The sequence below is a fragment of the Nuphar pumila genome, chromosome 15 (genome assembly GCF_984573655.1).
Source record: "Nuphar pumila chromosome 15, dmNupPumi1.hap1.1, whole genome shotgun sequence".
Taxonomy (NCBI): Eukaryota; Viridiplantae; Streptophyta; class Magnoliopsida; order Nymphaeales; family Nymphaeaceae; genus Nuphar; species Nuphar pumila.
The window spans coordinates 90,164,313-90,236,401 of NC_143263.1; the positions used below are offsets into that span (position 1 = coordinate 90,164,313).

At 37.9% G+C, this 72,089-nt stretch overlaps 1 protein-coding gene across 1 annotated transcript; it reads right to left on the minus strand.

Annotated features, from left to right (window-relative positions):
• Nucleotides 1-6,001: 6,001 nt before the first annotated feature.
• Nucleotides 6,002-32,663, minus strand: LOC149815963 (protein OBERON 4-like). Its single transcript, XM_089988782.1, has 2 exons — nucleotides 29,251-32,663; nucleotides 6,002-6,840 (listed from the first exon to the last, which is right to left on the minus strand). The coding sequence occupies exons 1-2, from the start codon at nucleotides 32,435-32,437 to the stop codon at nucleotides 6,266-6,268; spliced, it is 3,762 nt and encodes a 1,253-aa protein (XP_089844908.1). The 5' UTR covers nucleotides 32,438-32,663; the 3' UTR covers nucleotides 6,002-6,265.
• Between the last annotated feature and the right edge of the window lie 39,426 nt (nucleotides 32,664-72,089).

A 72,089-nucleotide genomic window follows, 5' to 3' on the forward strand; every position in this document is an offset into this window, starting at 1 on the left:
GAAAATTCATTTTCATCCCAAAGGTTTAAAACTATGGGGTAAATCAACTAAAATCCAGGTTATATTTTCTATGATAGAATCTAATTCACTTTCTATAGTTTCTTTCCAAGAAGGAGTATCAGAAGAAGTCATAGCTTTCGAAAAAGAAACAGAGTATCTATCTATCATATAGAGATAAAAATCAAGACCAAAATCTTTTGTTTTTTTTTAGCTTTTACTTTTTCAAATTTTAGGATTTTCAGTCTTACAAATCCTTTTTCTTGGATTATTTTCAATAATTTTTTGAGCTTCAAGTGATTTTAAAGTTAAATCTTCTCTAAATTTGACTTGGATAGATTCTAAAATCACTTTGGTTTCAATATTCATAAACCTATATGTCTTACTATTTTGAGAATATCCAATGAAGATACATGTTCTGATTTTTTAACCTAGTTTTGTTAATTTTGGTTTAGTAAGCTTTACATAAGCAATATAACTCCAAACTTTTAAATAACTTACATTTGGTTTTATACCTTTCCAAAGTTCATATAGTGTAGTGTTTAACTTAGAATATAAAACTCTATTTAGAATATGACATAAATTAAGCAATGCATCACCCCATAGATTATAATTTATACCAGAATAATAAGCATTGAATTAATCATGTTGAATAGAGTCATGTTTTTATGTTCAACTACACCATTATGTTAAGGAGTATATAGATCAGTATTTTGTCTATGTATTTCATAAATTTCATAAAATTCATTAAACTCATTTGAAAGATATTCACCACCTCTATCAGATCTAAAAAAATTTATTTTGCAATTATGAAAGTTTCCAACCTCTGTCTTAAAAATCTTAAATTTTTCAAATAATTCATCTTTTGTTTTCATGAGATAGACATAAACATATTTTGTGAAATAATCAATAAAGGTTATAAAATAATTGTTACTCCCACAAGTTGGAGTATTTTTTAAATCACATACATCATTGTGAATTAAATCTAATAATTTAGAAGTTCTTTCAATACTCTGAAATGACTTTTTTGCAAACTTTGCTTTAATACAAACATCATATTTTTTAAGATATTTAGTTTTGTATTTAGAAATAAGTCCTAAGTTACCCATGCTTCTCAAATATTTATAATTCACATGTCTTAATCTAGCATGTCATAAATTATATGAGTCAAGCATATAAACAGAAATAAAATCAACTTTATTCATCAAATTGAGCTTGAATAACCCATTGGTGGCATAGTTTTGCCTACAAACTTATAGTTCTTCGACAGTATAATAATGTTGGATCTATTATAACTTTGAAACCATGACTTATAAGCAAATAGGCAGATACAAAATTGTTCATAACGGTAGGTACGTGATACACATTTTGGAGGGTTAAACATTTCTCAGAGGTGAAGTGAAGTTTCACACTCCTTTTTCATAAACTTTAGCTTTATGTTTATCTCTCATATAAATCATATGGTCTTCCTTTACAGTTTCATATGTTTTGAACATACTTCTATCATTGCATGAATGGATCGTCGACTAGAATCCACATACCACCCTTTATTCAAATTAATCATAAATATCTTACTAGCTACAACCACTAGATTGTTATCGAATTTACTAGATTTATTGCCTTGAAATTTCTTCATATGTCGGGATTCTCTCGTATAGTGACCGATTTTCTACAAGTTTAGCAGGAAACAATCTTTCTCTTTTTAGCATCGAATTTCAATATCTTGTTCTTGTTCTTAAGTATGGGTTTAAACCTTGGTTTGCTTTCAACCATGTTTACCTTAACATAAACTTCTTTTACTTCATCTTTATTATTTCAAGATTGAGCTTCTTTCTTGATTCTAAGATGTTAAAGAAGTTGTCTTAAGGCAAACTCTTCATTCTTATGTTTCAATTTATTTCAATAATCTTTCTAAGATGGGAGTAATCTATCAATGATTGCAGCCACTTGGAATGATTCAGCAAGGATCATACCCTCATACTTGATTTGATTAGCCAAGATCTACATCTCATGGACTTGAGGTAGTAGTGGCCTATCATCGAAAAATTTGAAATTCATATACTTGTTAACCAAAAACTTATGATTTCATACATCCTCTATTTTGTACTTGCTTTTAAGGGCTTCGTACAGCTTCTTTGCAGTATTGACTTCTGAGTAGAAGTCAAAAAGGGTGTCGAAGAGTGCATTCAGTATGTGTTCACGATACATGAAGTCATCCTGCTTCCACTTTAGTCTCCTGAGATTTTCAATAATGGTTTTGCTCTCTTATTCTTTCAGATAGTCCTCCGTGAGCACGTATACCACTTTTGCAATCATGAGAAAAATGAGCACTTTGTGTTGCCATCATTTGAAATTGGTGCCATTAAACTATCGAACTGAGACAACTTGGGCAACTTCTAGTTTTCAACCTTCATAGTCTCCATTTTGTAGAACCATCACTTGAAAATTATTGAAAAGTTTGCTTAACTAGTAGGTCGGGCAATTAATCTTAAACCAGGTACGTTCGGAGGCATGCGTATATACGCACTATCTTTCAAGCAACAGTTTTTCTACTTAGGATCAAGTCCTTGGTGCAATGGGTACTTGTGCAACTATGCTCTCAGGATACAACTGAGCTTTCGCCTACTCCCAAAAATTTGGTTCACGCCCTGCACTGGGTGAGACCGATCACCTTGACACAAACCACCTTAAACAACCTCTTGACTTGGAAGGAATGAACAAAGTTCGAAATGGTTATGGATCCTAGGTTTAAATATGGGTATAGATCTAAACTGCAAGTGGGTATAGATCCGAATAGTACCCAAATCTGAATAGCAATTGGATCAGAATCTTAGTAATGGATCCAAACATCAACTGGATCTAGATATCAGATGAATATAGATCTGAATATCAACTAGATCTATATCCAAACTATAACTGAATTTGGATCTCAAGATTAGACCCGAACTGGAACTGAATATGGATCTGAACTATAACTCCAAAACTAAAGAAGAGAGAGACAACATAACTCGTGGGAGAGGGAGAGAAAAAACATTTAAGAGAGAGGAGAGAGAAGAGAGTTAAGGATGAGAGAAATCAGAGAGGGTTGGGGTTTATATAGGCCTCAACCCAAGGCTACCAATTAAAAGCCATAAAGGGCCTTTAAGAGGCCAAAACGGTTAGCTTAATGGGCCATGGCTAGCTAGACGGTTAGCCATAATGACCCAAAAGGATAAGCACCAAAATAGATCCAAAATGATCCTAGAAAGGTCAAGCTTGACCTTGACTGAGTCAAAAAGGTTAACGGTCAACAAGTCAAGGATAAGGGGTGACTACTGGACTGTTTTAAACCATAAATGCCCATGCAAAACCATTGGATTTGATCCAAATGAATCTGAATAAGATCCAAAAAGATCTTTAAAGGATTAATGTTGGGTCAAATTCAATTAATTGGCTGGTCAATGGTCGATTTTTAGACTTGGGGATTAGATTCATCCCAAGTACTAAAAGGATAAGTCCAAAACCAAACCCAAAACCCAAAGTCCAAATCGAAGTCTAAAGTCAAAGGTCAAGATCCTGATCAAGAGCAAGAATAAGTGATATACAAGTCCAAGATCTAATGCCCTTGAGGATCTTGCCCTTTAAGGCACCACCCCTCTATATAAGGACAAGAGCTTCTCAATAACCTTTAATGTGAGACTAAACTTTTGTAAACTTACCCACAAACTTAAGAAAAAATGAAAAATAGAGAATACATAGGGATAGTTTTGAGCCAAATCTAACAACTTCAATCGTGAAATAGCATATTTTTTGTTTCGTAATTCTTTTTGCACAATAATAATTAGAGTGAAACTCAAAAATAGCATTATTATCTCTAGTGATTTTCTGAACCGAAAACATATTTTTAGTAGGAACAAGCAAGATATCCCTTAACACTAGATTCTTATCGCAAGAAGAAGAACCAATGTGATTAATAACCAAACCTAAATTGTCACCAATTTTGAGAGAATTTGATCCTTGATATTGTATTATCATGTGACAAGTTGTTCAAATTACTTGTCACATGATAAGTAGCACCGGTATCTATACCAATTTGTGTTACCAAACTGAAGTTGAGCATTAAACTGAGTATTTGCGTTATAAGCTTGAGCTGATCAACCATTGGACCACGATTCTTAAACAAATTTTGAAAGATTGTAACACGTGTCTTATTTTTTCACAAAGTTGACACAGCACGACCTTTTCTATTCCCACAATTAGGATTATTAAAATTTTGGCTTCTGCCTCCACGACCTCTAGATCTATTTTGAAAGCCTCTACCATGATAATCATTGCAACACAACTAGATTTGCTGCACTGATGACATCATATTCAAATTCAGGTGTGTTTCAAGCACGAGTAACATTCCTTGCAGATCTTTTAAAGAAAACGGATCAGACCAACTTTCGATAGTAGTCTTAAAAACCAAGTAATATGGAGGAAGATCCCTTGAGATATGCATAATCAAGTCTTCTTCACCCGCAAGCTTAGAAGCAATGGCAAGTTGATGGGCTATCATTTTAGCCTTTTGAAAATAAAAATTGATATTCATAAAACCTTTCTTCAAGTCTTGCGTGTGCAACATAGGATTGCTTTAATACTCTCCACACGACAAAAGAGGAATGTAAGCCCACTATTTGGTCATGAATAGGTTTTGACAGAAACGATATTATCCAACTAAGAGCTAATCTTGTTTATGCCATTGAATGAAATCAAGATTGAGCTCTATAGAGTTCTCCTTGAACATGTGTGGAGGCCTTGAGCCATCTACGAATACCATAAGATCCTAGGTCACCAGTATGGGATTAATTGGGACTCCCATAGCAAGTAATTTTCTGCTGTTAACTTAAGAGAAGATGATAGATATTACTGACAAGAGGAGTCATGACCAGGCCGGACATCATGCTTGAGAACTGCGAGCTTGATAAAGAACTTGATGAAAAGGAGCATGAAGATAAGCAATCCATTACTGCCTTGATACCATATCAGAACATTCAAACCACACATGTACACACGATATATGTGGTTCGTTTCGTAAAGAACTCATGTCCACGGGTAACTCTCTCTCTCTCTCTCTCTCTCTCTCTCTCATTGAATTGAGAGGAGACGAGAGAGATTTATATTATCATGTAATATCAGATGAGATTACAAGGTATGTATGTGGTTTACAATTATCTTGAATAGCAAGATTTTCATCAAACTTGCTATTTCATGTGGGATTCTATTTGAACGTCCATTTTCTAGGACTCGAGTCTTTCCTTCTTGTAGATACTCCTTCACATAGGACATCACCACATAAGATTCCCTCAAGGTGGACACCTTTTGTGAGAGCTCTTCCATTCTTAATTAGGAAACTGCATCTGACCATAGGATGCATTCTTTTCAGGATTCATAGTACCCCCCACGTCTTGGCCTGATCTTATAACAAGCAACGTTCCCACCCATCTCACAATCAACAGAAAAATGCACTCGATAGATACTATTTTTCCTTTCCACCTATTGCTTCAGATCTGCTAATTAAGTATTCTGGGTGCTTTAAGCAAATCCAACAACTGGTACTGAATCATGTGAAATTGATACATGTTGCTAAAAGAAAACTAGCTAAACTTTGAATCATGAAAGCCTGGCTCGGAAAAAAAATGTATAGAAGTCAAAGGAATCATCGTGGTTCTGCCATGTGTGTAATGCCAAGGAGCAGTGGGGGGGTTATCTAAAAGAATTGAGGCCGATTTTGAAAAAAGTCAGATTACAAATTTACAGTTACCAACATGAAATATGCCAACCTTTTCTTCACCTGACCTGATCAGGCAACCATTTTTTTAACCTTTAATATTAACAAAAGGTGGATTAAGCAGAGTTCCTGTCATTAACCCCTAGAATTAAATGGAGAAGGTAAACAAACATTTCAAAGTTAGCTGTTCAGATTTTAGAGAGGGAGAGAGAGAGAGAACAAACAAAAGATACCACAGTGAAGAAACACGATCTCAAGGACATGGTAAATATATGATTTCCAATAAGGTCAAATACCAATAGAAAACCTACATCTCTTTCAATTTTGCTTCCATCTAAGGAACAAAATACAACACATGAGAGGGAGCAACCTATCTGTACACTGAAGTTAGCCAGAAAAAGGGAAACAAAAGCTGCAAGGCATACGAGAAGTCTGCAAACTGCATGAGAGGTGGTGAGAGATGATTGTACAGAGTGAATCATACACCTGACAAGGATATTGAATCCATAAGATGCCATGTTAGGTACTAAGGTTTTGCTTTGTAGCTTCCATCTTCAATAACAGATCTTTAATATCTGTTTCCATCCTCATTTTCATGCTGAAATATTCATGATGAGCCCTTTCTAGGGCCTGCAATTCTTCAAGTTTCCGCCGTCGTCTGTGCTCAGCCTCAGTCAAATGCAGTTTAGCAATCCGACTAGTATACTCTTCTTCTATCTTTTCGCTCTTGGCAATTGCAATGCGCATCAATCCTTCAGCTTCCCTTCTTGCATCATCAGCACGGGTTTGAAACATCTTAGCCTCTGCTTGCTTGATTCTAACAACACACTCCAGCTCATCAACAACAGGCTTCTTCTCAGCAACAAACTGCAGCTCGAGGTCATCCACCCATCTGCCCCTGTGCTCCATGTCCACATTAAGAAGCACCTTACTAGCCTTCTCTGGTCGTGGAACCATCTCACCAGATACAGATGAGGCTTTAAATGAGGGCTCCTTGCATAAAGCCCCTATGCCATTACTTGCTTCCCCTGGATTCTTACTGAGATGGTCTTTTGGTACAAAGGAAGAGGAACCATCAACATTGGACTCGCCTTCTAAAAAAGGATGGAAAAATGAAAAAATAGAAACAAAGCAAAATAAAAAGTGGGTTAGTCAATATACCTTCATGAAAGCATATAATGTGCCATGCCACTGATTTGTTTTCCATGATAGATTTGCTTTCCTTGACATAATATTTCCTTGTGAAGGAATTTCTCACAATCTCTATTTCATTTTTTGTAGAGTTATTGTTTGGCAGAAGGGAATTAAGTTTTAAGCTTATCTAATTCTAAAATAACGTAGAAAGAGGTACAATTAACATAACACAAAAGGAGGCATAATACAACTGCATGCTTGAGAGATTCGAGTGAAAAGAAAGTGATCATAACAAGAGATTCAACTTGCAACACAAACGTTCGAGGTGTGTCAATGCTGATACAGATCCAACACAGGTTGGCACCTGGCCATTAAGTGACATCAGATGATTTCATGATCTTTTGTGTTTTCAGAACAGAATAGATTGGTGATTTGTCACCACCTCATTCTTAAAGAGACTATACTCTTTCCAAACAGAAGTACCACAAGCTCACCTTATCAATTTGTACTCTATTTTCTGTACCAAGATTACAAGTGGAATTCTATCTACTAACAAATCTCTTCAAGTTCTAATCAAACCTAAGTCTTTGTGCCAAAAAAGAGGGGTCCTATTTTGGATACTGCAGATCATCGCGCTGCTTTGTAATAAAAGAGATTCTCAATAAGTCAGACTTGAGAAACGGACCAACAGGTTGCATGCTCTATTCTTGACTTTGAAGTCTCCCTTTGACATCACCATGCAAAAGAGACTGCGCTGGGAAACATACTCCATTAGTAGGTCATCTTCTAAGGAACAGGTAAACCCATGATTAGTAATTGTCCAAATAATAGTTATAATGCAGAAATTTCCTCTTGCAAAGGATCACACCAACGTGACTGTTGCAACACACACTCCGAAGCAACTTGACAAAGCTCAACCTCCTGGGACTCAACCTGATATTCCACGTGACACCCTACCACTATAAACCTTCCCACTACATTTTGATGCAGAAATTCTCAGAAATCTGGGATCTGGGAGTAATTACAAGTAGCTTAATACATCATCTATCCAACGCCTTCCATAGGCCAAGACGCCAACCGAAATCAAATCATATATGCACCACACAATTTCACCTTCACCCAGAAACCATGATTACTAGAATAAGTGGATATGGGAGGTGTGGCACAAAATGTGAAGAAAAAACCAAGTACCCACAAAAATGCTTAAAGTGTGAAGCATGAAACCTTTAAAAGCACAAGGAAAAAATTAGTAGGAAGTGACAAAAAAAAATCTATTTGTTTTTAAATTCATAATATGACTCTCCTTAAAGGCTTTCATAAGTATTTGGAACATCAGTGTAGAGTTCAAATTAAAGATCCCGCAAGATGATAACACAGGGCATTTGAAGACTTATATTTAGGTTCCTCACTTAAGTTATCGCCTTGTCAGCTGTTTTGGTTTGTTTTTTCCCTTAATGCTGGATCATTAAAGCTTTATGATATTAGAGACTTTCTTAGAAGCATCAACAGAGTTATGGTGGTTCAATTGGGCATCAAATAGCCCTCCACCCACCCCTTCTTGTGTGCTGGAGATGTATTGCCAAGGAAAGGACGGGTTGTGGTGGAATCAAGTAAAAAGATTAGAATTATCCTCAACAAGATTCAGGAGATTCACGCACATTGGTGGTGCAAATATTGCATCACCTTGAATTTTCTGTATAAGGAGCATTTCATATATTGCAGATTTGATAAAAGGGATGAATAACCTCAAACTTATTTGTGGTCGTTGATGCAAACGAAGGAAAGCACAAAAGGCATAAAGAAATTGGGGTGGGGAAGGAGGCTATAACCATGTCAAGGTAGAATTCCATCTGCATGGACTCATATATAGAGGATGAAGATAGAGGAGAAAAACTGGATTGGGTCTATCCCAGAGTAACCGAAAGCTTCTTAGATAGGTGGGAAGCTCGCTCCCTGGAAACTCGCTTCGGAAGCGCGATACTCCTCGCTTCCGAAACTTTATGAGAACCTCGATTCCCCCACGCTTCTCCTATGCTTTCCACACACTTCATTTATTCATCTTATATGTTCTCTTACTCAACTTTTCATGTTTTTTATGTGTTTTCTCTCACTCTTCTCACTCACTTCCATGTGCTTTCCCTAAATTGGTAATCATCATTTTTAGATTTTGTTAAAAATTTACTTACACTAAAAAATCATGAGATTTAATATTGGTCACTTTTATTTTAGTTTTTATTTGTGTTTCATTATGATTCACATTCAATTATTATATTTTTTTTTATTCCTCGCTTCCCGCTTCCTATACATTTTAAAATGCATCGCTTCTCGCTTCCGCTTCCTAGTCTGGCAACCTTGGTCTATCCTCAATGATCTTTCAAGCTTCCCACACTAGAAATCACTGCATCATATAAAGCATATTCAGTATGCTCCCACGTGGCGTTTACCTCACAGAATTGTCTTGGGCGCATACCTACCAGAAGAGAAATGTGAATCTAGCAGCATCCAGCAATTGTGAAACTGAACTGTTGAAAGCTGGGAGATTTTCATGAAAGGACACAATTATTAATCTATTAAATTGTACTCTTACATGGAGTGCTGAGGAGACAACAGCACAGCAAAGCTATCATGCATCCACTTAGGCACTCTTAATGGATTCATCGACTTAGGCACTTTAACAACCTTCTTTCTGGGCTGACAGATTGGATCCTGGGCCTGATACCAACCTGGATCTTGATTCATTACAAGGTTCAATCCTTAGACCGTTGGTGCTCTTGAAATCCAGGAGTCTTCAAGGACTAAGCCTTGCTAGGGGTACCTAACCAACATTTTGTGGTTTGAATCATTATTTGGACTGGAACCATAGAGTGTGTGCAGATCAAACTTACAAGTTTTGAAAGGGTACTCTGTTCATTTGGGAAGTCTTTGGCCTTTCAAGCATGGGACCATTAAGGATCCAAATCCAAAGAGATAACACTACTTTGCCTTTCAGGTCACATAGCATCAGGCTGGAGCTTTGAGTTGGAGGCTGATCGCGAGACCCAGCTTGAATCCAATTGTGTCAGGGCTGAGTTTTTAAACCTTTTCAATAAAGGCCCCCAGCTTATCACAATAGGCCCCTCTAAGCCTAGGGAGATAGACCATTCTCTCTCCTATGCATCTCTGGTGGGATCCCTTTGGTCAACTCATGGTGCTAATGGAGGTTGAGTTGCAAACGGGGAGGAGGACGACTAGCAAATGTCCTTAGGTGTGCTCGAATGTGAAGAAAAAGGGGGTTATCACTCAGCAGGAATCTCTTCATCAAAGATCCATCTTAGACATAGTATGTTCAGCATAATGTGCAAATAGTTGCAAAGCCAAGCAATAAGTGCACAGTTGCGGAACCTTGCATCAATGATGTCAAAGAGGCTTCTGCCATTAGGTCCTGTCTGAGTTTGTTGGAGGGGGCCTTTCTTAAGCTACAAAGACTTAAGAAGAAAATGATAGGAGGGATCCAAAGGAAAATAAAAGCCCTTCTCCTAGATGGCCTCTTGCATGTGGACTGTTGTAACCCTTTTCTAGCAAACCAGGTTCCTCAAACACCTAAAGATGATTAGTGCTTGGAATGTGAGAGATACATGGGATGATGACAGAAAGTTTCATGTTGCCAACTTTATTAAGAAACAGAAATTAGATATTTTTGTGATACTCAAGATAACAATGGACGATGTTGATCATCATGAAGCATAAGATATTTGGAGAGAGCAAGTACTCATTCAAAAAATGTTTAAGCAAATGTTAGGTGCGATTATAGGTTTTTACAAAAGGAACAAAGATGGATCCATGGTAAAGATCGGGGAGCAATCAAGTTTAGTAATTTTTGAAAAAAACATTGCACGATCACCTAATTTTATGCATATTTATCCATGGCTTAGTTACAAGCATGAAGAAAAGAGGATTTTTTGAAAGAGTTGGACGACATCAATATTGGGCTGCCACCTATGGTGTATTGGAATTTGGAAGTGAATTTAATGTCGCATTGAGCCTATCAAATTGTAATCTTCCCATGTGCCACACGTCAAATATGGAGAATTTTTTGAATGTTGGAAACTAGTAGATATTCCAGCAAGTAAAGACTCCTTTGCATGGTCAAATAATAGAGGAAATCATGCATGAAGAAAACAAAAACAGATTCTTACTTTCAGTAGATTTGATTATTGGAGCTCAAGATGTGAAAGGAAACACTCTCTAAGATCGTTTCAGACCACAGTGCCATTATTATAGGTTGGAGGAGTGGGATTCCGTAGACATAGTCAGTTTCGCTTTGAGATGTGGTGGTTCAAAGACTTCAGAAGCTTATTCGGATGGGAGGGTGGTCTTCCCAGTAAACTGACCGCACACTAAACAGATACAAGTGAACAAGTATAGTACACTAGGGCACTTGAGAGAACCATGGCGAAAGTGCTTGAGATTTGTGTATCATATATATAAGACCATCTTGGGTGCTACCCTTATATTGTATATATGTGTACATTTCATTCTTTCTAGGGGTATTCTTGTACATTTTCAGTTAGTGTAAAGTCAATAGTTTTTGTCTTCTAGTGAGGTAGAAGGGATAAAGGAGGAGGGTTGTGGTAGGCCAGTGACAGCCTGCATAAAAACTTAGTCATACCCTATGAATATTAACCAATATGAGAATTTCGTTGGGGCGTTCACTACTGAGCGACGCGCTGTACTCTATAGGCCCGGAGGCAGTGATAAATGGGCAAGGGTTGCTAGGTCGTCGCCCAAAAGCGACGCGTCACACCGGCGCCCGGGTGTGGTGTCAAATAGGCAAGAGTTCCCTCACTTTGTTGGACGGGTGGGGGTAAAGAAGTTAGTCCAAGACCATAAAATTAGGTTAGCCACTTGGAACATAGGGTCTTTAACTGGTAAGTTGGTAGAGTTAGTAGATGTTATGTGTAGGAGAAAGATTGATATTTTATGTCTACAAGAGACCAAATGGGTAGGTGAGAAAGCAAAAGTGATAGAACCTTGGGGATATAAGATTTGGTATTCAGGAATAAATAGGAATAGGAATGGAGTAGGGATTGTTATGAGTCGTGAGTTTATAGATAATGTAGTTGAGGTCCGTAGGAAGGGTGATAGGATTTTACTTATTAAATTAGTATTAGGTACAGATATTATTAATACTATTAGTGTTTATGCACCTCAAGTAGGTTTAGATGATTCCATTAAGCATCAATTTTTGGAAGATTTAGATGAAGTAGTACAAGGGATATCTTATGGAGAAAAGCTTTTTATCGACGGTGACCTTAATGGACATGTAGGCATTAGTAGGGATGGATTTGAGAGTATCCATGGAAGCTATGGTATAGGAGAAAGAAACGAAAGTGGAGAAAGGATTTTAGATTTTGGTTTGTCCTATGATATGATCTTAGCAAACACTTGGTTTAGGAAGAGGGAGTCTCACCTAGTAACATTTAAAAGTGGCATTAATACGAGTCAGATAGATTTTTTCCTACTTAGAAAAAGAGATAGGGGTTGTTGCATCGATTGTAAGGTTATACCAGGAGAAAGTGTAGCTACACAACATAGAGTCTTAATTTTAGATCTTAGAATTAGACAATGCCGCAAAAGGGATAAACATATGATAGATCCTAGAATTAAGTGGTGGGCACTAAAAGGAGCTAAACAAGGAATGTTTGTAGAGCAGGTAGTTAAGGAAGTTGATTGGTGTCTCGAGGATGATTCAGAATCAATGTGGAATAAGATAGCGGGTGGCATGAGAAATGTGACTAAGGAGGTATTGGGTGAGTCTAAAGGCGGTGCACCGCTAGGTAAGGATACATCATGGTGGAACGAGGATGTCAAATTAGCTATTAAGGTTAAAAGAGAATGTTATAGAAATCTAAGTAAGAGTCGTGATAATGAGAATTTGGAGAAGTATATGATAGCAAAGAAGGAAGCTAAAAAAGTAGTTTGAAACGCGAGGGATAAGGTATATAAGGAGGTTTATGACAAGTTGGATACCAAAGAGGGCGAGAAGGATATTTATAGGCTTACAAAGATGAGAGATAGAAAATCGAGGGATCTGGGTATGGTTAGTTGTATCAAAGATGAAACGCAAAGGGTTTTAGTCAAAGATGAGGAGATTAAGGAGAGATGAAAAGATTATTTTGATAAGCTATTTAATGGAAGTCATGCTCAGGATCTTGGAGACTTCTCCATTCCTTTTCATGAGATGAATCGTGACTTCATGCGCAAGATTCAAAAGAAAGAAATTGTAGAGGCTTTGAAGAAAATGAAATCAAGAAGGGCAGTTGGCCCAGATGGTATACCTATCGAGGCTTGGAAATGCTTGGAAGAGAAAGGTTTAGAATGGTTGACAAATCTTTTTAACAAGATTTGGCGGACAAATAAGATGCCTAATGAGTGGAGGAAGAGTACTTTGGTGCCTCTATATAAGAATAAGGGTGATATACAAGATTGCACAAACTATCGTGGTATCAAACTCATGAGTCATACTATGAAACTTTGGGAGAGGGTGATTGAGTCTAGGTTGAGGAAGGTTGTCTTGATATCGGAGAATCAATTTGGTTTTATGCTTGGAAGATCAACTATGGAAGTTATACATCTTCTTAGACAACTTATTGAGAGATATAGAGAGAGGAACAAAGATTTGCATATGGTTTTTATTGATTTAGAGAAGGCATACAATAGATTACCTAGGGACGTTCTCTGGTGGACAATGATGAAGAAAGGTGTTCCCCTCAAGTACATTAGTATAATTAAAGATATGTATGAAGGAGTAGTAACCAATGTTTGTACTTGTGGAGGGGTGACAACCAATTTTCCTATAACGGTTGGGTTACATCAAGGATCTGCTTTAAGCCCTTTCCTATTTGCTATAGTGATGGATGAGCTTACAAGATCAATTCAAGAAAATGTGTCGTGGTGTATGTTGTTTGCTGATGATATTGTTTTGATTGATGAGTCTAGAGTTGGGGTTAATGCTAAGTTAGAATTATGGAGACAGACATTGGAAGCAAGAGGTTTTAAGTTGAGTAAGAGTAAGACAGAATATATGGAATGTCGGTTTAGTAAACAACGAAGTAGTGATGGGAGTGTAGTGAAGCTTGGTGAGCAAGAAATACCGGTGGATGATTGTTTCAAATATTTGGGATCTATCATTCAAAAGTATGGAGAAATTGATGAAGATGTAAATCATAGAATAAAGGTTGGGTGGATGAAATGAAAAAGTGCAACTGGAGTGTTGTGCGATTGTAGAATGCCATTGCGGTTGAAGGGAAAGTTTTATAGGACGATTACTAGGCCCACTTTACTGTATGGTACGTAATGTTAGGCTACCAAGAGACATCATATTCAAAAAATAAGTGTAGCTGAGATGTGTATGCTTAGATGGATGTGTGGAAATACAATAAAAGATAAGATTCGGAACGAGGAGATACGTAAGAAGGTAGGCGTTGCACCCATTGAAAATAAGATGAGAGAGAATCGTTTACGGTGGTTTGGACATATTCGGTGAAGGCCTAATGATGCTCCAGTTAGAAGGATAGAGAAATGGGAAATATATTAGTTAAAAGAGGTCGGGATAGGCCTAAGAAGACTTGGATGGAGATGATAGGAAAGGATATGAATGCTTTGAACCTCACCGAGGACATGGCATTGGATAGAAATGATTGGAGGAGAAGGATTCATGTGGAAGACCCAGAATGATTTTCTTTTTTGGTTCATATCGCTGACCCCAATTGTTTTGGGATGAAGGCGTAGTTGTTGTTGTTGTTGTTGTTGTAGTGAGGTAAAGGGGATGTCTCCCATGTATTATTCTAACTCTCATTTTTTAGAAGGAATGAAGTTTCTGTTAAAGTGCCTTCTATATTTTTCTCTCTTTTGCCTCTTCTTTCTTGCTTGATATGATATCAGAGCCATATCTACAGTGAGGAGGATCATTAGAAGGCGAAGAAGAGTCTATGGAGACTTCATTCTTAGGTCTGTGGCGCTCTACCTTGAAACTCATGCCACGAGATGATGACATCAGCATCATCCATGCTGCTAATCAGTTTTCATCAATTGAGTTAGGGCTTTTGTAGAACATGATTTTAGAAGTCCAACAAATCAAGAATGATTTTTGGTGATTTTTTTGAAGATTTTCTGGATATTGCATTCCTGAGTGTCAAAATTTATGCTCATTCTGATTTTTTGGAGTGGTTTTCAATAACTCAAGTTTGATCTATCTGAGTAATTTTTGAGTTGGTTGTGGGTTAATATCAGCATGAGTGTGAATCTTGCATTTTGAGTGAGGTTTATTGAAGTTTTTGGGAGGAATTTCAGGTGGTAACTCAACTTTTGGGCATTTCAAGTATATTGGGTTTCTTTGTTGCTTAAATAATATGCTATTTGTGTTGATGGCATGAAAGAATGCCTTGTGTTATTCTTTGTGACTAAGTTTTGGCATTGGAAGTGGCTGTTGGGTTGACTTTGAGTCACTTTTGATATCTATTTTAAGGCATTTCAAGGCTATCAGAATTCTTGGTTGCTTATATAATATGTTGTTTGTAGTGGCATGAAAGAATGCCTTATGTTTCTGTTTGTGACTGAGTTTTAGCATTGGATGTGGTTGTTGAGCTGAATTTGATCCACTTTTGTGATATAGATAGGCCAATTTTGATGTTTTCTATGCACTTGGGTATTGTGATATCGGTTGAGATAGTTCCCTAAAGTGCTGCTATATACAGTATTTTGGACATTGTTTTTGTTGCGTTTTGTGTTTTTGTGCAACATCCTTGAGAAGTTATGAGGGTCCTCATGTAGAAATTATGTTGTGAACTACATATTGTGATTCTTGTTTGGTATTTGGTTGTGATTGCTTCTCTTTCTTTTGTGTAGTGTTTATCTTGTAGCTTGGAGGTTGATTTTAGGGCGTTAAGACAGACAATTGAAAGGATTAGCGTACCTAGAAGAGGTGGTTCTGAAAAATTGATAGGAGCCTTATTCATTGCTTTTATTGTAAAAAGCTTGGTCACATGAAGAAGTCATGTCCTGTGCTGAAGAAAAAGAGTATGGCCATCATAGTCCCCTGTATTGGACAGGCTGAAATGCCTAAAGATACTTTACCCCGTGACAAATGTGCATTGCATTCCTTCTGCAAGAAGTTTTTCAGATTCTTTATCTGCTGCCTAGTCAAACACTTTAAAGCAGATTCAACAACTTTTGACTCAGACTGATGTTTCAGTTTCTTCTTCTACTTGATCATCTACCTCTTTTGGTACTGCTTTTGATGGTTCTTCTTCTACTTCTTTTACTTCTTCGTGTGGGATTTCACACTTTGAAGTTTTTAAAATCTTCTCCTAGCTTCGGTATAAACTCTCAACACCTAGCCAACTGGTTAGTCCACCCTCAGATACAAAATGAATGATTCAGAAGCTCAATTTTCCTGACATTGAACAGCTTGCTTCCAATGAACTTATGGCTTCTCATCTATGTCACACGGATACTTCATTTGATTCTCGTTCTGTATCCCATTATATATAAGTCATATTAGAAACTTCATAAAAATGGTTGTATCCCCATATCCACAGTTGTATCCATGTGACAGCTTCTTATTTACTACTAAGCGAGAGTACAAGAGCTTGTTGCATTCTTCCAAAGGAATGTTCAAATCTTTTGTAATTTCTAGTTCACTACCTTTTTCAGAATGAGGTGATATGTCAAAAGGCTGGTAAACAACTAAACACCAACCGAAAGAGATATTTTCCTTATTAGTCAATGCTAGATTCTGGTCCCCATTGAAACTCTAATTCAGTCTTCATTGTCCACCAAAATGTTCTCTCTTGAGCACTGTTACGCAAAACACAAGGACTTGTGAGATAGGTCCAGAAGAGAATACCTGTAACCTTTTCAAAGAAACAGCAAAGCACCTTTCTTATAATATCCAAAACTAGACAGGCAATCGTTTTAATCAGAGACTAGCCCTAGCTTGAAGAATTCCCCATAAACTTGTCAACACACTTGTAGTGGAGGACAATGATAGGCCCGTCCAAATCATTTGTTTATTAATTCAAAACAAAGCCTTTAACAACCATGTGATCTAAGAAGCCACAGTCCCTGTTAAAAGCCAAGTATTCTAGTCATTCCTTCCAATAAGGCCTGTTGCCACTACCGACCATCCATATTATTCTTTTAACAATAACAGGCACTTCAACTAGCAATATGAGCTTGGATGTATGCATAAGTTTCTTAGCAGACCTTCTTAAAGCATTTTTTAAGTGCCAGGGTGCTGGACTTATAGATGGCCTTCTAAACATCACTAGCTCAAAATCTGAGAATGCACCTTTAGTTTGCTGATGATAATTGATAACTTGTTTATGGGCAAGGCAACAATTTAGCAGCTTGGCAAACTTTGACAATTGGCTACTCCTTCAAGGGAGTTGGGCTGATTGTCCAAAATCATAAGACAAGATTATTCGTTCAGCTCACAATAAAACATCCTCAACTGCTAGGAGGGACACTTCCTTTCAACTACCTCAGGCATCCTCTTCAAATTGATCATCCAAGAGCTAATGAAATGGTGGTCTTCAACAAATGTACGAAGAACTCACAAAAGGTGTCTATTGGAGACACTACAAGCATGACCCTTGAAAGGGTATAAATGAAAAAACACTTGAAAATAAATAATATTTTATTCATACACAAAATGCTTATGATGATGGTTCCTCATGAGTGTATTAATGCAATAACTGCCTTATATGTGGGTGAAAAGGATTCGTATGATAAATTTTCCAGGAGGCTTCGAAACTCAAGATGACCTTCTAGTGGATACTTCGGAATATTTTTCTAGTGCACATGGAAGATTTGACTCTCTTAGTCTAGAATATTGTAAACTAACATCCCTATGGACTTGTTCTTCATTATCGTCATTGTGATCGACATCAATAGTACTTTGATCATTGCCAAAGTCACATTCAAGATCATATTCAGTAGGAATATTCAGTGACTTCCTTAGGTTTTTCAAAATCAAAGAAGCTTTCTTTTTCAAGAAAAGATACATTTCTTGATACGTATAGTTTTTCATTTTGAAAATCAAAACACCTATAGCCTTTTTTATTATCGAAAAATCCTAAAAAGGCAGGGGAGAGAGTTTTATTAGTTTTGGATCATGGATCCAACCCGCACCACATTCCAAGGATCCATCTTGGGATGCGTGGGTGGTGGCATGTTTGTAATTAGTTTTTACTTCTTGTGTAATGTCATACTATGTACAACACTTATAAATATTAAGTAAAAGAGGGAAAACCCTATTGCCGCCAACCCCTCTCTTCTCTCTCTTCTCTCTTTACCTCATCTCTAACCCTTGCAGGTGGATATTTCTGACATGGTATCAGAGCACAGGCGCGGAAATCAATCATCTAGAAGGCCTCTAAAGACCAACACGTGCTGCTAAAGAACGTAGGTTTATTTCTGTCCCTTCTTCCTTAATCAGTTTTGCTTCTTTCCTCCTTTTTCTTATAAATCTTTCACGTCATTCCAGTTTTTCTTTTTTGGTTCTTCTCATTCTCAATATTTCTGGTACGCACGTCTTAACATCTTGTTTCAGTCTGCCGAGTTTTTGTTTTCTCCCCAAAATATTTCTGATTCTTTCCCTTTTTCTGGTTCGCACGTTACTATTCTCTGTGTAACGTGTGTGCTGATATCTTTTTCAGCACACAGCAGCATTGTTGCTTCCTTTTCTCTGTGTAACGTGTGTGCTAATATCATTTTCAGCACATAGCAGCATTGTTGTTTCCTTTTCTCTGTGTAACGTGTGTGCTGGTATCATTTTTAGCACACAGCAACATTGTTGTTTTCCTCTTTCTCTGAATAACGTGTGTGCTGATATTATTTTCAGCACACAGCATTGCTCTCTCCTCTTCAATACACTGTTAGAACAGTTTTGGCTTCTCATTCTTCATATAATCCATGGATTCCAAGTTGAACCCTAGTTTTCTTACTCACCTCATGACCCACAAGTTATCTCATGATAACTACTTACTTTGGAAACGTCAGATTGTGCCCTTTATTCGCAATCATGGTCTTTATGGGCATCTAGATGGGCGATCACCCGCCCCACCTACACATATCATGCAAGAAATAACAGGTGAAGATGGGAAGGTGAGTCAACTTCGAACCACCAATCCTGCTTATGACATATGGGTACAACGGGATCAGACATTAGTTGCTTACATAACTTCCACACTTTCTGATCGTGTTTTACAAACTATTTCTGATGATCAATTTGCTGCCGAGTTGTGGAATGGACTAGCTCATTCCTTTTCTCAGGTTTCTGAATCTCGGGCTTTGCAACTCAAGTGGCAATTCCAATCCATGCGAAAAGGAAACAAATCTATTACAGAGTTCATGGGGGACGTCAGGGTTATTACAGATCAGTTAGCTGCCATTGGAAGTCCTGTATCAGATAAGGACATGGTACAACAGGTATTAGGTAGCCTTGGACCTGAATATCGCATGTTTTGCACAGCACTCCAGGTTGTCTCAGTTCTTCCATGTTTTGATGATCTTCAATCTAAGCTTTTGCAATATGAAGTCAGTTTAAATCAAGAACACGCGTCAAATGATACGCATCCTGTGATGATGGCACATACGCCTATTCAAACAGGAGCCTTATTTACTCCTCCTCGTCCAAATAGAACAACTATAAACAAAGGAGGATTACTACCTACACCAGCTGGAGGAGGCCTTGGCTCAGGCAGTGTACCACGAGGGGGACGTGTTCCTACTTGTTTTCTATGCAACAAGCGGGGACATGTTAAAGCAAATTGCTGGTACAATCCTTAGAACCGGAACAAAACAGGGAGGCCAGGGCAGAGGGCAACTCAGACGTTTGCACGCACTCCTTAGGGACAGGTTCTTCCACAGGACGTACAAAATATCCTTATGACTACTTTCAATCAGATGAACTTGCGTCAAAATGATGATGGTATATGGTATATTGATTCAGGGGCAGCAGCACATGTTACTTCTGATGCAGGTAAATTTTCTCACTTGACTCCTTACACTGGAAATGGCACTATAGTCATAGGAGATGGATCTCACCACCCCATCTCTCACACTGGAAATGTCTCCCTTTCTTTGCCTGAATCTCAATTACCCTTGTCAAATGTCTTACTCACACCTGCTATTCAAAAGAATATTTTATCTATGTCTAAATTAGTTGATGAAACAAATTTTTCCGTTGAATTTACTCTTTCTTCTGTTTATCTTAAGGATCTTCACACCAAGAACACGCTCGCTAAAGGTGAACGGCGCGGGAACATGTACGTCTTTGAAGAATCTAATGTGCCTTTGAAGACGTCGTCTTCCGTAGCCGTGGCTTCTTCAGCTCCTTCCTTTCCAACATTTTTTAGTCGATCCACAGATCATAATTCTTCATCTAGAGTCTTGAAACTTAATAAGCCAGACTTATGGCATCTTCGTTTGGGTCATTGTAAGTTTTTCTTGACAATTTGTTTGCTAAAGGTCTAATACCCGCAGTCAGTTTAGAGTCAAAATGTCCAAGTTGTCATTTATGCAAAAGTCATGTACTTCCTTTTCATAGTATCAATAAAAGAGCAACAAAACCTTTTAAGATTATGTGCTCAGATGTTTGGGGTCCTACGCACACTGCCTCTCTTTCTGGATCTCGATACTATGTACTCTTTCTTGATTCTTACACTCGTTTTAGTTGGATTTACTTCATGAAAAACAAACATGAAGTTTTCAAGTTGTTCAAACAGTTTCATGCACTAGTCCAAAACCAATTCAATACCAATGTTGTATATTTCCAGCGTGATGGGGGGGGAGAATACATATCCCATGATTTTAGTGAATATTTGAAGGAGCATGGCATTACACGTAACATTTCTTGCTCTCATACCCCTCAACAAAATGGAGTAGCTGAGAGAAAACACAGGCATATTGTTGAGACAGCCTTGAGCATGATGCACACTCTGGATATTCCCTTCTCTCTTTGGACCGAGGCTTTCCATACAGTTGTTTATGTTATCAACAGGTTGCCCATGACCATCCTTGAAGATAATTCTCCATACTTTGTTCTTTATAATTGTCATCCATCATATGAAGAACTACATCCTTTTGGTTGTGTATGTTATGTTCACATTGATCATTCATTGAGAAATAAGTTTCAGGACAGAGTTATACAGTGCAAGTTTCTTGGGTATGCAGATGAATATAAGGGATACAGGTGTTATGATCCTCATACAGGCAAAATTCGGGTATCTAGAAATGTTGTTTTTGATGATGAAAATTTTGACACTCTGGGTTCGTCTTCCACAGATACATTGGACAGTTATGATCCTTGGCTCAGTGACTCACTTTTATATGACTCGTTGCCTTATGAGGATTCATCTTTATTGACAGACAATGAACCCTATGCTTTCGATGTGGAACCGCATATGAAAGACATTCCTCCTACAACAACATCCTCACGTTTTTCTGGTCTTGTTTATTCTCGTAGAGCCCATCCAGTCAATGAGACTCCTCTACGACGTTCCACTCGGATTAGACATCCTATAGATCGTTGGGTAAGTTATAACAATTTCTCTTTGGATTTTCAAACATTTCTAACCAGAGTGTCAAAAGAAACAAAACCTTCCTCTTTTCATGATGTTGTACATTCCCGTGCCTGGGTAGAGGCGATGAATGAGGAAATGGAAGCATTGCATGAATGCAATACATGGGAAATTGTACCAAGGCCAGATAACAAGAATGTTGTAGGGTCCAAATGGGTGTACAAGATCAAGCACAAACCGGATGGCAGTGTTGAGCGCTATAAAGCTCGTCTGGTTGCACGAGGCTTCACACAGCAGTATGGGCAGGACTACGATGAAACGTTCAGCCCAGTCGTAAAATTGGGCACCGTCAGGATTATCATTGCATTGGCATTACAACATGGATGGTCACTCAGTCAACTTGATGTTAAAAATGCCTTTTTGCATGGTGAACTAAAGGAAGAAGTTTACATGGAGCAGCCACCTGGTTATAGTATGCATGATTCATCCAATTGGGTATGTAAACTTCGACGCTCTCTTTATGGCTTGAAACAAGCTTCTCGATCTTGGTTTGAGAGTTTTTCCACGGAGATCCAGCATCATGGGTTCACTAAAAGTGTCCTAGATCATTCATTGTTCATATTCAAAAGTGATCCAGCTATTGTTTGGGTGCTTATATATGTTGATGACATCATTATTACCGGGAGTGATGAGGTTCACATATCTTGGGTTAAGTCTATGCTGATGGCTAAATTCAAGATGAAAGACTTGGGTCCCTTGCGATATTTTTTGGGTGTGGAAGTTGATAGTCGACATGAGACTATTACATTGAGCCAACATAAGTACACTATTGATATTTTACTTGCTACAGGGATGAAGAATTGTAAACCAATTAGCACACCTTGCCTTCTAAATCATAAGCTAAGTGCAAAAGAAGGCACTACTTATCATGATCCTACTTTGTATCGTCCAGTTGTAGGGATGTTACAATACTTAACATTCACTAGGCCTGACATAGCATACTCTGTCAATCAGGCTTCACAGTTTATGCATGCTCCTACAAATGTACATATGGAAGGAGTAAAAAGGATCCTTCGGTATTTAAAGGGTACGATTGGAGATGGCTTGATGTACACCAAGGACACAGCTTATATGTCAGGGCATCGACTATTCACTTACACAGACGCGGACTGGGCGGGTGATCCTGACGAGCGAAGATCAGTTTCGGGGTATTGCATTCTTATCGGCAATAATATTGTAACATGGAGTAGCAAGAAGCAAAAGGCAGTGGCGCGATCTAGTACTGAAGCAGAATATCGTGCAATGGCAGCAGGAACAGCCGATGTTACATGGGTGAGACATCTACTCCAAGAATTACAAGAACCAATCTCGTCCTCTATGCTTCTTTGCGATAATCAGAGTGCCATTAATATTGCCTTCAATCCCATCCTTCATTGTCGCACGAAGCATATCAAGATCGATCAACATTTTGTTAGGAAAAAGGTGGAAGAAAAAGAAATTGAACCTGCATATGTTCGGTCAGATATACAAGTTGCTGACATCTTTACCAAGGGATTATCCACTCATCAGTTTTGGGCACTCAAAGGCAAGTTGAGCATGATCAAAGACCATACTCAACTTGAGGGAGGCTGTTAGTTTTGGATCATGGATCCGACCTGCACCACATTCCAAGGATCCATCTTGGGATGTGTGGGCGGTGGCATGTTTGTAATTAGTTTTTACTTCTTGTGTAATGTCATACTATGTACAACACTTATAAATATTAAGTAAAAGAGGGAAAACCCTATTGCCGCCAACCCCTCTCTTCTCTCTCTTCTCTCTTTACCTCATCTCTAACCCTTGCAGGTGGATATTTCTGACAAGTTTGTCATTTTTGCCAGTGAAAACAAAGCACTTGCATCCATACACTCAATCTAGAGTAATTTGGAGAAAGATTCACTAGTTTTCCAATTGGAGTTATATTTTTCAAAGAAGAATATGTCATTCGATTAATAAGATAAGTAGCAGTTAGAACCGCTTCTGCCCAAAATTCCTTTGGAACATGACTAGCTATTAATAAAGTCCTAGTTGTTTTCATGATATGGAGATGTTTTCGTTCGGCTAGTCCATTTTGTTGCGGTATGTATGGACAAGACTTTTGATGCGTAATGTCATGTAAACTTAGATAGTTTTTTAATTCTTTGGACATAAATTCTCCCCCTAAATTTGTGCGCAAAATGGGTATATCATTTTGAAATTTATTTTTAACCATGTTGTGAAATATTTGAAAGTACGAAAAGACTTCGGATTTATGTTTAAGGAAGTAAATCCAAGTATGTCTAATGACATAATACTCAAATACACCTTTCGAAATAATTGGTGCATAACTCCAAACAATCGAATGTACTAATTCAAGTGGTATGGAAGAAACAAAGGTTCTATCATAAAAATGTAATCTTTTCATTTTGCTAAGAATACAATCTTTACAAGTAAAGTTTTCAGAATTACAAAATTTTTCAAGATCAAGAAAATATTGGATTTTGGCCATATGAGAATGACCAAGTCTTTTGTGCCACAAATTCAACTCTATTTTTTGAATATTATAACAAAAAGCATTCTTAGGCAATTCCAAAAAAATCCATGTAATAGAGTCCTCCTTCTTTGTGGCCTTCCCCAATCAGCTTTTCTGACTGGCGATCATGTACCCAACAACCATGAGACGAAAAGGAGACATTACATCCATAGTCAGTTATTTGATAAACAGATAAAAGATTTAAATTTAGTTTAGGAATATATCTGACTTCTGAAATAAAATATTTCTTAATTTTATAGACTCTTTCAAAAATTCATATTCCTTATATTTTAAGAGAGGTTCCATCAACTGGAAAAACTTTTGACACACTTGACTTATTTTTTAAACATTCGGATAAGCTATTGTCATTTGGGGTCATATGAAAGGAAGCACCAAAATCAAGAAGCCAAGGAAAGTTATCTGGATCAGAGAAGGATAAAACAGTTGCTCCAATTGAGGCTTCAAATGAGGAGGAAGCTCCTTTGATAAGAGGTTGGAGAATCTCTATTATTTGAGCCATAAAAACTGGTGCATCTTGATCTTTGGGTTTTGATCCAACAGTTGTCGCTCTCTTTTCTCTTAATTCTCTAAGTTTAGGACACTTGAGCCTATAGTGCCCTGGTTCATGACAATGGTGGCAAATGACTTTTCTCTTGTCAAAGTCACCATTTTGCCTATTGAAGTGAGGTAGCATGTAAGAGCGCACATGATTACCCGGTCTAGACACAACTAAAACAAAATCATCTTCTGGTTTTGAAGTACTCTTTTTAATTCTATTTTCCTCCCTAGTTAGCTCTTTTATAGTATCAACAACAGAGGAAACTTTTCCTCGATCAAGAAGAGTTGATTTAGTTGACTCAAATTATGGTCTTAAACCGTTTATAAATTGATAAAAATTCTCCATATCAAGTTGTTTTTTACGGAGCTCAATGTCTTAAGGACAATGCCATTTTGGATCTAAAAGAGTCAATTCTTCCCAAAGTTCGGACAACTCATTGTAATATTCTCGAATGGTTTTATCTTTTTAAGTCATTGTTCGAACTTTGTCTTATAGATTGCACACATGCGCAATATCTTTAAGGGAATACATATTTTTAAGGTATTCCCAAGCCTTATCGGCATGCTTGAACTTAGCGAGACTAAAGCATTTTTTAATGTCTACGCTATTAATTAGCCATGACATAATTTTTGCATACCCTATCCTCCACTCTTTCTATTTCTTTTCATAAGTGGCTAACGCCTTGCTCTTCTCCTCTTCCGTTAGAGGAAGAGATAGTTTAGGTTCCGAATCGAAACCATCCACTATACCCCATAACCCTTTTCCCCAAATGTGGTGCTTCATAATCGAAGACTACAATACATAATTAGTATCATTTAGCTTCATGGGTATGATGGTGATCTTATCATTGTCATCCATCTTTTACAAGAGTAAGAAAGGAATAGATGGGAGAAGAAAAAGATAAAAGAGTAGATAAAAGAATAAGAGCGGATAAAATACAAATTTTTGTAGCACAAGTCCTCCTTTCTTCAAACGAATCTTCTTGAGCCAAGAACAAAGTGATGAAACACATTTTGCAAGTGAGGCATGGAAATCGAGGCGAGAGCGCTTCAAGATCTAAGGTCTCCACAGCTCTGATACCATGTAATGAAATGGTAGTCTTCCACAAATGTATAAAGAACTCACAAAAAGGTGTCTATTGGAGACACTATAAGCATGACCCTTAAAAGGGTATAAATGAAAGAACACTCAAAAAATAAATAATATTTTATTCATACACAAAATGCTTAAAAAGCATTAATACTTACAAAGGAGGGGATCACCCTTATTTATACAAGAAGGAAGAGAGCTTGGAAGAGCTCTTCCAATAGAGTCGTTGGACCTAGTCCAATGGCTATATTTCTAGCCGTTGGACTAGGTCCAACGACTAGTGGTTTAGTCAAGATCTAAATAGATCTTGACTATGTAGTTCAAATTGAACTACAAAAAGAAAAGGAAGAAAAAGAATAAAAGAAAAGAAAAGAAAATAAATATATATTATATTATCATTATATATATATATATTACATGTTTACATTTTAACAACTAGGATGTCATGGTCAACCACATCTCCAACCAGGTCCAAGCTTGAAATGCTAAAGATCTCTCTGCCTGCCAAACTAACATTAATCAAGAACATAGTTTTATCTCAACAAATAGAGGACTCTGACATAAACCATTCTGTATATCAGGAAAAAAGCTTTGGTCCTCTCTATGGAAATGCATTGATGGTAGATACAGCTTTCTGTGAGAAAACTAAAGACTGTTTACTACTTGATACCCCTCCCAAGGTGGAATCGTGGCATGAGGGCCATGCATAGAATTTTTGATGTTAATCATGCTTTTTTTGCTAGAAGATGGTGGAGGCAAGTGATTGGTAGATATTGTTGGTACCAACCAATGCTTGCCCCTAGTTCAGACCTCCACTCTAAATATGATATGTTTATCAGGCCAAGGTGTTGCATGTAAAAAACTGCTGCACAGCAGGCTACAGAATGTGCAAAGGCACATGCACTTTTCCAATCTTTCTTGAGGGGATAACAAAAGTGAGACGTGGAAGATTGGGCCAATGATACATCAATACTATGCTGAAATGATACTGCCCTTGGACTAAGCAGTGGTTGGTTGATTTAGGGAGGCATGATGGATTCAGAGATTTTATATTATTAAACATGCACCAAAGTTTATGAAACAAAAGAAAGTTGGCCAGAAAATAACAGATTTAGTATAGCACAAGGAACACCATTCAACAGATACTGTCGTAGATGTTTTTTGTATCACTGGTTTAGATCCAGTCGCCCAAGACGCCAATATCTTTCTCTAGAGGGAACCATTGTCAGACAGTACTACCAGTGGCATCAATAATAAGCCCGGTACTAGTATATTATCCAAACCTTTCAACAGCATCTACACAATAAAACTGGAAATGAAGGACAAAGATGAAGACATCTTCTTGAAGTGACTTATTTGTTTTTTAGGAGATTCTATCTTTGATTCTCCTTCAAAACTAAATACATTAACAAGAAGGTTGCTATGCCAAACATACCAGAAAAATCCCAATCACATTTTGGGACAAAAATAGAGGACCACAAAGACAAACTCTGTTGGACCCTTGTAAACTGTGACAATTTATGATTGGCTGCAATCGTAAGATCATACCTCACCTAGTGAGGCCATTCTTTGTGTAAATAGATAACTAGGATATGCATGTAACTGCATGAGATCAAGGTAAATTTCATAATATATTAATAAAGAAATGGGATGTTATAGAGAAGTAGCATGGATCCGTTATACAGTCATCATTTCTCTACTTGATACCCCATTCCATGCATTCTTCATTTTTGTTTCTTCATAGAACCAACTAGATTTCCACAAAGTGTCTAACCATTGGATATCATCAGCATCACAAACATGGGTATTGTTTTGCATGCCTTTCCTATTCGATGTGCTTCCGATTTCTAATCACAGAGTCGAAGTCAATCTGAATGACCAGGAGATATGCTCATGTAATAGACTTAACATTAAATCTAGCACATGGTCAGATATGCTTAAATATTTAAATATGATAGACATAATCCAAACAAATTGGACAGCATGCTTAAATATTTAAATATGAGGACAAAAACAAGAACCTGCATAAAGGATTGCCATCCATCAATATGTCCCCCAAACAATTATCAAGGTAGAACCTATCATGGCACTAAACTGCCCAACATGACAAATAGGCAGTGCATACACCTGGGCCTGAGTGAAATGAGCTAATATACCATCACAAGACATGCACATATAATTTGAAGGTTAATTTAAAAAAGGTGGTGTAACTTACTACCAAAATCTACACAATGTCTCAGTTATTACATTCAACCACCTGCTTTTTACCCGAATGCATTCCAAATACCAGCCTGACATGTAAAATGATATTTATCTTTTTTCAATAAAACAACTCTTCTCCTCTTATACTAAACAAATCCATGATGAGGACATTCTAATCATTTTGTTTGATTAGATAAAGACAAGCTAAATGATATAAGGACCAAACAGCTGATAAGTTAGACAAATTTTAATATCTGAGGAGAGTTGGGTGACATTTTCCAAACAGCTGATAAGTTTAAATTACCTATTTGGGCAATGGTATCAATCCATGGAAAATGTCCGATGTGTCTGACCCAGAGTTGTCAGTCGGGGAAGCAGGAGCGGGAAGCAGAAACGGGAAGCGAGGCATTTCCAAAATTTTAGGAAGCAGGAAGCGCAGGACACCTTAGAAGTGAACCAGGAGTCATCTTGGAAGCAACTTAGGAAGCGACCTGGGAAGCGAGGGGAAAGCGAAAAAAGAGAAAAAAGAAAGAAAAATAAAAATGAAAACACAAAAAAAGAGAAAAAAGAAAGGGAAGTGTGCTTCCCAATTTTTTTTGGCGCTTTTCAGCACATTTCAGAAGCGCCATGTTTTGGGCTTTCGAAACGCGCTTCGGAGAAGTGTGCTTCCCCATGCCCTATGGCGCTTCCGGTAACCCTGGTCTGACCCAATTTCAAATTTTCAAATCACCACAATGGTTATGTGCAAAGTTGTCCACGAATCTACCAAAGAGAACATCACCAAAATGAGCCTGTGGCAAGCAGATGTGCACCTTAACAAACATGCAGGCACATGGACGTGCACATTAGCAGGTAGGAACATGCAGGCAGACCTACCTACAAATAACAGTGGTGGCTTTGCAAAAATTTCCAAATTCCACATATTTGTGGAAAAAATGGATATTCAAACAAGTAAACTGGCAAAAAAAACTCATATTCAAACAGGCAGGCACATGAACGTGCCCATCATTGGGTAGGCACATGCAGAAATACCTACAAATAACAGTGGTGGCTTTGCAAACATTTCCATTTCCATATGTTTGTGCAAAAAATGGAACATTAACAGATGCAAACTGGCAAAAAAAATCTCCTATTGAAACATAGATGATATGTTTTGGATAGTTGTTTATAAGTGTATATCCAACCAAGCTTATGAATATCAATAAGATAGACGTGCACATAAGCCACTTGAAAAAACCAATAAATTCCACCCAGACAAGAGATGTAAGCTCCAAACTGAAAAATAACAAATTGCACCAACCAGGAAAGAATTGAACTAACATACAAATAAACAAGAAAGAACTAATACTTTGATATCTTTGGATTATATTTCCCTTTGATATCAGCAAATTAATTGCATGCTTACCAGCCAAGAATGCCATTATAACGTTGTATACATCTAACGCATTTCCTTTGTTTTCCAGATGTGCCAGCATTTGATCAGCCACATCATGCATCTGTTTCCCCCTTACATCAACACTTCCATGGAAGATCCTCCTCACATACTCAAGTTCCTTCACAAGGGTTTCGGCATTCCAATCCTTTGCACAAGTTTTAAACACTTCCTTCACAAATCCAAACATCTCTGAGGGATGATCACAAGCAACACAGTGAAACTGCATCTCTGTAGTCCCTATAGCTCCAGTTATGCTTCGCCCATTTCTAATATGTGAATCTCGCAACCCACAGTCAGTATGACACCAATGGAGACAAACATCACATCCAACCCAGCTACATGTATTGGATGCCAAATCAAACTTTGAACAGACAAGGCACATGCATGCATTGCAAAAGCCATTCTTCTGACTGCAAATTTTGCACTCACAATCATCCACAGGCAAGATGTTCCAACATGCAAGATTCCTGCATTTTAAGTTCAGAAGGATTTCCACCAGGTCAGAAGATGGGACATGGTTTATTCGCCGTAGGAATGCCTGATGGCCAGTCTTTACAGCAACCAATATTTCAAGCTGAACCCGGTGACACTTTGATAATGTCTCCATTGTTAGGTCGGTTCTCCTTTGCAGCACCTCCTGCAATGCACTTAAATGTTTCTGCGTGATCCCATTTACTATCATTTCTCGCATATGCTCCTTGAGATACAACAAAGACTGGTCGGACATTTCCTGAAGCCTCCTGGCCATTATTGCCAGGGGTTCTGACACTATATCAGAAATCTGCTTCTCAACATTTCTTGTTGCATTTTGCGCGAGCTGCACAGTCTCGCTCTGCCCACTTCTGTGAAGAACAGGCTGATCGCTCTCAAGCCACCTATTATCATTGTCAATTTTCTTATTGTGCTCTGATCTAGTGTCACGAGAACCCACACTCTGTGTTGCAGAAGGTGCAACTCCCTGCCTAATATGCTCTGCTCTCTCCCTCATAAAAGTGGTCTGTTTTTCCAAACTGTTGGCTTTTCCCACGCTTCCTTCTCCTGCTTTCATATGTTGTTGCGCCCGCAATGCAGCAATTTTTTCTTGAAAATGTGCATTGTCATTGACTACCTGAAATGCTGATGATTCTTGATAATTCAAAGGCTGGAAAGCACCATTACCATTCTGCAATAGCCTCGGATACAATGGGACTTCTTTACGCTGCCTATATTTTTCCATCACCACACTGTTGCCATTGTCCGCCTGCTCAGCCAAAGACTGCCCTTGCCATGAGCCTTGAGGACTTTGGTCCACACACTGAAATATAGGATGGCTACCAACCGAATGTTCATAATTATCTAACGAGTTCTGAATAAGTGAGCAACTAGGATTATGAACAAATGGTTGAGAACCAGAGAAAGAAATGGATGCTGTAAATCCGTCCGAGCTAGCACGGGTACGGAAAGAGTTAGTTTGTAGGGAATGTGCACTTCTTGCACGACTAGGAGATGGTGGAGCAGGGGCTGGTTTCAGATTTGTAGATGCAAGCGTCAATGAAACATCAGGTAACCCAAGAGACAGCTGAAGCGGCTCAGATTTTAGCTGCTTGCTCTTATGCTTCTCGACAGAACTATCTATCTTATCTAACTTATCCCTGAAACTGGCTTGTGAGAATAGTTCAAAACCCATCATGGTCGTTCCTTCCTTTTCACAGCTGATGCCCCTATTTTCCCCTACATGGGTTTCGCGGTGAGCTCCAGAGGCCAACAAATCCCTCTCCACTAATCCATCAACAGCAGGAAGATTCTCTTCATTTGCGATGACCACCCCTTTACGTTTATCCTTCCCGCTTTCACTGTATTCTCCAGTCGATGCCTTCTCTGTGGTTCCACACGATCTGCCAACTTCCTCCACAACCAATTTCTTGGCATCAGCAAGCAGGCTAGTACCTGATTTTTCAGGCATAAATGTTATACCCTGCTTGCACTTGTTCCTATTTTCACCATCTCCCTGATCAGCCTCGGTTGGTTTCTCATCCAACGGAAGCTCCTCATCATCCGCTTCCTCATTCAAATCTTGCAAAAGGTTTGCACTACCCTGAATCTGGTTCGATAACCCACCGGCTTCATCAAAACTCGCCTTTGATAACTGTTCATCGATGCCCGAAGGAAACGACCCATCTTCTTCCTTCAGCAATTCCGCCCTTCCTTCACCGTCTACACTATTTGCACCTCCATCCGACTCATTTCCCCTTTCATTCACCTGACCCCCTATTTTCTCCCCACCTTCTGGCTTCTCGGCTGCGGCATCACCGCTTGTGTGATCTTCCACCTGCTCTGCAGTTACGTGCAACTCAGATTTGTTTTGTTCGGCAGGTGACAATAATTTCTCTTCTTTCATTGCTTCTCCATCTTCTTCCTTTGCAGTGTCTGAAGCAGACTCTTTCTCCTGATTCTTTTCGTCCTCTCTGATCCCGGATTCCTTTCCATCCGGCGATTCGATCGTGCTCACTTCCAATTCAGGTTCTGGCTCCAGTTCCCCTTCTTCCATCTCGCCACTGCTATTCTCTCCATTCTCTACCTTCCTCCGCTCCACTGCGCTCACGGATGCACCACTACCTCTATCCTCTGATCCCGCCGCAATCGCTCTATTGCACCAACTACTCACCCTCGGAATCGAATGTCCCACGCCATCTTCGTCTGTCCTTTCCTTACAGCTAGACCTCCTCCATGCGCTATCGTCTCGCTTCGACCTAAACCCCTTGGCCTTCGGCGGGGGGTCGTAGAACTCCCTCCTGAACGACGAGGACGACGGCGACGGGAACCCGTTGGAGGAGCTCCGATGGCTCCGCTGTCCCACAGAATCCCTGAACGGCTTCCGAACGCCCTCCACCCGGCCGAATCCCTTCCTATCCGTCCTGTAGTCCAAGTGCTCCTTCCGACGGTAAGCCTCCGGAGAGAAGCCCTTACGCTCCGCCCGGCTGTCCCGATCCTCGCTCCGGCCTCCCTCCACCTTCAACGAGTAGCTCCGCCGGTAGCTTGACCGGTCAGAACCCTCCGAGTCCAGATTCTTCAGCGATCGCATCTTGCTCACTTCCTGGTCCCTCCTCCCCCATTCCTTGCACCCCGATTTCTCCCCGCCGGAGTCGAGATCTTCTCCGTACGATCGCTGCCGCTTCATCGATCCACGATCGAAAAAGAAGATGAAGCCAGAAAAGGAAAAACGAAACAATGAAAGGAGGAGGGGCGAGCACCCCTAAACCCTAATCCTAACCCCACCCGTGGCCTCGGCGGTAAAGATGACGGCGAAAAGCCCCCTAATCTTTCTGCAGGAAAAATTGCAGAAGCGACCGGGAAACCTCTTTCCCCTCGCCGAAATCCGCCCCCTTCAGGCGCTAAACGAAAGACGAGATTTTTCATATGTATATATATATATATATATATATAGAGAGAGAGAGAGAGAGAGAGAGAGAGATTTTCTTTTCGTTTTTTAATTATTCAATTATTTGGTTTTTTACGTGGGGTGCTGTTACGGTGCAATGGGTCAACGGTCTGCTCTGGACTGTTGCTTTAAGATATTAAATTACCCTTACCTTTTCCTAAAACGACGGATGTATCCTCCTCTGTGGTTGGGTCTGGTTGAATCGGGTAATTCGGGTTGGTTGAGAGCTTACTTTGGATATTGGGTTGTAATGCCATTAGAGAGTTATTAAAGGTTCTTAGAGGATATTTCACCAAATTTAATCTGCTTAATCGGTTTACTTAAGCTGCTTTTTATGACTGATTGGGTCAATGCTCTTCCTTTGTGGGATGAAAATATATTCAAATTTCAATAGAGTCTAGCAGTTTTCATGGAAAAATGTTGAGCTGCCAATCCTGATGTAATCATTTCTCACCATGAATGACAATCAAAATGAAAAAGTCTCACAAGTAAGCTCCAGCTTTTCTGCTACTTATCACTTTTTATAAGCAAATCCTTTTATACTTCCCCCTCCTTATGAAAGTTTTTCATGGGAAATTGAGTTGATAGGATTTTTTAAAAATCCGTGTTCATGGTAACCAAACAAAGGAAGCCTAAGTTAAAAGAGCTAATCAAAACAAGGAGTAAGTAATAAAGGCTTCCTTGCTCAAATTTTTGGTTAGTTTGATTTGATTTGTTATTATTATGACCAACTTGAAAGGTTATTGGTTGGTGCAATGGTAAAGGGATTAGGCTATGAGCATGAAATTAAGGGTTTGGATAAAAGCACACTTCTTTCAAAGATCTGAAGGTTAGGATCATCTCTAGTATGTCCTTTCCCAAAACCTCAAAATACAAGACTACATTAACTATTTCAGGGAGGATCTTGACTTTATTATGGATCCAAGATTCACAATGTTTGATGGTGCTCCACATTGAAATCATTTTGCCCAAAGATGATGTTTGGATAAGTTTGATTAGGTTAATGGGGTTTTTGGGAATTCAAGTCAATAAATGAATCGTATAGGAGAGCCGTATACTATCATCCTTTTGGATGGTTATTTTGTTTGCATGCGAATGGCGGGGGAGGACGGAACAGTCGTGCGGAAATTGCCAAACTGATGAGCCAACGAAAATGGGAAATGTGTGGGGCCAGGTGATGGCACGCTTCTCAAATTACCAGCTACCACCAGTGAAACTTTTTAGAGACCGTCAATGTGCCCTTTGACTTTGAGTCTCTCTCTCTCTCTCTCGGTCATGTTAAAGTAAATTACAAAAGCCGATCCTACAATCAATTATTTACAAGAAACATGCTTGAATTTTTAAGAAATTACATTTGACTGCTCATATTTTTCATTTAGTTAGTCTGCGAAACCAGCCTTCACACGCCTGCCACGCTGTTTCAAAATTACGTTTAGCATTAAAGTCAGTCAGACGACCATTGTCTGATCAAATGAATTGACCAAACAAAAAATGTTTGGTACCCTCACGGGTAGGGATGGCAGTGGACCGGGGGAAAGCTGGGCCCGCCCCGTTTGGACCGGGGATTAAAGGTATGAAACGGGGATGGAGGCGGGGACGAAGGTTAAAATCCATCCCTGTCCCGGGGTGGAGGCGGGGATGGACGTGCACTTTTTCCTGCCCCGCCACGATCCCCGCCCCGATCACTTTTCCCCGCAATATCCCCGCCCCGCCCTGCCTCATCCCCGTTTGAACCGGGGATGGAGGACATGAAACGGGGATGAAGGCCGGGGGGTGGAGGATAAAATCTTGAGGCGGGGCAAGGGTGGAGACCTTGTCTCCCGCCCCGCCCCCACTGCCATCCCTACTAACGGGTAGTGAAAAACAGTTTTTAATTTTTTGCATGCTTCACTATCTACATTTTTGGTTTAGTAGAAACCAGACTCATATTTTTCTAACATGTGTATCGAATTTTGTGGGTGTTGAGAAAATAAAGGGTCTCCAATATGTCTAAAATTTTAACCCTTTAAAAATCATATTTTTTTATGATTCCTACTATTTTCTCCATGGCGATAATACCCATTGAGTCAAGTTGGTAAAAACAACTTTCAACTTTGAGTTCCAACTAAGGTGGGTTCCTTGCTCACGAGGCTAACAAATACATTCTCAGTGTTTTTGGTAAAAAGAGAATTCTAAAAATTTAGAATTTTTTTTTTGTTCAAAGGTAGGAACTCTAATTCACCACATGCTGAGATGTTAGGGTTCCCATCTTCTCTTTCTGGCTTTCTCCCTACATGCCTCTCTCTCCTAGTTGTAAGTTCAAAATCTTGATAGAGAGAGGGGATCTCCAACTGAGCGATCATCAAAGTCAACATCATGCGGAGGCCTAGAGGAGGTCAGCGGGTGCACTCATGGCCCTCACATGCATTTATAGCGTTGTAATGTAGTTGGTCACCTCTTTCATGAGTGCCTGAGTAGTGAGCTTCGTCCTTCGGGGATCAACCTCTTGAGCATCCTCAACTGGTTGCCACCGTTGCCCCCACCGTGATCATCTCCTCCTTGATTTCACTTTGCCAAAATTTGGCCAATCTTTGCCGAAGATGGTGAGGGATCCATCTTCGAAGCTCTTTGGTGGATTGAGACCCTCTAAATTTGTTGCCATTGGAATCACCCTCTATGCCAATGTCACTTTGCAAGGATCGCCCAGCTCCACCGCAACTCCCCACGAGCGATCATCGGTAGGGCAGAGTCAGCCACCTCCTTGACGACCAGCATCAAGGAGAGGCGCTCCGTTCGACGAATCAGAGTGCCCTCAAAAGCCTTTGAGTGTAGCCCCACTTTGAGTGTATTTTTTACCACTAAAACTATCAAATTTGGCTTTTTACTTAAAAAATGAATTAAAGTTGAAGATAGCTTTCCAATGCATAAAAATCACCTCAAACTGACATCCAGATATTAAGTTTTGACAGAAATAAGTTAACATGTTTGGCCTATTTTTATCATATTTAGTTGATGATAAGTTAAGTTGTCATTAGCAGTTGCCCAAAACACTCACGATAAGATAATTTGTCGTTAGAGGTTTAAAGGTGTTGTTAGCATTTTTTTTATAAAGAATTATCGTCAAAGGTCAAGAATTATCATTAGAGACAACCTCGAATGACAACCTAACTTGTCATTAGAAAAACTTGTCATCAGCCGTAGTGGTTACCAGACACCATTTTCTTGTTATTAGCCGCCTTTTTTGCATACCTCTTGGACAGGATTCACTTCCTAAGCCTTTCAAACTCAAATGTGTAAAGCTTCAAAGTTTCAAAATCTTTTTTCTTAAAAAAAACTCTATCCTAAGCAACCTGCATTGGCTAAATATCAACCCTTAATTCAAAAATAACCTATTATGAGTTATCTATCGTAATCCATACCTGGTCTGAAGCATTAGATCTCAAATACTTAGAAAATGTATCAAGATCAGCTTAATGAATAATATAGAAAGGCATCCCCTTATTTCAACATCTGGAGTTTATTTGTGTCTATACCCTCACTTGGCCCGAATCTCTACAAGGCCTAGCCTAGACCACCTAACCAAGCTCACCCAACCTAGCCAATCAATCTCATTTAACCTAGTATAGGACCTAGATCTCCTATCTCACCCCTTTTTGAAGCTCGTGCCTAGTTGATGTATTGTTTATGCTCTCCTGTGCTCATCGAACTCGAAAGGACTACCTAAGTGATATAATGACTTCCAAAGGATAGCAATTTCTATGGGAAATGAAACTCAAAAGTAAACATGCAAGTTCAAACAACACTTATAACGCATAGAAGTCACACAAAATGCAACTTAGTTTCTCAATTTGATTATGACTTTATATGAACAACATATTAACATATATATATATATATATATATATATATATATATATATATATATATATATATATATTTAATCCTAAATGAGACCAAAATTAACATCAAGCTGGTTCCAAATTGGAACAACTCGACTCTTAATTCAGCAACAGTGTTCCTACAAATTGGACATCAATTTCAAACAAATTTCATTAACCCATGTTCAATCAATAATAAAATATATCGAGATTGCCTATTTAAATTCAGATTCATGATATATCAATCAGGCACACAAACCAGTCCTAAACAGTTTTAGATCTAACACCTAACTTTATTCACGTTCAAGTTGTTTGCATACATTCATAGTGAAATGAAACAACAAATCAAACACCTATCCTAAAACAGTTCTAAAAATGCATTAAAAAAAATCATGAACCAATTCATCATCAATCCAACATCAAATAGGATTATGGCAAGCAGTTTTGGATGTAGTATAGTACGGGGACAAATACAAGTTCAATATCCCTGCTCAATGACAACAGGTTATTGAATATTAATACACTCAAACAAAATCCAATAACAGAAGTCAAGCCTCCAACGAATCTGATCTTTTAATGTTTAAACATAATTATGGCCAAACAACATGCACATGTTTTCCATGTAAATAAAAAGATCATGAATCTCACAAGTATAAGCTCTGTTCTAATAAGATTCTAAACAAATTTTCAAATTGAAAAACAAAACTTAGATTTCAAAGTTTAAACGGGTCAGTACACTAAGACAACACAATCATTCTAACAACTAGTCAAACATGATAGAAGACAGAAAATGCAAGCACTAGCAATCAGTGGTAGGGGGACGACTCCTCCACCAAGTGAACTCCTCGACAGTTCACTTCACGCCCACAACTCCCTTCGTTCAGCAACCAAGGACAAGTACACACAACAGCTTCAAAGACTTCCGTGAGTTTGACGTCAATAAGGAAACTTATTACAGAAAAAGGGACGCTACTCAGCTCCACAAGTTGTAAGTCTGCAAATCGTTGCAGTTGAAGAAGACGTCCTCCACATTTCTTCACTCTCCACTCTCAAGCTCACACTCAGTCCAGCCTTCCATTTTTATGTTTTTAAAAAATTTTAAAACAAGCAAAAAACTGGTTCAACGTTTTTGAGTTTGGTTTAAATAGGGAGAAGAAGGGGCCATGAGTTCTCATTGGCTCTCATGGGAGGCCACCTCTTATGAGGGCCAATAAGAAGCATCATCTTAATTAATTTTTGTCCTATTATCCTTCTTTCTAGACCAATGCTAAACTTCTAAGAACGTGGGAAGTGGTTCTCACAAGAGGCTACGTCTCTCTTTGCCAATGAAAAATCAATGAGTTGGCTTCTCTAGAATTGGCTACTTTAAGAGGTCACATCTACTTTGGCCAATGAGAAAGATCCATTCTTGGGTAAATTAGATTTTTTTAAACTCATGATTAGAGATCCAAGGTCTAGATTCATTATTGGACCACAAAACAAAATCTACCCGAGAGTTAAAACTATCCAGATCTATAGAACCTAATACCTAATAAAAAATATAAAAAATATTTTTATAGTTCTAAAAATTATCAAAATTGAAACCAAGCTAGCTAAAGGAGTTTATGAGATATTAACAACAAAAAAATCTTAGATTTACAAAAATATAAAATAAAAAATACCCTTATACCCTAATTTGGCTTGAATGGATAGATTTTGTCTTGGATATGTGTGGGTATACTTTCTCAGGGCGGCTCTTCAATGGTGGATCATCCTTTAGCTCCTCGCATGTGTCAGATTGGTCTAGATGCACTGCACCATTAAGCCTAAGGTGAAATTTAGTTATTTCTTTTTTTTGTCTATTTTATTTATTTCATATTTTTTATTAAGTTTGAATTTTCTAACGAATATTGCATTGTTTGTGTTTCATATTTTTTTAGAGTTTTGGTAGTTTTCACCAACAAACTCGTTTTTTCTAAGAATTTGTGTATGAGATACACCTATATTCGTAATGCAAGCTCTAGCAACAACGATCTCCAAACCCTGATTTGGTTGATCCCTGCTCAATGAAAGAGAAAAGACACGAGGTCTTGAAGAACGGTTCTCAGAATTTTCTCAAATTCGAAACCAAATCTTAGATCTATTTTCTAAAATATTTTTGGTAGAAAACTTGTATTTTTAGCTCTTTAAAAATTCAGGATCCACAAGTGATTGATCCATCAGTTGAATGTAAATAATGCGTTCCTTCATGGTATGCCGTAAAAAGCGGTTTATATGAGTCAACCTCTTGGCTTTAAAAATAAGAGTTATTCAAACTTTGTGTAAAAATAATTGTGTTCTATATGGCTTAAAATAAGCCCTTAGGATATGGTTTGAAAGACTATATGTCTACTTAAAAAAGTGGGGTTTACTAAATCAAAGGTTAATCCATCACTTTTTATCTATCATAAAAAGAGAATTCACATGTTTGTTATAGTTTATGTTGATGATATTATTGTCACATACAATTCATGGCATTACTTTCTTGAAGTAGAAGTTGTTCATGATACCTCTAAAATTGTGTTTTGTTAAAGAAAATATGTTTTAGATCTTTTGCTTAAATCATGAATGATAGATTGTAAACTAGTTGTCACCAAATGTGACTTTATCCAAGCATGGAGGAACATTGTTGAAAAAAGCTACCCTATACAAGAGCGTAGTTGGCATTTTACAGTATGTCACTTTTACCAGGTTTGATATTGCATATTCATTCAATAAAGCCTACTAATTTGTGCATAAACTATATCAGGATCATTTATCTCATGTTAAAAGGATCCTACGTTATCTCAAAGAAACCATTAATTTTTGTCTATAAATCAAGAAATCTTCTTACTTGCAACTATTTGTATTTTTTAATGTTGATTGGGCCAGATGATCACAAATCTATAGGTGATTATCTAACATATATGGGAATCGATTTATTATATTGGAGCTCTGCTAAACAACGTATAATTGCTAGGTCTAGTTTTGAAGCAGAATATAAAGTTATTGCAGGTGTTATGTCTGAACTTGTCTGGCTCAAATAACGAATGACAAAACTAGACATTTTTCCCTGTAGGGTTCTAGTCATATGTTGCGATAATCTAAGTGCTACATATCTGGTTGCAAATCTTTTCGTTCATGCACGAATCAAACATATAAAAATTGTTTATCACTTGTGCAACAAAAAGTTTCTAAATAGAAAATTGAAGTTCAGTTGATTACTTCTTAGGAACAGCTTGCAGAAATCCTAACTGAGTCGTTGGTTGGCCCAAAGTTTCTTCACTTCAGAAAAAAAAAAGCTTAACCTTGCAGAGATTGGCTTGAGGGGTTGTGTTAATGGATCAAGGATCAAATCCAAATTTAGATCTAAGATCTAATACAGATTTCACGAGGACACCCAAGAGTCCTCTTCAAGATGGGACATCCAAAAGTCCTTGTATGCCTTTACATGAGTCCTTTTGAGAAAGTTAAAGAGACTTGTGAGAAGAAAAAACCTAACCCCTATAAGAAAAATGATTTACCTCAATTATAACTCTCATTTGTGTAAAGACTCTAAGGATATTGAAAATAATAGTCATCTTATCTAAATGTAACTATACATTGAAAGGGGTTATAAATAAATGGAGTCTCACCCTCTATGCGTGAATTAAGAAAGAGTGTGTGTGTGTGTGTGTTTATTCGTGGACATAGGTCACCTTGACCGAACCACGTTAAATCTTAGTTTATTTGTGTGTGTTTCTAATGTGTTAACCATCTTTACAATATCAACCTGCCAAAAAATCACTAGGCATTACAGAAGAAGAAAATAAAGGATGTAGCCATTTGATGTTACAAACCTTCCATCTAGATTTCACTAGAAGCAAGATATCCTTAAGAAGTTAGTGTTTGATCTGTTGCGACTGTGCATATGTCATTAAAAACCCATCACCAAGCAGATATGATCCAACATCTCCAAACAAAATGCCAATGCTTACTCGATTTGAATCTCTCACCAGCAAGGAGTAAATCTCTTGCAAAAGACTCTTCCCACACTAAGATTGAGATATTTGGCCAACAGGAGCTGAATATGGCCTTGAAAAAACAGTTGTCCCCAGAACAAGTGGTGCAACTCTCCTCTGCATCTTCACACAGTGGACAACGACTGGCTAAACACATACCAGTAAGTTATCTGGCTAAACACATACCAGTAATTTATTTCGTGCAAGAGGCCCCCACAAACAATCCTTCGGGAAAATACAAACTACCGACGCCTTTAAGAGAGTGACAAAATAAAGATACTGAAAATGTCCATTTTTAGAGCACATCCATTGGGTTTGTTAATTTTGATGTGGTTGGTGATGCAAACCGGGAGAGTCTGATTTATGCGAAAACTACTAACTTACAATTATATATCTCTACTGTATATCTAGGAAAAGTTAAAAAAATAGAAAGCAACAAGAAATTGAAATAACTAAAAAAAAAAAAAAAATACAAAAATTTATCTCATCTTCAACTCTGAACTATCCATCTACAAAGCTCCCTAATCTATAAATAAATAAAAAAATTTAATTCTAATTCAAGTACACTTTCTAATATGATAACCTTCTTAGAAGATAAACTTATCCTAATATAATAAAATCTAGATATTAGATCTAATATATAAATTCAATATCTATTATAAAATGAACCAAATACTAAACTAATTCAAATACAAAATATACAAATGATAAAAAAATCTATAATATAAATTGGATCCAAATAAATCTTTATAGTCCCTAGTCTTCTGCTAATTCGGTCTTGCATCAGAAGGCCAAATCTGATACCTTTGCTTCCATTATAATTTTACAAGTTATTGACGCCGCAAGAGAAGCAGCAGCAAGATCCCAATCTCTAACATCACCCGTCAGGTCCTTAATTTCCTCTTGAAAAAAGTGTAAACCACATCAGCTGCCCGAAACCAATGAGTTCCACCATTTACCAATCAAGGTCGTGTTCTGCTCCTTCATGAAACCGCCACATTTTTCAATGGAATATTTCGCTTATTACAATTAGTTGCCCCACTTTTTATAAGTTACTTTTGTAAGGCACTCTTGGTCCTAAAGTCATTTATTTAACCTTTGTTTAGCCAAGAAAATGACTAAAATCCCTCATTTTTGACTTATTTAACAAAAGACCATAAGATGGGATACAATGAATTGTTTAATAAAAAAGATAAGAAAAGTCATTTTATGCTTCTGTGGAGTACATGAAATGCATTCAGATAAAGTTGATCATTAAAATGTAATAACCCAAATGTTAAGCAGTTTTTCATAAATAAATAATTAGGACCTTTTCTTTTCTTTTCTTTTTTCCAAGTAAATGGCAGTACCAATTACACTCAAACAAGTTACAAATGCCTTTTTACATTACACAGTGAGCAACACTGTTAAGTAAAGTTTTCCTAAGCATAGTAAGCCAAAGTTGAAGCTGAACTTTTGTTCAAAATGTTGCTTTTTAAGCCATGGCTGCTTACTTGCACTTGTTTGATTAACGGTCACCCACTTGGTTTGTTGTGTATTGATTAAAAGGTCATGGGACAAGAATTTCAACCCCTTTTTAATACTGATAATGAGATGGGATCGGGTCAGAGTGTGCTGTGATGGTATTCTGTCATACCACTTCTGGATGCCATTGATTTCGAGATGAACTACATCCAAAACATGTACGAATGAGAATGAGATGTCCATCACTTGGATGGGCTTCACTCTTTTTTCCCGTGTAGTTGGCATTTCTGATGGATGGATGGACGGCATCAGAATGGTTTAAAATGAACGGCTCAAAATGAGATTATTCACTGTTTTGATAGGTGTCGTTCATTTTAAAAAATGCACGACATCCAAAGTGTCTCTTATAGTGATCTCTCGTAATTTGCCCAACAAGCAATGCTAGGCACTTAGCTGCTCCTTTGATCTCAACTCCTTGTCATGGTGAGAAACAGTGTACACCAGGCAAATCATGGAGATCACAAACGTGGCCAACTTTAACAGAGAAAACTGCCTCTTGCCACCTTTTCTAATTTTATTTGTCAAGCAACCCCACAAGAAAAAGAAAAAAACAATAACAGCACAACGAGAGAGAGAGAGAGAGAGAGAGAGAGAGAGAGAGAGATTTTCATAAATTCTAATTATTGTTGAATGACAAGGTCATATAAAAAATGAACACATTGAGTTGGTCGAAGTGGGATCTACGGGGGGCGTTTGAATGCACCGTCGGCAGCCTGCAGGACGCTACTGTTAGCACCTGAAACAAATGGCAGACATGGAGGATGCCTAAAATACGGCATCCCACGCGTCTGGTACAGGGATGGCAATGGACAAGGAGAAACCGAGCCACGCCCTGCCTCACCCTGTTTGAACCGGGGATGGAAGACATGAAAGGGGAATGGAGGTTAAAATCAAAACCTGTGCGGGGATGGAGAGGATGAACTTATGCTTTCTCCAATCCCGCCTTACCCTGCCCTGTCCCCAGTCTCCATTAGTAAAATGCTAAAAATACTCTTTAGGAATGGCATTGGACTGAATGAAAACGGAGCCCCACCCCACCTCACCTCACCCCCGGACCTAAAATGGAAGACATGAAACGAGGATGGAGGTTAAAATCAAAACCCGATCCACTGCCATCCCTATTCCGAGCTGAGGTATTCGAAAACTTGGGATAACCCCACCCACCCCAACCCAAAAAAACAAAAAAAGGAACCAAACACAGAGACAAAAACTTCACTTTTTCAGGACATCTCTATGCCTGGCTAGCAGTGTTTAGATATAAATATTCTATAATACAGTCCTATCCACTCAATCAAATGCCACCTAAGGTCACCCATTGAATGACGGAACTATCCAGACCACCTTGGGTCTGACTGTAGTGTTCAAGGGAAAAATCGTATGGGCCTACACATGAGAAATCACACATTATATGATGTCTAAGGTTCAGGCTTACTTTATATGATCTAATTTGGTTGGGTCATATGATATCTTATATGATACAATTTTATTATGTGAAGAGACCTTTTATGCCCTTATTTGTCTATCTTCAATTATATGATGGGCCAAATTGAAGAGAGACTCTCAATTAGTTACAAATTAGGTTATGGTTTTCAAACCTTATATGGTGGCTTTCTTTTCAGGCTCTTCATTAATAACAAGAGAAATCAGTCTCTCTTTCATAAGTTTTAGAGAAAGGCAAGGGCCAAGTATACAGGTTCTGAAATATCATACCCGTCAAAGATATGTCAGAGCACCAATAAATTCAAGTACGCTTCTGCATTAAGATTTGGTTTCAATCTTGCTTTCAACGATTTAGTGCAAACATGTTTGACGATTCTTTTAGTTTTTCGGTGGATTTAAAATCTAACAATTGGTAATAGAGGGGCTTGTTCCCATTGAATTGTTGACAATTTTAATCTTTTCAATACATTATGTTTCTTTTTCTTTTGGTGGCACCGATCTGGTATGATCGGCGTCAGGGCACGGGCCGAGGAAGGCCGATCGGCCCTTCTCACATCGTTCGGTCATATCCGGACGCAAGGGGGGCCGATCCTCTCCCCCCCCCCTCCCCCCCCTCTTTTCAGCATACTGAATCATGGTCGACTGTATAGGGGTTTATCCCTATTAGGTCTATCGGACGGGAAGGGCCGATAGATCCTTCCCTTTTGGTTAGCCAAATGGAAAGGGCCGAAAGGCCCTTCCCCCTTCAAAAGATTGAACGGGAGGGTCGTTCGGCCCTCCCCAAACTTTTTCTTTGTTCGGCGGACGACAGAACGGACATCGCTCATCTGATTCATCGGACGACAGACCATTTTGTTCATCAGGGAATCCGACAAGGAGTGCCTTTGAAGGTCTGATCATTGAACAATGGGAGGGCCCTCCTCCTCCTTTAGATTGTCGGACGGCGAGTGGCGGAGGATCTTTCTTCCTCTACACGCTGGATGGCAGGAGGGTGGACGCTCCACCGACCCATCAATTTTGGGTCCAATGGTTATTCATAGACCTTTCCTACCATCTTTGCAGTCACTCTGGTGCCAGCGGTGACCATCTTTTGGTTCAACCCTCTGCAGGTGGCAGACGATGTCCGGCTTGGTCATCGACCGGCAGGGACTGAGAACATCATCAAGGTCCAGCCGCTGCAAAAAAAATTTATAGGGTTGGTACATGCATCTGCTGACCCAGATTGGGTTCCTAAAATGTTACAACATTTCACTAGGTTGATTTGGTCCTCAACCGACCCACGAGGGTGATTCATTTTAGCTGGCGTGAACAGTCGACCCAGTTTGGTTCAATATTTAGCTGACTCGACCAGAGTAACCTAATCGACCATAAGGCCTGGTTCCAGTTTGATTTTCAGTCGACTAAACCAGGGGTTGGTTCAACCTCCATCTGACCGAGTCTAAGACCGGTTCAACACCAATTGTCAAATTTATTGCTCAAGTCGGTTCAGATGTCGGTTATGGTCTGATTCAACAGTTTGGAATAGGCTGTTTCGATCATTTGGTATTGGCCAGTTTAGCCATAATACACGGGGCCGGTTCAACCCTGTGTTTGTTGGGTTTTAATCTTGCCAGCAACTTGAGTCGTTTCAGTGCCCAGTATGGGGCCGAACCGACTGAGGTCGCATTAAGGGGTGAGAGGCTTGATGACCCAGTTAAGCCCCATTTGGTTGAGAGGCTGAACCAAGTCAGGTGAGGCTCTGTGCGGGTCAGGCCTGGTTAGATCCGATCCAACAACACGGGCCCGTACCCAGTTGCAGTATGGCTAGGTCTGACCCGATCCAGGTCAGGCCTGTTTTGACCCACAGGTGGGTCTAGCCAGATCCGATGGGCCAGACTCGTGCACAAGCCTTAAAAACAATAAAAAAATTATAAGGATTTTATTATTTTCAAAGGCTATTTGGTGTACTTCATGAGTCACTTTGGAGGACTATTTTTTGTTACTTTTTTTGCCCCATACATATTATAATTGAGCTTTCTTTATGTTCATATGCATAGATTAACATATTTGAACCTTGATATTCTTTCGAGTAAGGGTCCGATATTCTAAAATTGAATTGATTGAATCAATATGTTGCCAAAGTAACCTCTATTGTGTAGATTAGCTTATTTAGAATATTGAGATGTTTATATATTTGTGGTTCATGCGAATAGTGATCCGCCCAAGGGAATATTACTGTTTGGCCGAACCCAAATATATAATTTTTCAGTAATAAATATGGGACAAATGTATGGTTTTCCATGTGAATAACAAGTCGATTCAAAGAAAGGCTCGTTGTTTGACAAGAATAATTATCCATGTTTGATTATTGTTTTGAGAGTACCACTTACAAGTTGACATAATTGTCCAAAGACTAAATGTCAATGTTATGCTAAGTATCTTGTGATGGGGTTCAACACAGTTTAAATATGTTATTTTATGTTAATGCATGTAAAAATATATGTTAATTGTGAGTTTGTCTTGTTCTTGATTCAGTTAATACCTCTGCTTCTACGATATCTGCAAATATTAATTCAATCCCTGTTTTGAGTAGCTCTAATTTCAAAAATTAGAAAGAGAACATTATGATTATTCTCGGATGCATGGATTTAGATCTTTCACTATGAGAGGATCAACCACCTGCTCTTATAGATAGGAGTTCTGCTAAAGATAAAAGGAACTTCGAGCGATGGGATCGATTCAATCGCATGAGTCTCATGATCATGAAATGTGCAATGCCTGAATCCTTCAGGGGCACTATGTCCGAAGAGGTTAATGTTAAAGGGTTTCTTGAAGAAATTGAAAAGCATTTTGTTAAAAACGAAAAGACTGAAACAAGCACTCTCCTTTCAAGTCTTTTTTTATGAGGTATAAAGGTAAATAGAACATTAGGAAGTACATTATGAAAATGTTTCATCTTGCTTCGAAACTAAAGGCACTAAAGTTAGAGTTGTCTAAAGACGTACTCGTGCACTTAGCTTTGATATCTCTTCTTGCACAATACAGTCAATTATAACTGCCAGAATGATAAATAGACTCTTAATGAACTCATTTCACACTGTGTGCAAAAAGAGTAAATGATGAAGTAAGAAAAGACAAAAAGTGCTTATTTGACAATAGTCTCTAAGAACAAGTTAAAGAAAAAGAAAAGGAATAAGGAAGCTGCAGTGGACTTTCAATTGTAGAAGAAACAAAAAAGATATTGGGATCCAAAGTTCAGTTGTTTCTTTTGCAAATGGGAGGATAACATGAAAAAAGATTGTACCAAGTATCATGTTTGACATGAAAAGAAAGGTGCGCTCCTTGCTTTAGTTTGTTATGAAGTTAATTTAACTTTTGCACCCAAACGCACTTGGTGGATGGATTCTAGTGCTACCACTTACATAAGTGTGTCTATGGAGGGTTGCCTAAGTTGTCGAACACCAATTAATGCTAAAAGATTCATCTATGTGGGCGATAACAAATCAGTTAAAGTTGAGGCATTTAGGTACTTTTAAAGACCAAAAATTATTTAGATTTGAAAGAAGCATTTATTGTGTCATCTTTTATACGGAATTTGGTTTCTATTTCTACTTTAGACAAATATGGTTATTCTTATTTATTTAAAAATAATGAATTTAAATTGTTTCTTAATTCAAATCTTATTGGGAGTGATTCTTTATCTGCAGTTGATAACCTATATTTGTTTAATATTGTTGTCTCATATAATGAAACCTTGCATTTAAGTTCTCGTGGTATAAAACAAAAATTAACAAATAAAATTTTTGCTTTATTATGGCACAAGCGTTTAGGTCATATTTCTAAACAACGAATTGAAAGGCTTGTGACAAGTGAAATTCTTGATTTTCTTGATTTCACTGACTTTCAGGTTTGTGTTGAGTGCATAAAAGAAAAATGAACAAACATAAGAAAATTAGGTGCCGAAAGGAGAACAGACGTCTTAGAACTAATTCATACAGATATTTGTAAGCCCTTCCTTATGGCTTCTTGGAATGGTCAATAATATTTTATTATGTTTATAGACGACTATTCTCATTATGGGTACCTATATTTAATTCATGAAAAGTCTTAGTCTCTAGATGTTTTCAAATCATTTAAGGCTATAGTTGAAAACCAACTTGACAAAAGGATTAAGACTGTCAGATCTGACCGTAGTGGTGAGTACTATGGTAGATATAATAGATCAGGTGAACAACGTCTAGGGCCCTTTGCTAAATTCCTAGAGGATTATAGGATTTTCCCTTAGTATACCATGTCAGGCACTTCTAGCATTAATGGTGTTGTTGAGAGATGAAACAGGATCCTAAAGGACATGGTAAGGAGTATAATTTCTCATTCTATCTTATCAGAGTTCCTATGAAAAAAGGCATTAAAGACTATAACTTATGTATTGAACATGGTACCATCTAAAGCAGTGACCAAGACCCCATATAAAATGTGGACAAGCAAAAAGCTTAGTATGAAGCACTTTTATATTTGGCGATGTCCAGCTGAGGCTAGACCCTATAGGTCACATGAAAAAAACTAGATTCAAGAACGGTTAACTGTTATTTTGTTGGGTATTCTGAAAAGTCCAGGGACTATAAGTTTTATGATCCTATGAATAAGTTATTTTTTAAAAAGGAAAAAACTTGTTTCTTTGAGGATGCTGAGTTTGGGGAGAGTGATAAAGTAAAAGACATTACTTTTGAAGAAGAGTTTCTTTCTTTTCCTACAGTTGTGGTTGATAATGATCGAATTTCTATTTCTGACATTGCTTCCACAAATCCAGATCAAAGCAATGCTTTAAATCTCTCTATCCAAAATCAAGCTTTTACTCCTAGAGTACAAACTCAATAACCTCAAGAAACACCTCAAGAACAAGTACCATTAAGAAAAACTATTAGAGAGAGAAGAAAGACAATTTTAGATGATTATGTTATCTTTCTACAAGAACACAATGGTAACACTGGCCTAAGGGAAGATCCAATCAACTTTCATCAAGCCACACAAAGTTCTAACTCTCAAAAGTGGATTAATGCAATGCATGAGGAGATTAAATCTATGAGGGACAATGATTTGTGGGATCTTGTCTCATTACCTTAAGGTGTGAAACCCATTGGTTGCAAATAGATATTTAAAACCAAAAGAGATTCAAAGGGTATTATAGAAAGATATCAGATTTATCTTGTAGCAAAAGGGTTTATTCAAAAAGAAGACATTGACTATACAAAGACTTTCACTCTGATTTTTATGAAAAACTCTTTTAGGATTATGATGGTACTTGTGGCTCATTATAATTTGGAGCTATATCAAATGAATGCAAATACTATATTCTTTAATGGTGACATCGATGAGACAATATATATGGTGCAACCAAAACATTTTGTCTGAGGCGATGCTAAGAAAATGATTTGCAAATTAAAGAAATCCATCTATGTGCTTAAGCAGACTTCCCATCAATGGTATCATAAATTTCATTAAGTTGTTCTCTCATTTGGTTTTGAGATGAATATGATTGATGAATTCATATACCATAAGTTCAGTGGAAGTAAATATATTTTTCTGATTTTATATGTTGATGACATATTGCTTGCCAGTAATGATATAGACATACTGTACGAAACTAAGAGATTTCTGATAAAGAAATTTGAAATGAAGATCTTGGTGATGCCTCTTTTATATTAGGAATTCAAATACATAGATATAATTCTTAGGGTATTCTTGGATTATCGCAAAAGAGCTATATCGAAAAGATTCTAGATAGATTTGACATGAAGGATTGAAAACCAGATGATACTCTTGTTGTTAAGGGAGACAAGTTTAGTCTCTCTAAGTGCCCTAAACACCAGTCTGAAATTAAAGATATGAAACATATTCTCTATGCATCTACTATGGGGAGTCTTATATATGCTCAAGTTTTTACGCGTTCGGATTTAGTGTACATTGTTGGGATATTAGGCAGATATCTTAGTAACCCATGTATGAATAATTGAAAAACAACCAAACGGGTTATGCAGTATTTATAGAGAACAAAAGGTTACATGCTCACATACAAAAAGTCAGATCAGTTGGAGATCATTGGGTATTCTGATTCTGACTTTGACAATAGCAGATCCACGTCAGGTTATGTTCTTTTGTTGGCCGAGTGAGTTATTTTCTAGAGGAGTGTCAAGCAAACACTTATTGCTTCTTCCACTATGGTAGAAGAGTTCGTAGCCTGTCATGAGGCATCTAATCATGAAATATGGTTACATAATTTTGCCACAAGGTTGCGGATTTTGGATAATGTTAAAAAATCGATAAAGTTATTTTGTGACAATAATTCAGTAGTGCTATATTTCAATAACAACAGGATCTCATCGAAGTCAAAGCATATTGACATTAAGTTCCTTATTGTTAAAGAAAGAGTGCAGAATGGTCAGATATCGATAAAATATATTGGCACAAACTCCATGATTGCGGATCCGCTTACCAAAGCTTTGCTACCCAAGGTCTTTCACGAGCATACTAATCAAATGGGTGTTTTATCATTTTATGATATGCTAGTTTAGTGGGAATTTGTATTTGGACGTTCTATGATATAATAAAGTTTCTTTTACCACTTCAAAATAAAGTTAAAGTTTCAGTTTCATTCTATACTCATATGTTGTGATCTCACTAAAGTTTAATGAAGGACCAATTGAAAATAGGCATGTTTAATCACATTACATGTAATTTCTATGCTTCATATGCATACTTGATCCATATTATTTGATTATGTCAATAAACGTGATTATTGATAGGTCTAATTACGTTATTTGTAATGAAGATCACTTTGGTTCTATGTTGACATGATCAATTGACCGGATTGGTAGAGATATCAATTGATAAGACAGTGTTTTTGAGCTCATAAGGTTATAATGCGTTATTATAAGGTAACATATGTGGCCCAAGTGGGAGATTGTTGAGAAAAATCGTATGGGCGTACATATGAGAAATCACACATTATAGGTTGTCTAAGGTTAAGGCCCACTTTATGTGATCTAATTTGGTTGGGCCATATGATATCTCATATGGTATGAATTTATTATGTGAAGAGACATCTTATGCTCTTATTTGTCTATCTCTAATTTTATGATGGGCTGAATTGGCGAGAAACTCTCAATTGGTTACAAATTAGGTTATGATCTTCAAACCTTATATAGTGGCCTTCTCTTCAAGCTCCCCATTAATAATAAGAGAAATCAATCTCTATCTCATAAGGTTTAGATAAAGGCAAAGGCCATATATACAGGTTCTGCAAAATCATACCCGTCAAAGATTTGTCGAAGCACCAATGAATTCAGGTATGCTTCTGCATTAAGATTTGGTTTCAGTCTTGCTTTCAACGATTTAGCGCGAACATGTTTTTCGGTCCTTTTAGTTTTTTGGTGGATTTAAAATCTAACAGCATGAGCTTGTGGGATGCTTGTACGATGCAAATATTCGGTGTTTGTGTGGCCCAAAAGGTTTGGGACCCCGCCATTCAAAGGTGACGCTTGAGAAGAAACTGCACCTTAACCCAGCCAAGCACATTCAAGTTCACCTTAGCCAAGCCTGTCATTGGAAGAAGAGAAAGAGTGAGGATTTTCATCATTAAAAATATTTAACACAAGTTAATAGCTGACAGTAATGACAGATCACGGTAGGTTCCCGTTTTGCAGTGAACTTAGAAATGAGAGACCTGCCTTTGGAAATACAAAAATTCATGTCTCCAAATGAAATTTTCCCATTTTTTTAATTCCCATTGCATGCAAAGTTTCAAGAAATTGGATTCTAGGTTGTTTCCAAACGTACACTTACTGTTTTACCAATGAAGAGTATCAAATGTCAGCTGAAAAAAGAGATCGGATCAGGGAAAAGTGTGACCTCTCTTTGTTTTTTACCTTCGCAGGGGTGCTTTTTGGTAGGAAATAGTGGGCTCAGTACATGATGCACATGATCCTTTTCAGTGCTATCATGCTGAGCATTGGGATGGTTGACACATGGGGCCCACCAAATTTGACCTCACTAGTTAACGTTAAGGTCTTAGCTGCCCTACGAAAATATGGGATTGACAGTGCTCCAACACCTTTCCATCGACCCGAAAACCACCTTAGAAATCAGAGACCTAGTCGTGGTGGCGCACCCTTTGCCTTGGGAAAGTCGTTCGCCTTCAATTGAGCAAAAGCTTATCCCTCACCCTCAATTAATGCAAAGGGTTTTACCTGATCATCCGTCTAGTGGAAGGCCCCTCCACTACACCAAGAGCTAACACCCTTCCATTGTTGTTATATATCTTTCTTTCAGGAAACAAATTCTTTATAAATGGTTAGGTAAAAGAGTATGTATATCTTTCAATTGGTATGGACAAAACTTTTATAACAGTCCTTTGTTATAACATTTTCTTGTAGTAAAAAAGTTCTTTATAAACGGTTAGGTCAAATCATGAAATATGTACGTTTTACATTATGAACAAAAGTTATCTAACACCTTTCTAGTAGGGATGGCAGTGGACCTGTTGGGGGAGGGGGACAAGGTCTCCACCCCCGCCCTGTTTCAAAATCTAAACCTTCATCCCCGCTTCCATCCTCGCACGGGGATGGATTTTAACCTCCACCCTTGCCTCCATCACCATTTCATGTCCTCCATCCCGGGTCCAAACGGGGGTGAGGCGGGGCGGGGCCCCATTTTCCCTCGGTCTATAGTCATTTCTTAAAGGATTGGGGATGGGGCGGGGAAAAGGCAGGGATTGAGATGAGGACGGGGCGGGGGAAAGCTTAAGTCCATCCCAGCCTCCATCCCTATACGAGGATAGATTTTAACCTTCATCCCCACCTCAATCCCTGCTTCATGCCCTTCATCCCCGATCCAAACGGGGGGAGGCGGGGCCGTTGTCCCCCAGTCCACTGTCCACTGCCATCCCTACTTACTTTCTAGTAATGATATATCATTATCATTTAATTTTCTTATAGTAAATAATTTCTTTATAGATGGTTAGGTCAAAATCATCATCATATATATATATATATATATATATATATATATATATATATATATATATATATATATATATATATATATATATATATATATATATATATAGAGAGAGAGAGAGAGAGAGAGAGAGAGAGAGAGAGGTGCGTGTAATGTCGGTCGGCCCATTGTTAGACAAGGGGTCGGATGATAGTGTGTAAAGTTTGGGTGTCTGCTGATACACCCTTCCTTTATATATATATATATATATATATATATATATATATATATATATAAAGTAGCAGCTATGCAACCCTTAGGTAGGCAGCTAAAGTGGAACGACGCTGACCATCCATCATAGGGGTGTGATGGACAGCATGGTCAGCCACCACCCAAAAATGCAAACAATGCTCTCTAACCACTAAGGTTCCAGCGAAAACTGAGACCTTTAGCGGCAGTCAAAAACTGCTGCTTGCATGTTTTTGCCTCTCTTTTTTTTGCATTTTTTAAGTGTTTGTCGATCACACCTTGTTATGGACAGTCACATGCATCACACTATATATATACATGCATCCCGCTATATATATATATATATATATATATATAGAGAGAGAGAGAGAGAGAGAGAGAGGGGGGTGTTCCTTAAGCTCCATTTTTTCTTTAAGTCTCATTAGGCCCTTTCAAAATTCACAGTTGTAAGTATTTTTTCTCACATCTAACATCTTAGATGTGATCTATAGGTTTTGTTTAGTTGGAACCTGCTTTTGGATCACCAGAATATGACCTGTATACAGGTTTTTCCAGTGATAAAAAATCAATGGCTATGAAGGTACCAGTTTTTCTCGGCTCATAAAAATATGTTTCTTCATTAAAAAAATATTATCCAAGAGTTGATTCCTAGTAAATCGAGTATGCTAAACACATCTAACTGTTCAGATCTATCATAAAACACTTAAAACCTAATATGTTCAGTTCTCTCTCTCGCTTTATATATATATATATATATATATATATATATATATATATATATATATATATATATATATATATAGTATTGGTATGGACTATGGACAAAAGCCCTGCACTAAATGGTAAAAACTGGGTTAGATTTCAAGTGTTAAAACGGGCAAACCCTTAATCTTTATAGTTTACAATTTGAAACTTCACCGACGTGTGCAGGAAAACAAAGGTTAGGCTGAATAGAGTTCAAATAGGGATGTCTTTAAGTTTGATGTACTTGACCCAAATCAATGTACTGAACCAATTCTAGACAACCTGATATTGATAGCCTTTTTATATATATATATATATATATATATATATATATATATATATATATATATATATATATATATATATATATATATATATATATATATATATATAGTCAAACTGGGGTTAGGCGAAATCCCACCGGTTCATTAAAAATAAGAAGGATATACAGATTCACCCATCCATAAGTGGGTGCCAGTCAGGGGTGATGATCTTTCCGATTCTTGTTGATGCTCCCTCTAGCAAAAATTCCTAACCAAAAACTCAGTTTCCTTTACACTAACCGCGGCTCTCCAATTCCTTCCAAAAAGGTTGGCCACTCTTCTCCAAATCTGCACCACCCATAGGCAATGAAGGAACAAATGTTCCTCCGATTCTTCAGCCTGTTTGCAAAACTCATGAGTTGAAACCCCAACTTCTTCAAACGAATTTGAGTAAGCAGTTTGATATCCATTGCCAATCAGAGAGTGATAACCACTCTAAGTAGTGCTTTTTAATTTGTGTCATACCTTTTTTAAGGATATTGAGCTTTTGCCGTTTCTTTCTTGTGTTCTCTGATGCACTCTTCATTGAGAAATTTTCCTTGGCTTTCCATAGAATAGCATTACTATGGACATGATGCCATTTATGCTCTTCCACCTCCCTCAAGAATTGTTGGGACACTCCTAAATTCTTCTTAGGAAACCATATTAATCCTTTCTGCATGTACTTGGTGTTTATCAATTCAACCCATGGGTTGTTGGTATTCTGATAAATCTTCTAAGTTAGCTTGGATAAAGTCGATGCTTCTATTATCGAAATCCCCTTCTCACGGGTTTACGTACTTGCTCTCTCAGTTCATCAAGTGATAGTGTTTCAGGCCCTTATGATCATGACAAAGAAAGCTGCAAATGATGATCTCCAGTTTTTTGAGTGGTGCAGGTAGGCATGCGAAAGCATCCCACCCAAAAGATCGGGAAAGAGCTAATTAAGGATAGACAGAATAAGAAAGGTTCTCGCTGCCAATGCTAGAAGTCGACCATGCCACAACTCCACTTGGGCTATAAATTTATCAATTAAACTTTCCATACATGCCTTTTTCTAACATTCCTCTAAAGAGTGGGAGGCCCAAGTAAGTAACAGGAGTGTTTGGGCCTGCCAACCCTTCCATATCTAAATTTGGGAGACCTGATGAAACATTCAGTCTTGTTGTGAGAATGGGTACAATTAGGATTGTATTTTCTCTTGGGACAATATATGGGTAGAATATTAGCTAGATGGATGTCAAAAATGTGTTTCTTCATAGCAACCTACATGAAGAAGTTTACATTGAACACCCACCTGGGTATCTCGAGTAGGGGTGGCAATTTCTGACACGACCCGCCAACCCGCTTCTTAGGCGGGTTTGGGTTTGGCTTAAACGGGTTCGTGTCGTAAACGGGTCGACCCGCTTAACCTGTTTATTAAACGGGTCGGGTTCGTGTTAGGGGTATGTCAACCCGCCAACCCGTTTAATAAACACCAAGAGTCCAAGACCATATCTGCCATTAACCAAAAATGTAGGGAGAAAAAAGAAAACACACTAAAACAAGCCGCGAGAAGACATGGCATTAATTTTTTCTGCCTGCACTGCAGTAAATTTGCAGCTTTTGCTCCTTTTCGTTTGCTTCCACCGGAAGATACGTGGTATTGGTATACCACCATAGATGGTCGCTCTTCGGCTCGTTCCTGAGCCCATACTCGCCGGGATCCCCCCGCGTGCTCACCCTCCTGGTGAGCGGCGTGACCATCCCCCATGGCCAGAACCACCTGATCCACAACGCCTTTGCCGGTGGCTCCCCTGAGACCGACTTCTACAAGGACTTGCACAAGGACATCACCGCCGTCCACGGCACCCCCAGGCTCACCCTTGACCCACTCCACAACTGCACGGGGATCGCAGCGATCGCAGCCCTCCGGGACCTCGGTGTTCGATCCATCGACATCTCGGTTTTGCTGGAGAAGGGGCTCCCTCTCGACAACGGCCTCGGCTCGAGCGCAGCCACCACCGTCGCTGTCGCCTTTGCCGGTGGCTCCTCTGAGACCGACTTCTACAAGGACTCGCACGAGGACATCACCGCCGTCCACGGCACCCCCAGGCTCACCCTTGACCCACTCCACAACTGCACGGGAATCGCAACGATCGCAGCCCTCTGGGACCTCGGTGTTCGATCCGTCGGCATCTCGGTTTTGCTGGAGAAGGGGCTCCCTCTCGGCAACGGCCTCGGCTTGAGCGCAGCCACCACCGTCGTCGTCGCCTTTGCCGTGAACGCCCTCTTCGACCTCGTCCTTGCCAACCCGTTTACCCGAACCCAACCCACCAGCTAACCCGTTTACCCGACCCGACCCGTTCATTAAACGGGTTAACCGTGTCGTGTCAGGTTACCCGTTTAATAAATGGGTCGGGTTCGTGTTTGCCACAACCGACCCGTTTAATAAACGGGTCGGGTTCGTGTTGAGGTATGCTGACCTGTCAACCCGCCGACACGACCCGCCAACCCGACCCGATTGCCACCCCTAGTCTCGAGGGAGATACTCAAACTACATTAACTCACTTGAAGAAAACTATTTATGGTCTGAAGCAAGCGTCTCGTGCATGGTTTGAAACCTTTAGTGTTGCAGTTTGTTTTTTGGGTTTTGTCAGAAGTCAGTGTGACTATTCATTATTTATTCACTTCGATAGCTCTCACATCACCATCATACTTGTCTATATAGATGATCTTGTAATTACTGGTAGTCATTATCTCAACTTAAATACATGCTCAACAAAAGATTTCATATGAAGGATTTAGGTTTTCTCAGGTACTCCCTTGGAGTGAAAGTTGATCAGTCGAATAACTTCTTAGTTCTAAGCTATTTTTTCTGATCTGAAGGCTCGACTCACGCTGCATTGAAATCAACAATCACAAATCATCGTGAGAATTAGCTGCCGAAAATTCTAATTCTGATCTCCGATCAACAGATCTGTCGTGAATCTTATTTTTTGAAATCAGATAGACAGATCGAGAGCTTATTTCACTGCATCTCGTTTGCAGAAATCAGCATATCTGTAGTGAAATAAGCTCATATCGTTCTCTTCTACCAGAGTTGTTCCAGATCTTCCGGAATCCTCATCACTGGCCGAAACTCCCTGTAGTGCCGGAATCTGGTTCACCGGACCCTGGTTCACAGAGGAAATCCTCTGCCATCTGCTCTGATCTGAGCCACCAACACGTTCTGTTCACGGTGCTTCAGCATTGTTTACGGTATTCTCCAGCAGCCCACCGTGAAGACCAGAATCCGGCAGCTCACCGTGAAGGAATCCTCTGCCTTGCCGTGAATTCACTTTTCCGGCACTTAATGTTCATTTCACGTTGGCTTCTTAATTTTCGCTTCACTGCAGCATCCGATTTGTTTCTTCACGGTTGAACACAAATTTTTTTTAAGGCACTCTGTTGCAACATCACGGCAGTTCCCTACATCTTCAGTTGCATTTTTTTTCACTGCGAGCGGGCATTTCACGGCGCTCTCTGATTCACTGCAGCATCTGATTTGTTTCTTCACGGCTGAGCATACTTTGTCGATTTTCACGGCACTTATATGTTGATTTTCACGGTTGCCATTTTAGGCATATCATTTTCGTGTTAAGTATAGTCATTTTAATTTTTTTGTTACATATTGCATTATAGACATTTAGTTCATTATAGGCATTTAGTTTCATTTTCACGACATTTGCATATTAAAGAATTGTATTTCACATGTTATTATTTTTATGCATTTTTCATTCCTCATTGCATTTCATCGCATTTTTATTTGCGCAATCACCTCATGCATATTTTACGTATGTATAGTTTTTCATTATCATGTTCCTCACATTTAGTATTACTTAGCTTTGTTTCACATTTTCACTTTTAGCATAGCATTAGTTTTTTCCCTTGTGCTACTCGTGTGCTCGTGTTGTGCAGGATAGCGCAGAGTGAAGGCAAGCAAGCGAGATACGTGGTGGTGCATGTCTGACACGCGACACAAGGTGCGAGCATGGAAGACATGTTTTGTTTTTCTTTTAGAACTTAGGAATTTAATTTTGGGTTGTAATAAAACCATTTTAAACCCTCTGTGTAGGGTATTCATTTGTTGTAATAGTTAATTAGTTTTACTTTCCTCATACTTTTTCATTTTGGCAATAAAGAATAGTTAATTGCTTGTTTGAATACAAAGTATTCCCCGTTCCCTGAGTTCGACCCGGTCTCTACTACTTGTGAGAACCAGTTTTATATTTGGTGTTTAGTGTTCATATTGCTTTTTACTTAAAAGCGTTTCAAAAAATATTTCATAAAATAAAGAAAGGACATCAAATTTTTAGCGTCGTTGCCGGAGAACGGCAAAATATGAGTATTCACTTTATTGCCTAGTGTTTGTTTACGTATTTTAGGTTGCTTAGTTTACATTTCAGTTTATTACTTAGGATTGTTAGTTTATATTCCTGCTTATTTTTTAGGATTGCTAGTTTATTTTTCACATTTAGTTTTTAGAACCACGTGTGTGCATACCGTAGAGACGAGCTTACTTTTTCTGCACAGACCACCCATTAGGACACCCTTAGAGGTGATTGTGTACGAATTGGTACCGTGCACATAGATTTCATTTTATGCATAATCCCGGTTGTGTGCAACTACGTGGTGTTTTGTTTATTTCTAGTTTTCAGTATTTGCTTTTGCTTACTCGCTTGTGGTTTGGCCGCTAGCGCGTTAGTTAGGTAATAAAACCCAAAGTTAGAACGTTTGCCACACCGATCTACTCTATTGATGCATGCAAGGGCGATGATCGCTCGACCCCGAGCTAATTGAGCCTTTTGAGAATCTTGAGTCTCTCGTTAGGAGAGCCCCTTGTCTCATCACCATGGTTGACGATCAGCCTCTGATTCATCCTCTTAGGGAGTATTTCATGCCAAATCAGTATACTCCCGCCTCCTGCATCACGAGACCTGATGTAGGAGCAAGTCACTTTGAGATTAAGGCGAGCGTTATCCAAATGTTACCCTCATTCTATGGCCTTAGCAACGAAGACCCATATCGTCATCTCGATGAATTTCTTGAGATTTGTTCGATTGTGCGAATCAACAATTTTAGGGATGACGCGTTGAGGTTGACGTTGTTTCTGTTCTCCCTCAAAGATAAAGCCAAGCACTGGCTAAAGGCACTCGATACGGTTCAGATTACCACTTGGAAAGGAATGCAGCATGAGTTTCTCAAAAAGTACTTCCCAATTGGTAAGACGAATCAGTTTTATAAAGCCATAACTAGTTTTTCTCAAATTGAGGGAGAACAATTTCACGAAACTTGGGAGAGGATGAGAGATCTTCTCCGCAAGTGTCCCCACCACCAGGTGCTCCGTTGGCAACTGGTGCAGTATTTTTATGATGGCCTGACCGATAAGGACAGGCAAATGGTTGATTCATCGTGTGGGGGCATTTTCATGCTCAAGAGTGAGGATGAGGCTTGGTCTTTATTTGAGACCTTGAGTGAAAATGTGATGCATCATGACTTGTCTTCACGGCTCGATAGGACCACATATGTGCCTAGTGGTCCTAAGAAAGTAGGGATTTTCGAAGTAGGGTCCAAGTTAGATTTGCATACCAAAGTTGACCAGTTGACTAGGAAATTAGATCAATTCCTTGCCAATTATTTCCAAAGTCCAGTAAGAAAAGTGTGCGAGCTATGCGCTAGCCCTACACACTATTTTTTTAGTGTCTCTCAGCACCGCTTTATCTAGAATTTGTTCAGGAGTAGGTGAATGTTGCCCAAGGTTTCGCTAGACCCATGCATGATTCATTTGCACCCACATATAACCCGGGATGGCGAAATCAATCCATCAGCCCTCCCAAACACAGTATAGACAGAGTAACCCTTCACAAGGTTACTCACGTCCCATAGTTTCACAGGTCCACCCACAGTATAGTTTGTCTTCTCTTCAGGAGCCCATATCGAATATATCATTTCAGGAGAAGATGTTAGTGGCCTTTTCTGACATTAAGGCGACTTTTTGTTCTCACACACAGTTAATAGCGAAGCTAGAGACTCAAATAAGACAGTTGACTGAGGCCTTCAACAGGTGAAGTAAGGGGAACCTATCTAGTCAGCCTGTTGTCGTCTCAAAGAGAGCGGATTTCATATCATTTGACCTGCACCCCACGGATTTACACCCTGCACATGTCAAATTTGTTACATCACTTCAGAATGGGAAGGCATGTCACCCCATTTAGGAATCGACTGATGAGCCCAATGTCATACCCACTGACCAGTCGATCTTCTTCATTCGACTTCAGGAGAAGGAGCAAGGCCCACTGCATGCATTATCATCATATATCCTCTGAGCCCATGTTTCCCAAGCCTTACGACAACTGATTGCTTATAGCAAGCAAGAGGCGCATATTCACAAGATGCTTGACCTAGTCAAGCAGGATCACATCCCTTCTTTGCTTAATGTTACATATATAGATAGTTGATCGGTCATAGACTCTCCTTTCGAGAGTAGTCTCTAAGTGGAGACTAACCTCCGTCCTTCCTCTAGTAAGAGTTATGATACTACTTTTAGGGGTCGAGTGGGCGGGAACACAGTGCGCAGTGTCACAGATGCCACTCTTTTTCATAGAGAGCCTGACTTCATGTCCATTGATCTCATAGACGATGAAGGGTTTTTTCAGGGATCCGTCTGGCTGAGAACATGAAACTTAGCACTTTATGGGAGGCAACCCATATCTTGTATATTATTCGATTTGTCTTTAGGATTTATAAATTTTATTAGGTTTTATTTTTCCTTTTTCGTTTCATTCATGAGTTTTCATGTTATGTCATATATCCATTGCATTTATTACAGTCATAGAACGTGTATTCATAATTCATGTCAGGTTGTTTCTACTCTTTTTCCTCATTTATTGTGTCTCATGTGCATTCATTTAGTTTCATATAAGCATGGGGGAGTGCTACTGGGACAATGTCATATAAGCATAGGGGAGGGTGTAGTTTGCACACTCTAATATTTTTGTTGACGTTGTTGCACATTTTATACTTTTCACGAAAAGTAGGTTTTTAAAAGAAAGAGTTTGAACTTATATGAATGTTATTTCAAATTTAATGTTTTTAAAAGATTTTTAAGCTTCACGAAAAAAAAATGATATGGATCTAGAAATTATGGTTGTTTATGCAGATTTTGAAGAAATGATAATAGATACATGTTAGAGTTTATTTTGAATAACAAATATGAATATGCACAGTTTTATTTTTGAAAAACTAAGCAAATGAACAAAAGCGCAAAAATGAGCTCAAAAGTGAAAAAGGGCATGTGTTAGGTTGTTTGGATAATTTCACAATCCCTAGTAGATGGGGCTTAGACGCAAGTTGAAGCGTTTGAGTTTCATTTCGAAAAGGAGAGTGAAAATCTTCGTGATCCTTAGTAGATAGGGCTTAGACACAAGTTGAAGTGTTTGAGTCTCATGTCAAAAAGGTAAATAAAGAAAGTCACTTTTGTGTCTTAGTCAATATCTTTTGGTATACATTAAAAAAATATAAAAGATATTGACATTGCACAGGGCATAAAAGCAGATCATACGCAAGCCATAAAATAAAAATAAGTAAGAAAAAGCGTGAAAATTTGAAAAACAAGAAAAGAACTTAAAAAAAAGTTCACTGCTTAGAAGTGCGATTGAGAAAACCTATGCAGGAAACATATAAGTGAGGATAAATAAATAATAACTTATTTTTATTTGATTTTCCAAGAATAAAACATAAATAATTATGATATTTAGAAAAGTAAAAAAAATTCTTTTTCTGTGGTGGTATATAAAAGACTCTAATTATGTTTTGATTTTGCAATAAAAGGAAATATTTATAAAAATTAAATCTTTAATTACCTACTACTTGTGAGGATGTATAATATTATACATACATGATAGAGATGTTTGTAGGTAGCATCGCTGCAAACCCTCGCGAAACCTCACTTGTCCACTGGGGTAACCCAGGGGTTGAAAGGGCTTATTGCATGTGCTAAATGCAACCGTGATTCCTACGAAATTGAGTTAGTTCAGTAGTATTGTTTCTTGCAGTTTTGCTTTAGTTTGCTCGAGGACTAGCAAATGATAAGCATTGGGGTATTTGATCATGTATTTATTTTAGCATTTTATCATATTAATTCATGCATGATTTGATGAATAATTGCATTAAATTCTCACATTTATCATTAGTTTCGAGAAAACGTGCGAAAAAGGTAAAAATCAGAAAAAGCATAAATTATGAGTTAATTTGGCAATTTAAGTTATTTAGGAAGTAGTTAGTGATATTTGTTTTAAGAGTTAAGATTTTTAATTCAAAAATAAATAAACCGTCAAATAATTATAGATAGTTTAGGGTGCATAAACATAGAATTTTGAGTTTTTAGAGAAGAAAATGTTGAAGAAGCTCTATTTTAGAATTTAAGAAAAATATGTGAGGCATTTTTTAAAATTTTCATCTTTGTAAACCCCACATATGTGTTTGAGAGGGTTGTTTCCTCCTCTATGTAGCTACCCTCTCTCCTTCTCCTTTCTCTCCACAAATTTCTTACCTCCTCTTCTTCTTCTTCCTCTTTTTTCTCTCTCTTTTCTTTTCCCTTCCTTTTCTGCTTTTCTTTCTTCTCTTTTCTTCTTTTCGATGGAGAATTGCACACCGACGGTAGCACAAAGGATGGATTCCACATCTCTTCCCAACCCCAACTGCTAAGATCTTCCCCTTACTTCTTCTTCTTCTTCTTCCTATCTTCTTTCCCCTAATTCTTTCCTTTGTTCTTTACCTCTTGCATTTCTAATAGCTTAGATAAATCTGAATTCTGTGTGATTTCTGCATTGCAAATAGTTTAGAATCGGAATCTTTTAATTTCACGTCAAGTGCAGCATCAGTTGCTTTTACTCTGCATTATACATTGCACAACATATGCATCCGAGTGAATTGATCTCATAAGCATAGCGTCAAATGAGATTCCACTTCCCTGCATCAATGTCTTTTTGTTTCTGTTAACGCATGCATTGCATTGTCTTGAGTAGAGTTCATTTGCATTTAGCATCATATCATTTGCATTTACTGTAATGATTTTGCATCATCTGCAAGTCATTACTTGCATTGGTTTCACCATGAATCAATTCTGATTCACGGTGAAATCTGTCGTTATTCTCATTTTCACGCTGCATTAAAATCAACAATCACAAATCATCATGAGAATTAGCTGCCGGGAATTCTAATTCTGATCTCTGATCAACAGATCTGCCGTGAATCTCATTTTTAGAAATCAGAAAGAAAAATCTCAGATCGATAGATCAAGAGCTTATTTCACTGCATCTCGTTTGCAGAAATCAGCATATCTGCAGTGAAATAAGCTCATATCGTTCTCGTCTACCAGAGTTGTTCTAGATCTTCCGAAATCCTCATCACCGACCGAAACTCCCTGTACTGCCAGAATCTGGTTCACCGGACCCTGGTTCACAGAGGAAATCCTCTGCCATCTGCTCTGATCTGAGCCACCAACACGTTCTGTTCACGGTGCTTCAGCATTGTTTACGGTATTCTCCAGCAGCCCACCGTGAAGACCAGAATCCGGCAGCTCACCGTGAAGGAATCCTCTGCCTTGCCGTGAATTCACTTTTCCGGTACTTAATGTTCATTTCACGTTGGCTTCTTAATATTCATTTGAACACAATTTTTTTAAGGCACTCTGTTGCAACATCATGGCAGTTCCTGCATCTTCAGTTGAATTTTTTTCACTGTGAGCGGGCATTTCACGGCACTCTCTGATTGACTGCAGCATCTGATTTGTTTCTTCACTGCTGAGCCTACTTTGTCGATTTTCACGTCACTTATATGTTGATTTTCACGGCTGCCATTTTAGGCATATCATTTTCTTGTTAAGTATAGTCATTTTTATTTTTTTGTTACATATTGCATTATAGACATTTAGTTTCATTTTAGGCATTTAGTTCATTATAGGCATTTAGTTTTATTTTCACGACATTTGCATATTACAGAATTGTATTTAGCATGTTATTCCTTTTATGCATTTTTTATTCCTCATTGCATTGCATTTCATCACAGTTTCATTTGCGCAATCACCTCATGCATATTTTACATATGTATAGTTTTTCATTATCATGTACCTCACATTTAGTATTACTTAGCTTAGTTTCGCATTTTCACTTTTAGCATAGCATTAGTTTTTCCCCTTGTGCTACTTGTGTGCTCGTGTTGTGCAGGATAGCGTGGAGTGAAGGCAAGCGAGCGAGATACGTGGTGGTGCATGTCCAACACACGACACGAGATACGAGCATAGAAGACATGTTTTGTTTTTCTTTTAGAATTTAGGAATTTAATTTTGGATTGTAATAAAACTATTTTAAACCCTCTGCGTAGGGTATTCATTTATTGTAATAGTTAATTAGTTTTACTTTCTTCATACTTTTTCATTTTGGCAATAAAGAATAGTTAATTGCTTGTTTGAATACAAAGTATTCTCCTTTCCCTGAGTTCGACCCGGTCTCTACCACTTGTGAGAACTGATTTTATATTTGGTGTCTGGTTTTCACATTGATTTTCACTTAAAAATATTTCGAAAAATATTTCATAAAATAAAGAAAGGACATCACATTTTCATGAACGGTGATCCACAAAAATATTAACAATTCTATTTTTGTGGCTCACGATTCATGAAAATGGCTTCATCCAAAAACTCTTTCTTAATAAGACCATCCAGTGTATAAGCATATTCATCTCCTGTTTTGTTAAACTCTTAACAAATCCGACAATGTGGAAATTGGATCATGCAAAGAGGCATAACAACTAACTTTATGATAAGACTTAAACAGAATTCACACGTGATTCCTACGTTCCATAGCTCGTTTTCGAATTGATCTGAGTCTATCATGAAACAGAACAATATAAGACACTACATTAAGTTTCACAAGAAATGCAAGCATCCTCCCAATATTGATTACATACCAAAAGACTAGTAAAACTGAAGCTATTGTTCTGAAAAATAATTTTATATTTATGGCTCACAATTCATGAAAATAGCTTCATCCAAAAACTCTTTCTTAATAAGACCATCCAGTGTATAAGCATATTCACCTCCTATTTTGTTAAACTCTTAACAAATCCGACAATATGGAAATTGGGTCATGCAAAGAGGCATAATAGCTAACTTTATGGTAAGACTTAAACAAAATTCACACGTGATTCTTGTGTTCTATAGCTTACTTTCGAATTGATTTGAGCCTGTTATGAAACAAAACAATATAAGACACTATATTAAGTTTCATAAGGAATACAAACATCCTCTCAACATTGATTACATACCAAAAGACTTGTAAAACTGAAGCTATCATTCCGAAAAATAATTCTATTTTTGTGGCTCACGATTCATGAAAATGGCTTCATCCAAAAACTCTTTCTTGCTAAGATCATCCAGTGTATAAGCATATTCACCTCCTGTTTTGTTAAACTCTTAACAAATCCGACAATGTGGAAATTGGGTCATGCAAAGAGGCATAACAACTAACTTTATGGTAAGACTTAAACATAATTCACATGTGATTCATGTGTTTCATAACTCACTTTTGAATTGATCTCAGTCAGTCATGAAACAGAACAATATAAGACACTACATTAAGTTTCACAAGAAATACAAACATCCTCTCAACATTGATTATATACCAAAAGACTTTTAAAACTGAAGCTATCGTTCCGAAAAATAATTCTATTTTTGTGGCTCACGATTCATGAAAATAGCTTAATCCAAAAATTCTTTCTTAATAAGACCATCTAATGTATAAGCATATCCACCTCCTGTTTTGTAAAACTCTTAACAAATCTGACAATATGGAAATTAGGTCATGCAAAGAGGCATAACAACTAACTTTATGGTAAAACTTAAACAGAATTCACATGTAATTTTTGTGTTCCATAACTCTCTTTTGAATTGATTTGAGTCAGTCATGAAACAAAACAATATAAGACACTACATTAAGTTTTACAAGAAATGCAAACATTCTCCCAACATTGATTACATACCAAAAGACTTGTAAAACTGAAGCTATCATTCCAGAAAAACTAGTCGAGAGGATTGAAGGTTACAACGTTGTAGTGCACATCTATAAGGTATTGCTGCATATTGAAAATTACACAAGTTAGATATTGATAAGTTGCATGTAATATAATTTACATGGGAAGCAATATAATGTATTACATACATGTTCATGTGAAGGGCTTGATTGCTTTTGCTTAGAGGTTGGTTATTTCTTAGACCTTTTCTTGCCAACCAATTCTAATGCACCATTTATTTTTCGATGAGTGTGACCAAATGCAGGTTTTCTTTTGATACCCTTCGCTAGGTGAATTTTTCCTTCATAATCTACAATGTTCACTCCTGACTTGTTGAAGATGAAGTTTACGCTTCAGCGCAACTTCTCATGAGTGTTAAGGAAAGCATGATTTTCATCTCCATTGTTCGCTCCCATTTTCGTGGATTGGTCTTCATGAGATGCAACAAACTGATAGTGAATTAACTGCACGTTTTCAAATAACTCCCGTGACACTTTTCCCATGCATACATAGGCTTCTTTACTTTTCGATGCCAAATCAGTAACATGCATAAGTGATCTACATAGTTGTTGGTAACGGGAGGCTATGTGGCACTTCCCATCAACACTAGATTGACTGACATTATCTGTATCCAATTGTTCAATCTTTGCTTGTCTCGTCCATTTTTGCATTAAATATGACTCAGGTATTTCTTGTATCTTCTCTTGATTAAGTGTCTTTAATGCATAACGACATAAAATACCTTTGAATTCATACATTTTGCACGTACATTTAATTTTTCTATTGTCAATATTGTATGTAACATGTGCTTATTGCCTTTTTAGATGCTCTTCGTCCTTCCATATAATATGGTATTTGTGCATATTCTTGGTTTGCATGAGTCCTTCTATGTTGCAATTCATGACCTGTATAACCTCCTTCTTAATCCATTCAAATATTGTTAGTGTATACAGATTTGTGTGGTCATCGCAAAATTTTTCCTCTCGTAATATTATCTCTCTTCCTTCTCTTTTCCTTTCCAACCTTTTATTTTCCTCCTTTTTGAAGGGAGAAAGGTAAAAGATAGAAAGAAAGAGAGAAGAGAAAAAGAAAGAAGAGAAAAGAAGAGAAGAGGAACTCTTTTGCGGGTCTCACTTGACCTTAATTTTGAAAATATTTTGAAATAACTCGCCTCCGTTTTTGAAATATTTGCGGGAAAACTGGGAGATAGGATTCGCTCGTCGGTACGAGGTTCGATTGTTCCTGGCGCCTTTACCAGGGGTAATCGAACCAAGGGTCGAATTTTATGCCTTTTGCTTTGCTAAGAAATTATCTAAGAATTTATCCTAAGTCTAAATGCACAAAGAATCTTGCTTGTGCAAATGCAAAGATGTATGCTCTTTTGAAAATGTTTTGAAGAATTCCCAAGTGTTTCTGAGATAAATATGATGATAGTAGTGAAGAAATGGTTTTTAACTTAGAACTTAAGATTTAAAATTCTAAGTTTTTAGAATAATCAAAGCTTGGGAAATAAATCGGAACTTTGAAAGAGATGATTTCTGAAGTTGAGATAAAAGGAGAAGAAAGGAAATTTCAAAGTCATAAATGGACTTTGAATCAGAATAGAGATGAAATGGAATTAAATTCTAACTTTGAAGTTTGAAATCAGAAGGAAATGTAGGAAAAATAGAATAGAATTGTTTTGAAAGTTGGAATTCAAGATGGTATTTGAATCCAAGATCTGGATTCTAAATAGAGTTCAGAGTTGAATTTTGAATTTAGGATCTGAAATGGGAACTTGATTTGAAATCTGGAATGAAATGGAATTGGATTTTAAGAATTGGAACCAAGATGAAATTTGGACCTGAAATTTTGAATGGAATTGGATTCAAGTTTTTGGAATCCAAGATGAAATTTGGATCTGAAGTCTAAGATCCAAAGTAAAGTTGGATTATGGATCCTAAATGGATTTCAGATCTTCAATTTTGAGACCCAAGATGAAAATTGGATTTTTGGATCCTAAAATGGAATTGGATCTGAAGTCTGAGATCCAAAGTAGAATGGGTTCTGGATCCTAAAATGGATCTGGATCTAAAGTCTGAGATCCAAAGTAGAATTGGATTTTGGATCCTAGAATGGATTTGGATCTGAAGTCTGAGATCCAAAGTAGCATTGGGTTCTGGATCCTAAATGGAATTTGGATCTGTAATTTTGAGATCCAAAGTAGGATGGGGATCTAGATTCTAAAGGGGAATTGGATCTGAAGTCTAAGATCCGATATGAATATTGAATTCTGGATCCTAGAATGGGTTTTTGGATCTGAGACTGAGATCCAAAGTAGAAGTTGGGTTCATACTTGGAAATCTTGATCCAAGAGCTTAAACTTTGGATTTGGATTCTGAAAAAGTCCAAAGTGGGACTTTGAATGATGGATCTGGGTTTTGAAAAACCCTGATCGAATTTAAAATTTCAAGTTTTTGAGATTCAAATCCAAACCTTGATTGAAGATAAGAGGATCAGAAGATAACTTCGAAGTTAATATTGAACTTTGAAAGTAGTTTTTGTATTTGGATTGGAAGTTCGAATATAAAAAATGATTTTAGAATTTCAAAGTCAAATTGGACTTTGAAATTGAATTCTTGAATCTTGAAGTGAGATAGAATTAGATTTGAATTTTGATCTGAGAAAAGAAGAAGAATCACTTGGAATTTTGAAAAGGAAATTTTGAAAATATGATGCAATCCTATCCTATATGATGAATGAATTTGAATAAGTTGAAATTGGATTTGAGAATTATATTTCATTCTTCAAATGAATCTAAATAAGATTAATGATATAATACACTCCTGACTATGGTCATTGAATGTATTATATAATAGTCATATCTAAATTCAAATAAAGAATAAAATACCTTTTTGGTGCTTTTATAGAATTTAAAATGAAATTGACCCTCAATATACCCTGACTATGGCCATTGATATATATTTTGGGTTAATTTTAAGTTAAATTCTGATAAAAGAAGAAAATATTTAGGGAAAATATGATGAATTTTGAAAATGGATCCAGTGTGGATCCAGTGTTATTTTGTAAAAGATAAAAATGCTAAGTTTTGTCCATGCCCTGACTATGGCCATTGATGTGGATCATCAACTTAGTATCGATTACCTCTTACGAAATGGTGCACGTACCATTCGTGTTGCCATTTGTGAAAATTTGAGAAATAAAGGCCAAAATGCATGAAAAACAAGTAATTCAATGGTATTTACAATGCTCATTCATTCTATCTAAAGCAAGGAATGTAAATTCTCATTTAAATCTAGCTATTACAACACATAAGTTTGAATTTACAACTCCAAATAATGATCTTTCTCCACATATTTCCTTGCAAAAAATACTTGGTTAGTATATAAAAAAAAATGGAAGAGAATTACATATGTCAAAAGGATACTAATGTCAAGAGAAATTGCTCATAGGTCAAAGCTTTTATGATGGAAAGATAGAAAATGATGCATACACTTATGTACATACTTATATATATAAGTATATACATACGTATTTTCATATATGTATAGGCACATCTATATATATACATGGATGTGTGTATATATATATATATATATATATATATATATATATATATATACATATAAAGATATGTTTGAGGAATATACAATAGCCTGTGAGATGGGATGATATGGTGGAGGACTAAGACAATGCAAAGTGTAGCTGTAAGTATGTGAAAATGCTGCTTGAGAAATCATGGGAAGTGTACATATGCAGAGGAAATAACATGCAGTAGGTAAGAAAATAATATGTGTATATATGCAAGGGGACTGACATATAATTAGCATGCACTAAGTGATACACAGGGAATATATGTGCACAGGGAATGGGGTTGTGAGCATTGGATGAGCTACAAATGCTAATCACAAGTGCAACAGGGTGCTATGCATGTGAAAAAGTGTAAGTGTGGTGAATGAGTATAAACCATGCTGAAGATATATGCAGAAATGGTGCTGAAGTGGGAATGCACAGATGTTGTACATTGGTGAAATGTATGTGGCTGTGAGGGTGTCTTACAACAAAACATTGTTGTAAATCTAGAACATGGTAGGTTATTTCTGCAGCAACCGTGGAGGGGTAGTGGCGTTGTGTTTATAATGAAGATGCAATGATGCAGGGCATTGAGGTGACACTGTTGTAGCTAGTGATGATTGATGGTTTGTAGCAAGGAATGGCCACATATGATGGGCTGCTGGGCAGCTGTAAACATCGCTAGGGATGTTTGCAGCAGTCAAGACCATGACTGTGCTGAATGGGAGGTTATATTCAATGGTAAGAAGGGTAGAATGATATACAGAAAATGACTTCCCATACTCCCAAGAACTTGGACAACATTCTTACAACCTAACAGAGCTAAAAAAAATCTTCTGCTGTGGCTCAAAGTTCTGCCACTGGATGTCCAGGAACCTATATGTTGCCTTTTGTCATTTTGTATGAAACTTTGGGTAGACCTTGTGAGGATTGTTTTCTTGGGTGAAGGAATGGGGATAGGTGTTGATCACATCCAGCTGATGGAAGCGGCTGTGCATAAGAGAATATTTGAGACAGTAAAAAAAAAAGGCAAAAGTAGTGAAAACACAGGAGTTTGTAGGGAGGTGGTGACCGCAATATAATAATTGCAAGTCCTATTGGTCGTGCACAGGGGACCACAACAATATTCATCATTGTTGTGAGCACACAGGGTGTGTTGAGAGTGGGTTTATACGTGGTGTTGTGGAGAGATTACTGCAGCTAGTGACAACCGCAAGTGAACAAGGTGCTGAGTAATATCGCACGGGCAAAGTGAAGATGCAGAGAAATTACTGTAGTGGCAGCAGTATGATGAAAAGTGTAAGGAAGTGAAATTGGGTGTTGAAGAAGGTGATGCTAAATGAGTTTATGTGAGTGCAGGAAGGTGTTGGGAGGTGAAGAATTACATGGAGATGTGATGCTAAAGGATGCACATGCACAGTGTGGCAAATGTAGCTAGTGAATAGTGGTATTGCAACAAGTGCTATGGAATAAATGTAACAGAAGTGCATTGTAACAGGTGACTGACCAAACCAAATCTTGTAGAAAATAACACACAGACCAACCTGAAGATGAGTATAATATTAGAACTTATTTGCATTGTCCCACGATGAGCACTGTCTACTAGATTCTCCATGGCTAAAATAACCCTATCCGCATCAATTTGAATGGACCACAAAGCAAAATGTGATGCTCTGTCTAACACGGATTTAATCAGACATATCATGAATGTAACTTCAATTGGACTGAATAAAGAATTATGTGCTTAGCATATGACCTGAAAATTCATGGCAGACTTTGGAAAGGATCTATGACCTTGATAACTTCAACAACAAATCTTGTTGATAATGTCTTTGAATTCAGATGACACTTAGTTAACATAATTAGGTTCTATAACAAAAACCCAATTAGCAATAGTAAAACACAATAGTGATGAACAAACAAAATCCCATGGAACTCAATATTGGTAGTGAAACTCAGCAAACTGCTGGAATCTTAATCTACTGGAAATCACCATCTTTACAGATTGTCAGCGACTACTAATTCAAGAAAACTCAGATAGACCCTGAGCTTTTGATTAGCAGGAGGCAGGGAAGCTACATTATGTACCTCAAAAGGCTCTTGATCAGAACTTCCAAGCACCTTTAACGTGGCACCATAGGAGGCTGAGAGACATGTTAAGCTGTGACATCCCATCCAGGAATTGTCTTCAAAAGGAGGCACTGAGTGCCTTAGATGTAATGACTTACACGAGAGATCAGCAATACCTAACAGAAGGTTTTATACTCAACCCAAATGTCACCATCCATGTAATGGTGATTTCTCAGCTATGAGTCATAATACAGCATACCAGACATAAGTATCAACCAATGATTTTCTCTTGTCACTGTGACTAAAGCAGTCATAGCTTGTGTCTAATGAGCTTTTGAATACCTTGACCCACGGACATGTGATATATATATCAAGTGAATGCAATACACAGAATTCAACATCTAATATGAGGCTAAGTGTTATTTACCCTTATGACGTCTGATGCCATACTGCTAAAAAAAATTAATGATCCTGTACACATGGCGGCAGGCTATATGGGATTGTAAATGTTAATGGCTACAGACAAGGCCAGAGCAGAAAAAATGAAAAGAATGGCATATGTAGATGAACG

Coding starts and splice junctions, on each gene's coding strand:
- LOC149815963 (XM_089988782.1), bottom strand. CDS start 32,437: ATGAAGCGGCAGCGATCGTACGGAGAAGATCTCGACTCCGGCGGGGAG. Junction 6,841..29,250: donor TATAATGGCATTCTTGGCTG/GTAAGCATGCAA, acceptor ATCCTTTTTTAG/AAGGCGAGTCCAATGTTGAT.